This window comes from Brachionichthys hirsutus, chromosome 19 (assembly GCF_040956055.1).
Source record: "Brachionichthys hirsutus isolate HB-005 chromosome 19, CSIRO-AGI_Bhir_v1, whole genome shotgun sequence".
NCBI classification, from domain to species: Eukaryota; Metazoa; Chordata; class Actinopteri; order Lophiiformes; family Brachionichthyidae; genus Brachionichthys; species Brachionichthys hirsutus.
The window spans coordinates 8,260,841-8,332,273 of record NC_090915.1 but is presented as its reverse complement, the minus strand read 5'-3'; the positions used below and the strand labels follow the sequence as shown (position 1 = coordinate 8,332,273).

The window sequence follows — 71,433 nt, the reverse complement described above, 5'->3', positions numbered from 1 at the left end:
GATACCATTTAACACATTGTCAACATGAAACTGCACTTTGCTGGAGACATTCTGACAATATTCAGTGGCTTCAAGGCACACAACTCTACAGGGTTGTGAATTGGAGACGAGCTGCAAATTTTGATGACTGATATTGATGTAGATTTGTTTGGAGTGGACAAACGTTAGATTCCTGGTGTATCTCCATCCAGATGCAGCAAGACAGCAACACCCTGGGAATGAGACCAGACTCATTGCCACACATTAACCATGAAAACAAACCTTTAGCAATTGGATTCACATTGATATCATTAGTTTATAAGTTATTCATAAAAAGCACACTTTCAGTAATGGTTGATAGTTCTGGATCTAGATCCAGAACTTTTAAAGATACAACATATCCATTTGTCCACTACTAAAATTGTTTAGTTGTAAAAATGCACCCCGATTTCTCCTGGATCTGTTTCTCACGTATTAAAGATAGAACAAATCTTGATATATACGCAATCCTAGATAGAGGGCCCAACCCTACATGATTTTGTAGGGTTGGGGCCTAAACATTGGTCAATAATCAACCGAGATATTGAGGAACACATTTTGATAAAGAATCTCCATCTATATCAAAATGTTATCATCTTTTCCTGAAAATTTCATCAAGATCGGTCCGTAACATTTTGATATACCTTGGTATCTTAAAATGAAGATATTTTTCTACGATTTGGCCTATCATCCAAACGAAACCGCAGATTTCTCACAAAAAATGATGCATCTGTGTCTGGAGGCGAGTAACTGGGGTTTTAGGGTACGAAATGACACTTGCCCGTGACCTAAATTGCTCTGAAGTTGCATGTGTGACCTGCGTTTACATTCAGAAACAGCATGGATGCCTTCAAAACTGTGTTGTCGTTAACATTTGTCCAGGCGCTTTTTGCTTATTTGTTGATTATATTCCAAAACTACGTTTACCCAAGAACACAACAGCCAACTGCAGATGAGACTAAAACAATTTATTTTATTTACTGCAGAAGATAAATCATAATGTCACAAAGAGGGATGGGGGGGGGGGTTCGGCTGGGCAGTTTGTAGTGACGCTGTTACAGCTTGATTCCCTTCGGTTCCAGCTTGATTGCTTGCTGCCCCCCCTCGACTCCTGCCTGTCTAGTTTTTTTTTTTTCTGGGGTCCAGAGTGGTCATGTTCATGGAGTCTGGGTACAGAGAAATCAAGAAAAAATAGGGCTGGGTCCAAAGAGGATGGTGGTCAGAAGGGCTGGATCTAGGGGGTTGGCGGTCTGTTCCTCTTGTGGAATGGAAACAGGCTAGCCCAGAATGGCTTTCCCCTCTTTGTTTTCTTTTTGGGGAGCTTCTGAAAAAAAAAAAAAAAGGAACATTTTTTTTCACTTCCAAACATTGTTCTGTAGATTGCACAATCACTGTTTTAAACATTGCATTTCCTCTAAACATCCACTCTTCATGTTCAGACTTCAATAACTCATGTTCAGTTATCTGAGCTCCTCTAAAGCAAGCTACATAACTGAAATAAATATGTTGTAAGGTCCTTCACGATGCGCTGGCGACACATCTGAGGTGTACAACCACTGTCACTTGCAGATGACATAATTATGGTGTCCGTCTACAAGAAAATGGATGGCTGTTGGAATGTAAAATATGAGCTGACAGCTTACCCTCGGATGGTGTTGCTCCTCTTGCCGCGCCTCCGTCGGCTCCGCTACCATCACCTCCGATTTAACAGATTGCTCAATTAGTTGATTTCTGTCAAGGATCACCTCGTCTCTCAGCTCCATGGTCAAGTTCTTCAAACTTTCCTCCTGCCTTGAGATAATCCTCCTCAAGCCTTCTTCTTTCTCAGAGAAGTCCACAATCATTTCGTCTCTTTCAAATAGTTCAATTTCAAACCTCTCCTTTTGCTCTGAGAGCTGGCTCCTCAAGAGCTCTTCTTTCTCAGAGAGTTCCTCAATGAGTTTCTCTCTTTCAAAGAGTTCTCTTTGGAACCTCTTCTCCTGCTCTGAGAGCTGCTCCGTCAAACACTCTTCTTTCTCAGAGAAGTCCACAATCATTTCATCTCTTTCAAAGAGTTCAATTTCAAACCTTTCCTTTTGCTCTGAGAGCTGGCTCCTCAAGAGCTCTTCTTTCTCAGAGAGTTCCTCAATGAGTTTCTCTCTTTCAAAGAGTTTACTTGCAAACCTCTTCTTTTGCTCTGAGAGCTGCTCCGTCAAACACTCTTCTTTCTCAGAGAAGTCCACAATCATTTCGTCTCTTTCAAATAGTTCAATTTCAAACCTCTCCCTTTGCTCTGAGAGATGGCTCCTCAAGAGCTCTTCTTTCTCAGAGAGTTCCTCAATGAGTTTCTCTCTTTCAAAGAGTTCTCTTTGGAACCTCTTCTCCTGCTCTGAGAGCTGCTCCGTCAAACACTCTTCTTTCTCAGAGAAGTCCACAATCATTTCGTCTCTTTCAAAGAGTTCAATTTCAAACCTCTCCTTTTGCTCTGAGAGCTGGCTCCTCAAGAGCTCTTCTTTCTCAGAGAGTTCCTCAATGAGTTTCTCTCTTTCAAAAAGTTCTCTTTGGAACCTCTTCTCCTGCTCTGAGAGCTGCTCCGTCAAACACTCTTCTTTCTCAGAGAAGTCCACAATCATTTCGTCTCTTTCAAAGAGTTCAATTTCAAACCTCTCCTTTTGCTCTGAGAGCTGGCTCCTCAAGAGCTCTTCTTTCTCAGAGAGTTCCTCAATGAGTTTCTCTCTTTCAAAGAGTTCTCTTTGGAACCTCTGCTCCTGCTCTGAGAGCTGCTCCGTCAAACACTCTTCTTTCTCAGAGAAGTCCACAATCATTTCGTCTCTTTCAAAGAGTTCAATTTCAAACCTCTCCTTTTGCTCTGAGAGCTGGCACCTCAAGAGCTCTTCTTTCTCAGAGAGTTCCTCAATGAGTTTCTCTCTTTCAAAGAGTTCTCTTTGGAACCTCTGCTCCTGCTCTGAGAGCTGCTCCGTCAAACACTCTTCTTTCTCAGAGAAGTCCACAATCATTTCGTCTCTTTCAAATAGTTCAATTTCAAACCTCTCTATTTGCTCTGAGAGCTGGCTCCTCAAGAGCTCTTCTTTCTCAGAGAGTTCCTCAATGAGTTTCTCTCTTTCAAAGAGTTCTCTTTGGAACCTCTGCTCCTGCTCTGAGAGCTGCTCCGTCAAACACTCTTCTTTCTCAGAGAAGTCCACAATCATTTCGTCTCTTTCAAAGAGTTCAATTTCAAACCTCTCCTTTTGCTCTGAGAGCTGGCTCCTCAAGAGCTCTTCTTTCTCAGAGAGTTCCTCAATGAGTTTCTCTCTTTCAAAGAGTTCTCTTTGGAACCTCTGCTCCTGCTCTGAGAGCTGCTCCGTCAAACACTCTTCTTTCTCAGAGAAGTCCACAATCATTTCGTCTCTTTCAAAGAGTTCAATTTCAAACCTCTCCTTTTGCTCTGAGAGCTGGCTCCTCAAGAGCTCTTCTTTCTCAGAGAGTTCCTCAATGAGTTTCTCTCTTTCAAAGAGTTCTCTTTGGAACCTCTGCTCCTGCTCTGAGAGCTGCTCCGTCAAACACTCTTCTTTCTCAGAGAAGTCCACAATCATTTCGTCTCTTTCAAAGAGTTCACTTTCAAACCTCTCTATTTGCTCTGAGAGCTGGCTCCTCAAGAGCTCTTCTTTCTCAGAGAGTTCCTCAATGAGTTTCTCTCTTTCAAAGAGTTTACTTGCAAACCTCTTCTTTTGCTCTGAGAGCTGCTCCGTCAAACACTCTTCTTTCTCAGAGAAGTCCACAATCATTTCGTCTCTTTCAAAGAGTTCACTTTCAAACCTCTCTATTTGCTCTGAGAGCTGGCTCCTCAAGAGCTCTTCTTTCTCAGAGAGTTCCTCAATGAGTTTCTCTCTTTCAAAGAGTTTACTTGCAAACCTCTTCTTTTGCTCTGAGAGCTGCTCCGTCAAACACTCTTCTTTCTCAGAGAAGTCCACAATCATTTCGTCTCTTTCAAAGAGTTCACTTTCAAACCTCTCTATTTGCTCTGAGAGCTGGCTCCTCAAGAGCTCTTCTTTCTCAGAGAGTTCCTCAATGAGTTTCTCTCTTTCAAAGAGTTCTCTTTGGAACCTCTGCTCCTGCTCTGAGAGCTGCTCCGTCAAACACTCTTCTTTCTCAGAGAAGTCCACAATCATTTCGTCTCTTTCAAAGAGTTCAATTTCAAACCTCTCCTTTTGCTCTGAGAGCTGGCTCCTCAAGAGCTCTTCTTTCTCAGAGAGTTCCTCAATGAGTTTCTCTCTTTCAAAGAGTTCTCTTTGGAACCTCTGCTCCTGCTCTGAGAGCTGCTCCGTCAAACACTCTTCTTTCTCAGAGAAGTCCACAATCATTTCATCTCCTTCAAAGCGTTCACTTTCAAACATGTGCTTTTGCTCTGAGAGCACCACGAAGTTCTCTAGGTTCTGAAGGCGTTCCTTAATGATTCTATCCCTTCGAAAGAGTTCTCTTTGGAACTTCTCTTCCTGTTGTGAAAGCTGCTTCTTGAAGCTGCTCTTGCTGTCCTTTAGATCCTCCTGTGTTAATACAGATTAGAAGTAAAATAATTAGATTGACTGCTTTTTTACACATTATATTTGCTTATCATGTTTTCTCAACCTCCAACATTCAATTGAAACTTCCCGAATGATCTGAATCCTTCTAAAATAACTTGTAACTTGTAAATAACTTGTAACTTGTTTGAGTAAAATCTGAGTTGAGGCAGCTCACCTGAAGCTTTTTGTTTTCTTCATGGACACATTGAAAACTGTGCTGAAGAGAAGAGATTTCTTCTTTATTCCCTCTGATGGCTGCCATTGCCTTTTCATACATATCCTGAATCTATAACAAAGCAGGTATAAGGGTAAGTGTATGGAACACCATGTCAACTCTAAACTACATGAGCGCTGTTATGTCTGTCGTTCAAAGACATCCTTCAATTCGTTTTTCTGGTCAGAGACCAACTGTCGACAAACAGCAGGCAAAAACGACCAAACAGCTGTCTGACGTTGAACCTTGGACAATGACCGTCTTTGTAAGTATTTGTGTATAAACATTGAATTATATATGTAAGATAAGATGTGAGATATATAAGATGTTAGTATGTTTCTTAAAATAAGTTGTAAACTAATTGGTGTTTTTGTTAGCTGTAGTGTTGTATTAGCCTGCGGTGTAAATTTAGCACAAGATGTACATTTTGATAAATAGTGATTTAAGTTTGTTTGTTCAATTATCAGTTATCGCATGTCACTTCTTCATAACAATAGACATATACAAAAGTTTAACATTTTACCATGTTGTCGTCGCTTTTTCCAAACAGTGGATGCTGACAATAATCCAATAGATCCAAAATAAAAGCTGTTCACAGAGGTACTGGATGAACACCTCACAGCAGTTCATATGAGCAGTCCTCTTTGAACCTTTATGTATTTGATCCTTTATGACTTTGATCCTTATGGCTTTGATCCTTATGGCTTTGATCCTTTGTTGATGGAAACACTAATGCCCACCATTGATAGCAGTATTCTGCCATGAATCTCTACATTATTATTGTGTGTGTGTGTGTGTGTGTGTGTGTGTGTGTGTGACCTACTAATCACACCTATGCATGTATCTATAATGTTCTGCAGCACCTCAGTTCATGCAGTTACCAACAGTTCCATCCTAGTGAAGCTCAAACGGTTCAAAGGGCTCCATGATTTTCCTGCAACATTGTTTCCTCTCATTGTTCCTTTACTTCCTGCTTCAATCATGAAGATGTATCTTTCTCTCTTCCAGACAAGATGTGTCTCCATCTTCAGATCTTAAAGGGAACATCTGCTCCAGAAGGCAGGCTTTGTAGATCATGAGGCAGTCCCAGCTTCGTTGGTGATCGTCAGTGTGTTCAGTTATTTGGTCGATGTTCAATGGTGCCGTGCCAGTTCTAAAGTCACTGACTAGAAATTAAAACCTTGAAATGTGATCCTGACTCACTCCAGACTCCGTCCAGCTCTTTTGCCCCCATTTGTACTGGAACTGAGTCTTAGCTGACTTTCTTTTTTTTTTTTTATCTCAAGCCCTTCCATTCCACAGGAACTCAGCAACATGTCATCTCATACCCTACAAAGTTCCTGGCATCAACCCTCCACTGGCTTCTAATGTCAAGTTTAGATGTCTAGTGCTGGCATGCATTCTAAAAACCCCTGTCTGTGGTTCACCCTTAAACTCTATTCTCTCTGTGATGAATTGATTAGCCGGCCCTGGCTGTTCTCCCTTCTGTCTCCCTAATAGAGGAGTGACCTTTTCACTTTGTTCACTGCAGCACTGTCACTCCTCATCTTCCCTTGCAAGCTGAACAAAAGCATTCTTCACTTTCTGCTGAACCAAATAAAATGTTCTCCAAATCAAATTGCTGCACAGATCTCTCCATCTCACTGTGCCTTAATTGAATTTACCCCATGCTGTAGGTTTAAAGACACTATGATGATGACCTTTCACGAGTAAATAAAAATGTCGGCATTCTAATCAGTTTAAACTCATGAGCTCCACAAAAGGAGTGATTTGGATGCTATAGAAAGACGTGTATGTAAAGCAAAAAGGTTAAGAGTCTGTGGTGTTCAGTTTTCCACAAAGTTGGAAATAATTCATGTTCATTTATGCTCGCCTGTTCTTCAAGAATCGAAAATATATTATGAGCAAAATAAAATAAATCATCAACCGCCCTCCTCTGCTGGTGCAGAATGTTATTCAACTTAGTCTGAGAACTGTATTAATATGCTTGTAAATGTTTTGTTGGGGTTGTAAAAGTGTGTTTTGCCTGTGGCATCATCTCATTTGTATAATTTTGTTGAAAGTACTCTTTTTAATAAAGTGTTATATGAATAAAGTTTTGCTTACTTGTCTATTCTACAAGGAAATGAATGCTTGAGAGCAAAATAACCCATGACTGAGGCTATCCAGTGGACTTGTGGATCTGTTTTTTTTTTTATCTGTTCTTTGTTAAAACTGTGATGTGAATGACATTTGTACCGACTAGAACACATCCTTTAAAAAAGAAATGTAGTTTTGGAAGACAGTGTGTGACAATTCATCCCGGATTAAAGTTTTATGATTCTTTGTCTGGGCCTGTCTGGTGGATTCAACTGGCTGCACAGGCTCAATCAGGCTGGCAAAATAATAGACCCCAGGGATGGTAGAAAAGGATCAGCCAAGAGTAACAGGACAGCGGGTCATTACACATAACAATTGTCTTGTGGGCCATGGAGCTATAGCCAAGGAGTGTTATCAGTGTGTATGTGTGTGCGCAGTGCGGCAACTTTTCGGAAAAATAATAGAGGCATGGCTGTGAACTCTTAGCATGTGTTTCTTTGTGAGGCATTTAATTACAGTGATGATGATAAACTTGTTTGTGTACCGTTAGCAAACACTGTAAAAAGTAGAGCTTTGTTCATGCAACAAAGTGAAAAATACATTTGTGGAAGTTAGAACAGACGCAAGCTCTTCTCTTTGGGACCAACAGTTGTTTGCCTGTGTGTGTATGTGTGTGTGTGTGCGTGACACCAGGTCACTAATCACACTAGGCATAATTCACAACAGCATATTATATTACCTGTCCACAGGAGGTCCATAATTTAAAGGCAATTACCTGTCAGGCTAGATTACTTTGTCCACTTTTATGACTTTAAAACACTATGAACTCATTTAAATTGGATATACACAGTTCTCAAATGGCCATGAGGATATTTTTCTCAAAATAACATTGTTGGACCCCTCACACCGCCTACTAAGGCGCACTTACCTCATTTGAACTCATGAAACATTTATGGGAAACTTCACGATTCCGATCTGACCTCGTGACCCGCTGACAGCTCCATGCGATGAGCTTATGGCCCGCGGCATGTTTAACAAGGAACGTGAGCTGTTTCCTCTCGCCTGACTCTCTAATTAAGGCCTGACAAAGTCTCAGTGGTCCCGTCTGCCACAGACCACAGCTGGCCTCAGAAAGTCTAGCTGAGGTCTGTGGATTTTAGCTTTCCACACGGGGTCACTGACACGGCAGAGCTGGGGATTTGACAAGAGGCACTTCTATGGCTTTAATATTTAACAGTGGACAGTTCAACAACAACATCATGGAGGGAGAGCGATGGAGAAAGGGTCAATACACTTTTTAATTTGAAAAAAAAAACAGAAAATCTTTACTCCCTGCAGGAAACAGAGAGGAACAGTGTGCCACAACTCCTGTCATTGCTTTGCTGCTGCGTAGCGGTTATGGTGATGTCGACTCATATGGCCAGTTGGTCAAAACATACATGAAATGTAAGCTACTATTTAGAGGAAAACAAGCAGAGCCATCACACCTGCCAATCAGCATCAAGCTCAGGTGGTTGTGGCCTCAAAAGTGTGTATTTAGACTTATTCTTCTTTTGGCTTCTCCCGCCAGGGGTCACCACAGCAAATCAACCTTCTCCACTTCACCCTGTCCTTTGCATCGTCCTCCCTCACTAAGTCCATGTATCTCCTCCTGGGTCAACCTCTAGCCCTGTTCCCTGGTAGTTCCATCCTCAGCATCCTTCTACCGATATAGTCCCTGTCTCTCCTCTGGACATGTCCAAACCATCGAATCCTGTCCTCTCTGACCTTGTCTCCAAAACATCTAACCTGCACTGTCCCTCTTATTGTCTCATTTATAATCCTATCCAACCTGGTCACTCTCAAGGAGAACCTCAGCATCTTCATCTCCTCCACTTCTAGCTGCGCCTCCTGTCTTTTCCTCTGATCCACTGTATCTAAGCCGTCCATCATGACTGTCCTCACCACTGTCTTGTAGACCTTTCCCTTCGTCCTCGCTGACACTCTCCTGTCACAGAGCACACCTGATACTTTCCTCCACCCGTTCCAGCCTAAAAAAATTAAGGACTATAATCATAAATATATTGAAAATAGTGTTTATGACTACATAATAAGCATCTAATTCTTATAATAGTTAAGATGTTTGTGTAATAACATGATGCACAATAATGTATAATAACGTAAGTGGACATCAACTAGACACAGCAGAAGTCCAATCACCATCAATAAGAACCTGCCAAATGAGAAAGCACAAAAACTCCAAGAGAAAAAAAGAAGCATTATTGGATCATGAATTTGTGGAGGAGAGAATCGCAGTGCATTATGAGATTTCTCCCTGCAGTCTCAGGCTATAGCAGGGTAGCTACTTCATTATAGTTTTTACTTTTTACTCAATTAAAAGTCTGCATCTTGGGTCAAGAGCAGACTGTTGAACAGGATACAGGCCTGGTAACACAGGAGAAAAATAATTTAAATATTTATGGTCTATGGCAATGAACACATGGAACCGATCGGCTCCTTATTGTTCTCACTGACTTTTCAGTGCACCTAATTAAGAGACATTCCTCTCCAACCACTCCAACAAGCTGAGTAGCTCTCCCTGCAAAGGGAAGCAATCACTCTCCTAGTATCACGACAGATTAGACGTGACTGAAGGACTGAAAATTCATTACCAAAAAAGCAAGCTGCCCATAGCCACATCTATTCATGACTAGGGTGGATAAATAGAAAAGGGACATAAGAAGTATTTGATCAAATATAAGAAAAGGGTGACAATTTGCACACACATTTCAGGAAAGATGGCCAGAAACAGTCCGGTGACCAGTGCGAGGAATAGGAGTATAGACTTTAGTGAATGCAAATCAACACCAAAGGACCGGCTGGATGAGCACTGTGGGACTTGTTTCCGCTCCCTAAAGGACAACCAAAAAAAAGAGGCATGTCCAGACAATGGCAAAATGGTCAGCCTTCAGAGGAGAAGCACAATGCAAACTCTGGAGCTTTGGGCTTGGTAGCCCATGATCAGGCTTTCAGGCCAGCTCATTAGAGGGTTTTTTCCAATTACAGTGGAATTGTCTGCACATTGAGCATCACAGTTATTCAGGGGCCATTGTTTAGGCAGCTCTGCAAATATCCCAAATGCTTGGAGCCTGAGTGGATGGATTCGAAGGCATTTATGTTCAGGGAACAATGGCTGTTCTACACCGAGTGGGATCCAGAGAAGCAAGGCTGCAACACCGCAACACACCCCACAAGAGAATAGGCAGAGGCTAAAAACAGAAACACTAGCATTGCTGTTATTCATGTCCGTACACTGGCAAAAACCCAAGTGCTTATTTCTCCTGTGTTTGATTGTCCTCTCTATAAGGGAATGGAAAGAGGGGGCAGCGCCACCATCACTCCCCACCGTCACGGAAACATGCAGCAATAAAACCGGTAAGAAAAAATTCTCTCACATGAAAAACACAATGCTGCTGTTCAAAATTTCAGATTGGATGGATTGGGCTGTATCTTTTGTCCGAAGATGAAGGAGTGAAGGTACAAACAGAACGTGTACAGCAGGAAATTGCAGTAAATGCACAGATGGATTTTTTTTTTTTAATGTTGTGAGTTAGAAAACATAATGGTGATAAAAGAGAGACAATATCTTATGACCTTGAAGGCATGTCACTGTCGTGTTAGATGAGTGAAACAATTGAAGTATGCACTTGAAAGCTCTTGTTTCTACCACTGAGCTGACTTCTCACCACCTATTGCAACTACAGCGATCCCTCCGAATTCGCGGCTTTGCTCTGCTGACGGTTTTCGCAAATACTCAATATAAATATATGTAGTCGGAAATTCGCTATTCAGCCAGGTTTCGCAGCCGCTCCAAATTAACTTGGGTGCTTTGTGGGCCGGCTTATTCTTCTTCCTCGCTCTCATACCTGCTGCACTATTGCCTCGTCTCGTGCATCGCTCACTGATTGGGTTGTGTGATTGATCACCGTAGTGTTTTCTGCAGTTTCTTAAAGGGCTGGTGTTCACTAATGAATTTTATTTCCTTTTCAATGCATAAGGTTTTTTTTTCTACAGATGTGTTTTGTGTTTAAAATGCTGTAAATGTATATAAAAATATTAAATATTAAAATACAAATGTCCGTACTGTATTATACATATATATATACTGTATTACACACACATATATATATATATATACAGCACAGTGCTGTGATGAAGGATCCTACTCGCTGTTTACGTGGAGTACTTCAAGCACTGCATGTCAGTTGGCTGACTGACCCTTTTCGTGTGAAGCTCCTATCTGTTCTATTCCCTCCTGATCCCTTGTTGTTAATGCCGTCCAGCCTACTTCCCCTGACATTGCTGCTACTGCATGCTTCTTCTTGGCTAGTCCATCGGGTTAGTGGATTGAATCCCAGGCAGGGCAAGTCTCCAGTGTCACCACGCTTAGACTCCCTACCCCATCACACAGTACAAAGCACTCTTTGAATGTGAGCTTTCTTTTGCTATTTCAGGTTGATATTCTCTCTGGATATAATTCTATTGTAGAGCAGATTAGAGCAGATGATTTGAGTGTCCTGCAGTAATTATCTCACTCTCACAGAAATTAGCTTTGTGAGCAGCAGCCAAAAAAAGCTCCATTGACTTTGCTTGTATTGTAAACAAATGTGTTCTAAATTCATCTACATTATGTAGGGCGAATAATTAAATCATTTTACAATGTAATGGTGCTGTAAATATAATTATTTGTAATGCACATTGCATGAGGCAAAATAAATAAGACAAACGGGCAATAAATAGGACAAAATGGGTTTTAATATCAGTCTCTATACAGCATACGGGATATAAACCCCATAATATCTATATAAAAAGGACACTCCCATATCTTGTAATGGCTTAAATCTGGTAACAGCTCCAGTTTGCATTCAATTTAAAAAGAAGACAGATAAATGACTTGAAATGATAGCAGCCGTCACTGCAAACAATAGATGCTGACTGTACTGCACCAAGATTAGACCAGAGGATTCGGGACACCGTTCAAGATGAGAATTATGCTGCACAGTCAAGTATTTCACTGAGCAAGCCTCCGAAGCACCTCACTTGAAGATAAAACTGTTTTCGACTGAGACGCTTGTCACAAACTCCTGTTTCTGATTATTTTATGACGCTTCTGGTAGAAAAAAGAGGATGAGCTGACTTTCAGAGCTGTGGCAATTTTACCCTGTTGTTGTTGTGACTGGATCGACAGTGAATGATAACTGGTGTATTTGTGAGTATTTGTCGAGTTGCTGTTAGTGAAATACATAACTTAAACATGACTCATGTGAATAACAGATTTGCAATGCTAATTTAATAAATGCATCATTTATAATGTTACTTCATTTCTGACAATTGCAAAACCAGTGGCTAATGGTTCAAAGAAAAATATTACTCCTTTTTGGTAATGGCCTTTACAGAATCAGGAATAGTGTGGGCCATTCTCTTTGAGGTCCTAAAATACACCTAAGCAATCCCTATCCATCACAACAATCAACCTTTTATTCCTGAGTCCTTCTCTTTCAATCAGTTCCACAAAGTTGTAGTCATGGCACCAGTGAGGTGTGGAGAATGTATACTAGTTCTTGGTACAACCTGCAAGAGAGGACTTTAAATGTATTTGAACCTTTAATCTTTGGAAAATAATGTCTTAATGGAATCTTCTTACAAATTCTTCCAAAAAAACCCCATAAATTTGTGCTTTCATTTGACACATTTTTACTAAATCTGGAATTTTTTCACATGGAAAATGTAGATGCACGTGTCTGATTGTATTTGTCTTGTATTGGAGTCTCACTCCAATACATTTTAATTTTTGTATTGATTATAGCACTATGAGTCACCGATCCAAATATCTTAACTTTTTACACCAAATACTTTAAATATAACATGTTCCATTGCAAATAACAGGCTGAGTCAAATTAGAATGTTCATTACATCAAATAACATGTGCCTATTTGTATGTTTTAAAAATGTTACAATCCCTTTAGCTCGCGGTGGAAAAGGAGAATTAACATAACGCAGATGTAATTGGCAATTAGTTATTTATTAATAACTTATTTAGTTAACTAATATACAAGAGATGAGCAGAACAAGGAGACGCGAGACAGGGCATGACTGGCACGTTCTAGGAGCTTAAATAGCGTGTCCATCAAGGCTTGGCAGGGCTGTCCATCAAGCCAGCAGTTCAGATACAGTCCTTTGGTATGGCCACAGCGGCCCACCAGCGTGCATCTACCTTGGAGGGGGTATGGAGGTCGGAGTGGCAGCCCCCTCATTGAGCCACTCCGCTGTCGTTTCCCGCCTGTCTGGCCTTTGGAGCAGGAGCAGGACAATCCCGTGCGATGTGACCAACCGCATCACACCGGTAGCAACGGTCAGTTGAGCGGGGGGAACCGCTGGAAGCGCGGAGGTCTTCCTTGGAGCTGCAGTGGTGATGGTGTGGCTTGGCGGGTCTCTTCGGGCGCCCCCCCTTCCTCATAGTCAGCCATTCTGACTCATGGTGCTAACAGCACAACCCAGTCACTCCCATGATGCATTGCGCCTCACGTGATCTCGCACGATCGCTACAATATATATATATTTTTTTGGAAAATTTCTCACGGCACACCTGACGATCTCTCGCGGCACCCCGGTTGGGAAAAGCTGAACTAGAGACACACACACTGGAAGCCACATTAACCCATGAACCAAAATCCACACGCAATAATAACTCTCACACCCAAAATCAGTGTCTCTCCAGCATCATCGCAAAGTGCAGAGGCGAAGAACGACTGATCCAACACAGCTGCCGAGGACCAAACAACAAACCTCAAATTCTTGTAAAAAAAAAACCACATGCTGCACCCCTTGGTCTCGAACCCAGGACCTTCCGGCTGGGAGTCAAGTGTGCTACCCACTGCACCACCGAGAATTCAGCACGATGTCACATAAGGAAAAAGCAGAGCTCCAGTGCAACACGCTGTGGTCTGAAATAGCACCTCATCATCCGACGAGTATGACTTTGTTAATGCCTCGAGTTTCCTACCCCGCACTGGGGGGTGGTTGGTATTGTTACCAACCGCCGTGTCGGAGGCCCTGGGTTCGAGTCCCGCTGTGGGAGTGGGGTAGAGCGGGGGTAGCAGGGTAGGCCTGGGGCCTTGCCTGGGCGGGGTGAACTGGACCGGTCCACTTCACCCCGCCCAGGCGGCCCTGGGCCTACCCTGCTACCCCCTCCCTATCCCATTCCCGTGGTGGGATCTGAAGCCGGGGCACTTTAAACTTTTCAACATTGCTACCAACTATTCCCCCACCCCCGTGCACACACCGACGCACGCACTCATACACTACGGACAATTTGGAGTAATCGATTCCCCTAAATTGCATGCTTTTGGAGGTGGGCGGAGACAGGAGAACCCCGACGCAGACACGATTTGAACCCAGTACCATCTGGCTGTGAGGCCAGCATAAACTCGACCAGCTGATAACCAGTCATTAACAAATTCTCAACACCAATGATGATATCACAGACAATCTGAATGTAAATATACATACTTTAATCTCATGTCCACAAATAATCAACAACAAACCTAACTGCAGGCACAAATTGTATTGATCCAAATATAGACATTTTGCCAGCTGAAATATATTACATTTTAAAAAGGTCCAAATATTTTAGATCTCCAGTACTCACACAATACTGCCGTAGTACTCATTCAGCACCGCCCCAGTACTAATAGAGTATTGATGTTAACAAACCTCTTGAAAATATAAGCTGCCCGTTATGGGCTTTTCTTCCGAGCAGATCAGCAATACGAAGAAAATGTACATTTATATTTCTATCCATCTGGTTCACGTTTCACATCCAACACTGTAAAAAATAAAACAGCAAATACACTGCAAAAAAAACCCATGTGTTCTTTTGGCCTTTGGTTTGCTGACAGGATCTGATGTCACACATCCAAGCCTCGTATCAGAAAGTCTTCGAGAGCACCGAGTCACTCCACCAGCGTCACATCCACGTCTGACTCGTCCCCACGAGGGACGCTGCCATTGCACTGACGGAGAGATGCTTTCCGCTTCCTGGGGACCATGGTAACAGGAAGTCCCGCCCCTGAAGTCCACAAACATTTTGAAAAAAGAAGTGTGAAGAACAAGATGATGAAAAGAGAAGTGCTACCTCTATGTAGTAATAATGAATACAACTGCGTAGTTAGAAATAAAATACAAAATAACACGAAGGAGGGACACAAATAAGGAGACTACCGTCGCTTTATCATGCTCTCAATACATTTCCCAACCCACCTTGCAGTCTCTTCCCTTTCCGGGGCTGAGTAAAGTCAGGAAAAAGGAGAACCCTCCGTCTTTTCTGCCGTCCAATCAGGAGTAGCGCTCCATTCTTCTCCCGTGGCTCCTCAAATATTGTTTCAAGACTCCTGTGGGGTGAAAAACAAAACATGGTAGAAGACTGGAGATTCAGTGAGATTTGCATTATTCATTTTAAAGGTTACCATTACCTGTTGGTTGAGGGGGAATTGTAGTTCTTGTTCGTATAAATCTCCTCCAGACTGAACTCTTTCTTCTTTAACCTGAAAAAATGTTTACTGATGATTTTGGAATATGGTCAATGTGTTTGTAAATGACTGTGTTCATTTCCTCCACACCCACGCGACCTACCTTTTGACCTTTGGCAGTCCCATTGGCGTGAGCAACGTTTCACGCGGTGATGCCCGCCGGATTCGAATCTGTGAGACGCGTTTGGCTCGCTGACATAAAATGGACACAGAGATCCAATCAGTGGAAACTATGAGTAAAAATGACTTGACAATAAAAAATAGGAAACAACAAAAAAAATATCCACCTCTCCATTTGTGCTGAGAAACTCTGGGCCTGCTGTCGATTGGCTCGTGGAAAGCAGAGCAGACAGTCCATTGGCTGAAGATGACGGCGAAGGAAGAGACCGTCGCCGGGGGAGGCGTCGGCAACGGGAGCTGTGATTGGACCGCTGCTTCTGAAGTCGCCGGGTGGGAGAAGCTGGGCTGTCAGAGATATAAATTACTTAAAACGCACGAACCGCACACCGATTAAAAATGACGCACAAAGAAATAAGACATTAAAATAGGGTATATTTGCACATAGCTGCAAGGAGAAAGGAAAGTTATAGTTAATGCTCCAAGTGCAATATTATGATGTACCAATACTCATGAATATTAATAAGGGTTAATTTTAGAGCCAACCAACCAGTGGTCGTTGTTCAGGCCAGGCGGGGCTGTCCAGTCCTTCAATGGCCTCAGGGGACTCAAACAAGTTACGCCCCTCGCCGACTCAAATATCGTCCCCATGGCAACTGCTGAGAACCGCAGCATGGGGGCACGGCTACAGGAGGCAGTGCTGAGGAAAAGGTAAAAAGCTCTGCGATTGGACGAGCACGCGTTTCAGACGCGCCGCCATCGGCCTCATCGTCAGCCGAAGGCCGAGCCGGATGCGGCGTCGCCGTCGCCGCCTGCCATCGCTGTCCTTCAGGGTCAGAGGTCGACTCCGCATTTTTGAGGACTGTGAGAGAGACAGAACAACATCTAATGACAAAAACAACAACAAAAAGAGTTCTGGGCCTCCAGCCGAGGAAGGTTGAAGTCACCTGAAAGTTGTTTGTGCCATTTGTTCCACGCACGCGCACACACACACACACACACACACACGCACACACACGCACGCTTAAAGAGGAGTTAAAGAAGCCATTTCTGGAGAAACCATCTCTGAACAGAGGAGGAGGATTAAGACACCGTATATTATTATTGTAGAATCTTCCTAACACCAAATCCGTGTACGTAACAAGTGTAAAATCTTTTTAACCTGAATATTTGTCTCGTAATTGCACTTCCGGTTAGATGGTAAACTGCATCTCATTACCCCCCCCAGCCACACCTGGGTGCAGCTCAACAAAAGAGCTCACCTGAGGGTGTCTAATTTCTCTCGCGGCTCAGAATCCCATAAACATTCCTACAAGTTAATTCACCGTCATTTGACGAACAGGAGTTCCTTTTTTTTTTTGGCCTTATTACTTTCTCACATCGGTCTTTTTTATGTGACATGAAACAAAGGGACACTCACAGAAAACGAGCGGTATTTAGGATCGGCGTGAGAACAAAACAGAAAAAAGGGATTTGGAGAAAATACAAAAGGTGCTCGAGCTAGCTGCGCCTAGCTACCGTTAGCATATTATATTGCGCGTGAATCGGCTAAGATGTCATAAATCGGGAAATTCATTTCACCTTTTCAAAGCCTTCGGATTCGTTTGGTCTCCTTTAACTCCTCTTATCTCATTTTAAGCGCTTTCGACGCTAGAAAATGCCAAACCTGGCCGTGCGGTCCGGTGCAAGACACACTCCTGATGCCACTAATGCCCGGCGTTAAATAGCGGAAGTCACAATCACAATGATGGAACTTCCGCTGAAAGTTTCAAAATAAAAGTGTTAGTCTAGCGCAGTGTTTCCCAACCTTTTTTGAGCCGCGGCACATTTTTTACATTTACAAAATCCTGCGGCACACCCCCAACCAACTGGTCTCCTCCATCGCCCACTCATCTGACCCAGGCATGCGAGCAAATGCACTGATATTTAACCGAAGGGTAGGAGGGCTGCTGTGCATCCCTGGGTCTAATAGGTCTCGAGGTTTGCAGTGAAACATAATTCCTGCTGAGAGAGTCTAAATCAGAGAAAATAGTTTGTTCTGTTGGGTGGTGGGTTGATGAAAATGTGTATGCGAGTCGATGCCAATGGTAATGTCTGAGGACAGATGTGACACCAACCAGCTCATACAGGTTTAGCTGAAGGGCCTCCAGTTATAAAAATAAAAGACATCAGATATCAGCAACGGTCAGTTGAGCGGGGGGGGCCCGCTGGAAGCGCGGAGGTCTTCCTTGGAGCTGCAGTGGTGATGGTGTGGCTTGGCGGGTCTCTTCGGGCGCCCCCCCTTCCTCATAGTCAGCCATTCTGACTCATGGTGCTAACAGCACAACCCAGTCACTCCCATGATGCATTGCGCCTCACGTGATCTCGCGCGATCGCTACAATATATATATATTTTTTTGGAAAATTTCTCACGGCACACCGGTTGGGAAAAGCTGAACTAGAGACACACACACTGGAAGCCACATTAACCCATGAACCAAAATCCACACGCAATAATAACTCTCACACCCAAAATCAGTGTCTCTCCAGCATCATCGCAAAGTGCAGAGGCGAAGAACGACTGATCCAACACAGCTGCCGAGGACCAAACCTCAAATTCTTGTAAAAAAAAAAAACACATGCTGCACCCCTTGGTCTCGAACCCAGGACCTTCCGGCTGGGAGTCAAGTGTGCTACCCACTGCACCACCGAGAATTCAGTACGATGTCACATAAGGAAAAAGCAGAGCTCCAGTGCAACACGCTGTGGTCTGAAATAGCACCTCATCATCCGACGAGTATGACTTTGTTAATGCCTCGAGTTTCCTACCCCGCACTGGGGGGTGGTTGGTATCGTTACCAACCGCCGTGTCGGAGGCCCCGGGTTCGAGTCCCGCTGTGGGAGTGGGGTAGAGTGGGGGTAGCAGGGTAGGCCTGGGGCCTTGCCTGGGCGGGGTGAACTGGACCGGTCCACCTCACCCCGCCCAGGCGGCCCTGGGCCTACCCTGCTACCCCCTCTCTATCCCATTCCCGTGGTGGGATTTGAAGCCGGGGCACTTTAAACTTTTCAACATTGCTACCAACTATTCCCCCACCCCCGTGCACACACCGACGCACGCACTCATACACTACGGACAATTTGGGGTAATCGATTCCCCTAAATTGCATGTTTTTGGAGGTGGGCGGAGACAGGAGAACCCCGACGCAGACACGATTTGAACCCAGTACCATCTGGCTGTGAGGCCAGCATAAACTCGACCAGCTGATAACCAGTCATTAACAAATTCTCAACACCAATGATGATATCACAGACAATCTGAATGTAAATATACATACTTTAATCTCATGTCCACAAATAATCAACAACAAACCCAACTGCAGGCACAAATTGTATTGATCCAAATATAGACATTTTGCCAGCTGAAATATATTACATTTTAAAAAGGTCCAAATATTTTAGATCTCCAGTACTCACACAATACTGCCGTAGTACTCATTCAGTACTGCCCCAGTACTAATAGAGTATTGATGTTAACAAACCTCTTGAAAATATAAGCTGCCCGTTATGGGCTTTTCTTCCGAGCAGATCAGCAAAACGAAGAAAATGTACATTTATATTTCTATCCATCTGGTTCACGTTCCACATCCAACACTGTAAAAAATAAAACAGCAAATACACTGCAAAAAAACCCATGTGTTCATTTGGCCTTTGGTTTGCTGACAGGATGTGATGTCACACATCCAAGCCTCGTATCAGAAAGTCTTCGAGAGCACCGAGTCACTCCACCAGCATCACATCCACGTCTGACTCGTCCCCACGAGGGACGCTGCCATTGCACTGACGGAGAGATGCTTTCCGCTTCCTGGGGACCATGGTAACAGGAAGTCCCGCCCCTGAAGTCGACAAACATTTTGAAAAAAGAAGTGTGAAGAACAAGATGATGAAAAGAGAAGTGCTACCTCTATGTAGTAATAATGAATACAACTGCGTAGTTAGAAATAAAATACAAAATAACACGAAGGAGGGACACAAATAAGGAGACTACCGTCGCTTTATCATGCTCTCAATACATTTCCCAACCCACCTTGCAGTCTCTTCCCTTTCCGGGGCTGAGTAAAGTCAGGAAAAAGGAGAACCCTCCGTCTTTTCTGCCGTCCAATCAGGAGTAGCGCTCCATTCTTCTCCCGTGGCTCCTCAAATATTGTTTCAAGACTCCTGTGGGGTGAAAAACAAAACATGGTAGAAGACTGGAGATTCAGTGAGATTTGCATTATTCATTTTAAAGGTTACCATTACCTGTTGGTTGAGGGGGAATTGTAGTTCTTGTTCGTATAAATCTCCTCCAGACTGAACTCTTTCTTCTTTAACCTGAAAAAATGTTTACTGATGATTTTGGAATATGGTCAATGTGTTTGTAAATGACTGTGTTCATTTCCTCCACACCCACGCGACCTACCTTTTGACCTTTGGCAGTCCCATTGGCGTGAGCAACGTTTCACGCGGTGATGCCCGCCGGATTCGAATCTGTGAGACGCGTTTGGCTCGCTGACATAAAATGGACACAGAGATCCAATCAGTGGAAACTATGAGTAAAAATGACTTGACAATAAAAAATAGGAAACAACAAAAAAAATATCCACCTCTCCATTTGCGCTGAGAAACTCTGGGCCTGCTGTCGATTGGCTCGTGGAAAGCAGAGCAGACAGTCCATTGGCTGAAGATGACGGCGAAGGAAGAGACCGTCGCCGGGGGAGGCTTCGGCAACGGGAGCTGTGATTGGACCGCTGCTTCTGAAGTCGCCGGGCGGGAGAAGCTGGGCTGTCAGAGATATAAATTACTTAAAATGCACGAACCGCACACCGATTAAAAATGACGCACAAAGAAATAAGACATTAAAATAGGGTATATTTGCACATAGCTGCAAGGAGAAAGGAAAGTTATAGTTAATGCTCCAAGTGCAATATTATGATGTACTAATACTCATGAATATTAATAAGGGTTAATATTAGAGCCAACCAACCAGTGGTCGTTGTTCAGGCCAGGCGGGGCTGTCCAGTCCTTCAATGGCCTCAGGGGACTCAAACAAGTTACGCCCCTCGCCGACTCAAATATCGTCTCCATGGCAACTGCTGAGAACCGCAGCATGGGGGCACGGCTACAGGAGGCAGTGCTGAGGAAAAGGTAAAAAGCTCTGCGATTGGACGAGCACGCGTTTCAGACGCGCCGCCATCGGCCTCATCGTCAGCCGAAGGCCGAGCCGGATGCGGCGTCGCCGTCGCCGCCCCCAAGCCCTGCCGCCTGCCATCGCCGTCCTTCAGGGTCAGAGGTCGACTCCGCATTTTTGAGGACTGTGAGAGAGACAGAACAACATCTAATGACAAAAACAACAACAAAAAGAGTTCTGGGCCTCCAGCCGAGGAAGGTTGAAGTCACCTGAAAGTTGTTTGTGCCATTTGTTCCACGCACGCGCACACACACACACACACGCACACACACACGCACGCTTAAAGAGGAGTTAAAGAAGCCATTTCTGGAGAAACCATCTCTGAACAGAGGAGGAGGATTAAGACACCGTATATTATTATTGTAGAATCTTCCTAACACCAAATCCGTGTACGTAACAAGTGTAAAATCTTTTTAACCTGAATATTTGTCTCGTAATTGCACTTCCGGTTAGATGGTAAACTGCATCTCATTACCCCCCCCAGCCACACCTGGGTGCAGCTCAACAAAAGAGCTCACCTGAGGGTGTCTAATTTCTCTCGCGGCCCAGAATCCCATAAACATTCCTACAAGTTAATTCATCGTCATTTGACGAACAGGAGTTCCTTTTTTTTTTTGGCCTTATTACTTTCTCACATCGGTCTTTTTTATGTGACATGAAACAAAGGGACACTCACAGAAAACGAGCGGTATTTAGGATCGGCGTGAGAACAAAACAGAAAAAAAGGGATTTGGAGGAAATACAAAAGCTGCTCGAGCTAGCTGCGCCTAGCTACCGTTAGCATATTATATTGCGCGTGAATCGGCTAAGATGTCATAAATCGGGAAATTCATTTCACCTTTTCAAAGCCTTCGGATCCGTTTGGTCTCCTTTAACTCCTCTTATCTCATTTTAAGCGCTTTCGACGCTAGAAAATGCCAAACCTGGCCGTGCGGTCCGGTGCAAGACACACTCCTGATGCCACTAATGCCCGGCGTTAAATAGCGGAAGTCACAATCACAATGATGGAACTTCCGCTGAAAGTTTCAAAATAAAAGTGTTAGTCTAGCGCAGTGTTTCCCAACCTTTTTTGAGCCGCGGCACATTTTTTACATTTACAAAATCCTGCGGCACACCCCTCCATCGCCCACTCATCTGACCCAGGCATGCGAGCAAATGCACTGATATTTAACCGAAGGGTAGGAGGGCTGCTGTGCATCCCTGGGTCTAATAGGTCTCGAGGTTTGCAGTGAAACATAATTCCTGCTGAGAGAGTCTAAATCAGAGAAAATAGTTTGTTCTGTTGGGTGTTGGGTTGATGAAAATGTCTATACGAGTCGATGCCAATGGTAATGTCTTAGGACAGATGTGACACCAACCAGCTCATACAGGTTTAGCTGAAGGGCCTCCAGTTATAAAAATAAAAGACATCAGATATCAGTGCAATCTGGGTGGATTTCAGCCAGTGTGAAAGTGCCTGAAGGGGAATATACTGTCACCGCTAGTGTGATAGCTTCTGCAGCTACTAGACAGACAGACAGACAGACAGACAGGGTCTTCTGTCAGTCTGCTCTCTTTCTTCATTCCACGTATCTTAATCAGACCGCTGTGGTTTTGTCTGGCTCTGTAGCCAAAGTGCCCTGAATCGTCAGGTCGGTTGGTGCTTAGAGGTCAGACTGCGTCTGTCAAAGCACCTTCAGCGTGCCTCCAAATACATTAGAGTCATAAAACATAATCACACCAAGGTGCTTCCTTCCTCTTTGCCACCATCTTCCTTTGTCCTTGTAATATTCTTTGGAAGGTTAAGTAGCCAATGTGTGTACATATATGTGTATGTATGGATGTATATAAATATTGAGTGCTTCATCCTACCCGCTTTAGGTTCATCTGGGTTAAAAAGCCTTCGAAATAATGTCCTTTGTGTCTGTTTCTTTGAATTATGATGCATTTGGGCTCCGGAATAAAAACCATTTCACTTCTTTCACTCGTGTTTCTCTCGAATACGTGCCTGACTGTCTTTACCCTGCCCCGTCCTATGTTCCCACACAGACACACAATATCTCCTTGCCGGCAGGAGTTAATGAAATTGCAAATGCCAGCCAGCAACTTAGTCGAGAATCAATCAGTGCTGATGTGATGAGCTGGATTTGATTACATATAAAATTGTGATATAGTGTTTGGCTGGGGCTTTCAGGATATTATGGTCGCCATTAATGGGATAAGATGGGAAGTGGGTATTTAAATGACTTATTTGCTTTGTTTTCTGATGGTTCTAATGTGTCATCAGAATATAGTACTACCCTTTATATGTAACTACCATACAAAGGGTGTAACGACTTTCGGAAGTCGCTTGTCTTATAATGATGAGAAATGCTGTAAGATAAACGTGGCCTCTGCTCAGTTAATTCTGTTTCAAGAACCTCCACAGTCATTTCAGAATTGTCCTTTTGTGCATTTCCCAATGATCCTCGACTTCTTAGCATTTCAGACACCTGATGAATGTCAGTCCAATATTCATGCTAGCTCAGTAGCCAGTTTGACATCCATTATTTATTCACTTGACTGTCTACCATGATTCTTTATATTAACACCAAAAATACGTGTTGTAGTACAGGAGTGCAATTAGTTCCCTAACAAATGGCACAAGATGCAAATTCTCATAACATCATGACAAGCAGACTGCACGACAGCCGCCCCTCCCAATACACAATAGCAACACGGTTTAATAAGGCTACACATCACACGCACCTCTCACAGCAAGCATTAATGAGAAATGCATATTAATGACCTTTAATCCTGACTGGAGCATTAACAACAGCAGCAGCGACAGCCCGAACAAGGAGCAACATCTGCAGACATGACAAATAAAAATGCTGCAATATTTCTGATCCATCCACAAGAGCTGCTTTATTGCTCACTGGATGAGTCACGATATCATTCATGTCAGATTCCGAATAAAACTACGGTTTCTGCGTTTGTGTTGCTGCAAAAGGCTGACTCTCACGGTTTGAGCCGTCCTGTGTGAAATAAAATCAAAGGGGGGGGGGGGGGGGGGGACACACCAACAATCATAACGTGTGTTTCTGTTAAACCTGGGATACCTCCGGTTTCACCTGAACACTGCTATCAGATCCAGAGACTAATAGCTCAATTAGCTGATGGCCATATTAATTAGTGGCGTCATTCGGTTAATTAATAGGCTGTGGGTCATTCTAATGAATCAGAAGTTTTAAATGTGAGCATTTTTGTTATCGACTCAACATTTCAGCTTAGTTTCAATGATTTTGTTTGCTCACAACGTCCGTAACGAATTCCAGACTCCATTATCAGACGACCACCCGAAGAACAGCCACAAAGTCAAGGCGTCTAGAAACACGAACGTGCACAGCCTGCCTGCAAATTGTTAACAAGATAAAATCTCACTCTGAGGCTTGAGCCAGCAGCTCTGCTTCCTTCCTGCCTTCCCATTTCATAAATTCTCTGAAGGTTCCCTTGAAGGCGACTGGTGTGACGGATCGCTTCAAGTGATCTGGATATTGCCTTGAAGCCCTCCCCCCCCTCACCAGTCTTTATCAATGTAGATTATTGCAATCCATTTAGCGACTGCGCTGACCGCGGGCCTCCGTTCAAGGACCTACCCCTGTTACCGAGTCTTGATTATTCCTGCAGGTGCGGCTGCGCGTGAACGGGCAGATCACAAACGAGACACACCTGAAGCTAATCCCAGCTCATCTGCCACCACTTTACGTAGTTCTTGCTCTCCTGTTTGCTCTCTAACAGATGAGGCCTTTAATCTGTGTGCTTCCTGGCATCATGTTGGCATTGCCAGTATTTTTGTTGTAACATTTAGAAGGTTATGTCAGGCTGTGATTTTGTCTTTTACTTTTTTCTTTCGGGACTCCGGCCTGTCGCTCTCTTTGTATGAGTGTTTTGTTTTTTAATTATAGGCAGTGTATTTCAATTATAGTTTTTTTTCTTTCTGCCGCCTGCCCGTCGTTGTTCTGCTTCTTGTTTGGTGCTTGAGTTTTGTTATTAAATTATTATTATTTACAACCTATCTCCCGCCTCCATCCTCGCATTTTGGGGTCCAGTTTGGTATCAAGCCGTATGAATGTAAAGACAACTTACAGCCATCCGCTTTATCCTCCTTGCAGGTCACGGCTGTTGCTGGAGTCTATCCGCCATTGTCGCCATTGCATTGCGGGGCCACACGTAGAAAGACAACAATTCACACACACACTCACACCTATGGACAATTTGGAGTAACAATTCACCTAAATTGCATGTTTTTGGGGTGTGAGAAAACCGAAGAACCTGGAGAAAACTCACGCGGAGGGAAAACAGACAAACTCTTTTAGCTGTGCGACGACAGCGCTACCCACAATGCCACTGTGATGCCCGTGCAGGCAACTTTTATTTAAAATTATGTCTAGAAGTTCTTCAGAAAGACATTTGCTGTTCATCATACCAGGGTTGTCTCTTCTTGTTGTCTTACCTGCATCATTCGCCACAGGTTTCAGTCATGCAATATGCACAAGTGAAAGTCTATTCTGGAATTTCAGCAGAGCTTTGGGGTAACGTTTTGGTGATTTGATTTATTCAGGTTGAGCAAAAATTAAACTGTTACGGTTTCCAGGTTAATTGCAGATTGTAATGCATTAGAGTTGCATTAAAGAACAAATTCTAATACATTTTACTACAAAGCAATATGATAATAAAGTCATTTTTGTTGATTTTTTGTTTTGTGGAGTTGCATTCATGCCTCTGTTCCCTAAAACAGGGCAACCTGAGGCTTTTGTTCTGTTCACTGTTTCCCTTATGGACCAATCTCCGTGCTGAAAAGAGAGGAAACCACAGAGATGAGCTCACTCACCAATGCAGCAACTTTACTGATCTTATAATAGCTCCATACTGTCCATTACTGTGTGTCTTATGTCCAACTCCAAACTCCCCCTTCTCTCTGATGCTCTGTTGGATTAAAATCAAAGTTTAAATTTTTCAACATGACTAGTTTTCTTTCAGTTTTTTGGGGGAATCTGATGTCATGTCAGTGAATTCTACAACTATAGAGTGAAGAACCTTCATCTCCTCAGGTGAGCCCCTTCCCGAAGACAAAATAAAGAAATTAAAAAAAAGAAAATTCCTTTTGCTAGTTGTTCAAGAAGTTATTTTAGGTGCCTCCCCATTTTCCACCATCCCCACCTCTATCAGAAATGATAAAGGGTCAACAATAAAAGCCCTAATTTAAAGGAATAATTGGCTATTTAGTAACTAAATAATCCATCATATAGTTACTACCTGTGCCTTTCCTCCATTGGGCTTTTGGAGCTTCACTGTGGAAAACAGAAGTTTGCCCACGATCAATACAACCCCAGTGAGAAAAGTGGGAGAGAATGTGAGCTGTAAAACCAAAGCAAGCTTACCACCTTAAAAATGCTGAAACGCTCAGTGGATTGGAGCCAGTCGTCAATATTCTGTGGGTTCAGCACAATAACCAACCATAAATGTGGCAATTTCATCTAATTTTATGACTAAAAATATTGATTACAACCCTTTCAAAGCATTACCAGTGTAACCTTGCAATTCCTTCCACAATTATCATTAAGATAACTACCCGCTAAAAGCTTACATTGGCACATACTATTGCTAAAGATACCTGCAGGGATACCGTGAACTTGGAATCGGTTCACAAAGGACAACAACTGAAATCTTTCAAACTCCTAAAATTGGAGTCTCGGCCAACTGGAGGAGCTCAAATACAAGAATGTACAATAGAATAATCTTCATCACTCAGACGGCAGGCGTTTGGAAGGAGTGAATCAACCCACTTTGGTAAGAAATGCTCGCAGATTATTCTTCCACATAAACCTTTCTCAGAGACTCTGTTTGACTTACGTTTATCTATTCCTCAATGATAATTTCCCATTGAAGGATGTTGCATAAGGCATCGCTCGGCTGCCTTATCAGAGCCACTGCAGCTGTACAGACAGATAAAGAGCAGAACAACAACAACAAAAAGCATCTTTTCACACACTGGATCAGCCAGATGAACCGATTCCTGAATGTTTGACCCATGTGTTGCACCGTATCAAGACACTCAACAAAAGGAATGAATGTAATATGAAGGTTATCAGATACTTCTTGCTGGTCACCAAAAGACTGCTTTATTTGAAAAGCAGGTTCCGCGTTCAAGTGTCATATTGTTGAGAAATATTAGAGGACCATTACTCTTTGCATTGCAATGTCAAGCTGGCATGCTAAAGCGCTAAATCATCTCCACTTATACCAGAATGTCCTGGGAGAGTTCACAGCGTGTCGCATAATTCATGCTTGCGGAGACGGTGATGAGGAAAAACCTTCAACAGGTAGAAACCTCTAGCAGATCTGAGACGCAAGGTGGGAATCCTCATTCCGTGTGGAGTGGAAAGTGAACATACATCACAGTAACATTTAATTGTAACTTTTAAAAAGTAGAGTCTCGCCAACACTCGCTCTCATCGCTTCGGCTCATAATTCACATTCATACTACATTCCTGGTAGTAAAATAGCGGCTTCACCCCAACCTCCAATTGTTAGATGGCTACAGAGTCGACTTTACTTTCAGATGATTCCAGCACATGCATGGCTGTTAAAGGTGATAAATCATCGCACGTGAATGCAGGGGAAGCAATGACGGCATACAAGTGAATGAAATCAATCATCCCGAGAGCTTTGATCCCTAGGGAGGTTTAAAACTATTGAGGGGTCCTTGGAGCAAGCTTTGGTACTACTGATCCTAGCCTATCCCTATTGAGCGTGACTAAAACCAGAGGATGCTCCCCGTGGAAGCGACATGTCAATCACAGGGAAGCTGGGCCAGACGGCATGTCCTGCTGTATCAGCAACCTTAAGGGCTCCCAAAGAAATTAGCTTCCCTGGGGGGGGTCAGCACTTTATGTCCTGCATGGCGTGTGAGCCTGATGTGGTTCTCCACTATCTCTGCACCCTTTGGATACACTGGGAAATGTTAGTCCCAGCAAACACTAACACCTAACGGCACCTTCACTAAAACCATTAGTGTTTTACATGATTTGGTTTCCTGTCTCAGTGATAATTATTTTTAATGAAAAAACACACACACACACCACCTTTCCACTACATGGTTGTTTTAAATAAAAACCCAAACTGAAAAACAATAAATTCATTAACATTTTAAAAATTTAAAAAGCCCCAGTCTCCTGGGTAAAATTCTGCTTCCAGCACATTTGCTGCGTAGGTTGGACTTTGCAGAGGCAGGGTCCCACTTCCTTCATACATAGATGTGAAAAGAAATATATAATTTAAAGGAAAACAATGTGCACTTAGGGGACTGGCTTAGATGCTTGCCAAAGCTAACAGGGCTGCGTGTCCATGTGGGTGAAATAGAACATTTTCCCATCTATTCTTTCTGTATATGGACCTCCTGTTCTCATTCCACTTCATCTGACACCAGTTCTTCACCAACCTGCTTGTTGTTGTTGTTGTTGTTGTTGTTGTATGGCTGCACCAGCGGGGCGGGTAAGACCCTGCATGACACCACTCAGGTGCTGTTACCTCTGTGGTATTTACTGTAAGCTATTGAGTCTCTCTGTGTGTGTGAAAAGCAATTTCTCCTTAGCGTATTAATTCCACATCTGCATCAGATTCTATTAATGAAGGACGCACGGAGATTGCTCATTTCAAAGTTAGAATTATTATTTTTTTATTAGAAAGCAACTTATTTGCCTTTTTATGTTCCATTCAATCCATCAAGAGGCAGAAGAGCTTTACTCCATATCTCTTCTCACTGTTATGAATATCACAGTGGTTGTGATAGAGCTCATACAACACGAGCAGGATTAAAAACAAACGTCGATATATCTGGTCAGGGTTTTGGTGCTGGTTGCTCACAAAATGATTACTGTGAATTGGCTCAAACAACAGACGCCTACTGTGGAACAGTGGGTCCAAAGAAACTGAAATCTGTGAACTGTATGGAGGAGATCACGGCGGTATTACGGCTAAATAAGGACAAGTACCTAAAAAGACGGGCGCCTGTGATTTCGTATTTGGAGAAGTAATAGCAATTCTTGCTTTTGTCTTTTGTTTTCTTTAGTTCCCTTTTTCAGGATACTTGCTATTTCTTTCTAATTGTGACCATTAATATTTCAAGTTTGCAAATGATGTATATGTGCAATAATGTCAAGAAATGTTTTGTTTAAATAAAGAGTTCAAAAAAACTCCACTAAGACGCCACTAAATTGTACTGACGTGCTAAACCTAAGATTTTTGAATCACAGCAATAATTAACTGCGTAATAGGATTTATCTCTGAGATAGTAAGAAGTAACAGATTATATATGATCGCTTGAAATAATCCTGGTTTGTTTCACCAACTTCGTGAGCAGTGCTCCATGAGGATCGCCCCCTCCACATTAGTTTGTGTGAACACGTGGAGGGTTTACTAGCTGTTAACCGTTAACTAAGGTCATTTTCAAAAGGTAGTCTGCTGGCTAATGCCAGCTAGACCTCGAGCTCACTGCTATCAAAGGTGACACTTAAAGAAAGGAAATTTCTTCTTTATGAGAATGAGAACGCATAAATGCCAATGAAAGAATTTGGAGGATTAAAGACTGTGTCAGAACTCTAATTCTCTAAACCTTTAGAAACAAATAAGAATTCTGTCTTATAAGTCCGTCCATCCATTTTCCTCCAGTTCCGATTCGTTGTAATTGTATTGTAATTGGCGGATGACGTTTTCTTTTTAGCTGCAAAACTGAATGATGAAGAAAACCAACGACTGGGCGAGCATGCTGGGACAGTGGGCCTATTTCCCAGTGGAGAGCAGAGGGTCTTCTGCATCCGCTGAAGGACGATGACGACCTATGCAGATGTTTTTGTCCCATTAATCTCGGTAATGGAGCTTTAGGAGAAAACGCCTTTGTTGGCATTCTTTTCTGTTGAATGACATGTCTTATTATCGAGACTGTGATTTAAAAACCATTTTGACATAATGATAGTATAATGGCATAATAATGAAAACACACAATCAAAGAACAATGATCAAAACATGATTTTCTGCAGCCCATTTTTTTAAATTCAATCAATACGAATGTTAAGAATGTTTATTTCCTTAGCAACTGAAGTTTGGGTTAGATCCAGACAAAGGGATTCCGCCTTTATGCGACGCAGGTAAAGATTCATGAGCAGCAAACCCAACGTATTTCTTCAATTATGTTTTCAAACTGTAGGAAGATCAAGATAAAGACCGGTACAGAAGTCTCTCTCGGGATTCCACGATCAATAAGTGCCTCTAAACAATGAATTATCTTTCACGACATGCATTTTGACTCACATAACTCAAGGCCTCAAAAGACAGGCGTAAAAACCACAAGGAAATCGTAAATGAAACTTTATTGACACCTTTGATTACACTTCTTCATTCATCAAGTTTATTACAGTACAATCCAAGAAGAGAAATGCAAGGCCACAAACAAGAGCCGAACAAAGAAACACTTAGAATGGCTTCTGACGTAAAATGGACGAGGTGCTGGAGACCAAAATAAAAGATGGGGGGAGGGGATGACAGCAGAAGACAATCACAGATGTGTGTGGGGGAGAACCTAACTGAGCCGAACAACACACAACCCTTCATAGAAGGAGAGAATGCAGATCTTCAGCAGCTTCAGATGAAGCTACAAAGAATGACTGTTGCATCATGGGAGAAAAGTAGTGGGTTTTAAAACAGAATGCAAGACATATGCATGATTTCTGCATTCGATTCTCCCAGAAACACACGAGATGATGTCCTGGTAGAAGTGAGAAACCAGACGTTCCAGTTCTACGGCTGCCTTTAATCCGATGCCGCCCAAATCGATGACTTAATAGAGACACAGGCCAAATAAATCTCCAGGAAATCGGAGAATACTGCTCGTGTTCTTGTGGCGCGTACAATCCATTCCTTCTTTAGGAATTAGGGAGTTGAAAGGTCCTGGAAGTGGCAAGCATGGCTCGCACTTTGGCCATCAGATCCTGGGAAAAGAAGGAAAGGGAGTGATGTCATTAGACGACTGGAAAATAAATTAAAGTTAGGAGGCCACCATGACAGTGGGTGCGTGCTCATACACCTGTGGAAATAATAACACCAGTGAGTATCAGAGAAATACACACTGAGGGTTTGAAGGATATTTAAGACCGTCAGTGTTGGTTCGAAGATCTGTTTATTTGTTTATTTATAGTGGATCCCCAGTAGCTTCCACCAACGTGGTTGCTAATCTTCCTGGGGTCTGTAACAACCAATCGTCAAGCAAATAAATTTCTTCTTTCTGTTTTGCTTCGAGATAAATCCATCAATTCACCCCACCCCCAAACCAAAAAAAATAACTGGAATGGTAAAGGGAGCGCGTGCCGGGATTCCCAGTGGAGTGCTGGACCCCAGGAAACTAAGCATAACCCCCCCCCCCCAAAAAAAAAGCATGAAACGGTATCATCTCAAATTTAAAAGTTGAGTACAAAAGGCTTCAATTTTGCTTGAACAACACGAAAGCATTTCAGCGTCCGAGCATTTGATAAATAGCCATTAAAAAACTGCCTTAATGTTTATTTATCCACAAAATATTGGAAAAACATTGTGTGAAAAATAATACAACAAAATATTATGTCCAGAGAGTCGATGACCTGCGCAGTGGCCAACTGTAAATGTTTTTAAGTAGGTCAGCAACATTAAAAAAAATGTATACGTTGCAAGGAGGAGTTGCACAAATTGAACGTAATGCTGAACAGATGAATATAAAGCAGATTGTGGGAAGTAGAGAGCAGTCAGATTGTGAAATTCCGTTAATTCCCACTTCAGGTAAAAGTTTTGCTGACCCAGGTACAAATGTTTGTATTGCCGAAGTGTTCATTTGCCTCCTAAGAGCGATTCGTACACGCATGGACAGATCTACCCTTGAGCTCTTCTGACAGATGAGACAATTTAACAGCTGTAATAACAGAAGGAAGGAGATGTCACTTCAAATCACTCAAAATGCTGCTTGTCTTTAAACCGTGGTGCGTATGAATGCGCACGCAGATAGTATATTACATTAATATTATCATCAAATGTTATGGCGCAGATGTGGCAACAGAATATCCAGATACAGTGGACAAAAAAGAGAAACATAAATAACACTCCCCGTGCTGATCTGTCATTCTGAGACTTTTCCCAGTAACCTTGCAGGAAAAAAGGGAACCAAATGGATCTAAAACAACACGCAAAGGGAATAAAACCTCGATCAGAGATGAGTAATCCACGATAAATGTAAAGCAGTGCACACAAGGGGACAGAAGGCGGGGGAACAATGAGAAACAGGAGGAAGATGAGAGATGAGATGAAGCAAATAGCAACCAGGCACCCTTAGGGAGAGAAGAAGAAAAAGAAACAGGAGACCATTAGGCAGATGAGGAGATGCTGAATTATTCAAGATGTGTTTGTAAAACAACACAGATGGGGTAGGAGTAGTTAGCAGTTCCGAATCTGTGCGTGTTGTGATAGCAGCGCGCCTTCATTTACCGTTGAAGTGACAGAAGGAGTGTGTGTCTGCGTGACAAAATAAGAAAGGGAAAGGAATAACATGTTGTTGATGCAGGGAAGAAATATGAAACCTGCTTTCAGGGTGCATCAAGTGAGTAAACACCACACACACACACACACACACCCAGTACCCTGTGGCCAGAACGGAGAATAGATTCCAAAATCAGGTGAAGTTGTGCAAATGTTCAGAGAATAGCTTGTGTTGTTTCTCCGTTCCCAGTCTATTGGCTCCCATTAGCACGGCTCCCAATGCTTCTTTCATTCCGGTCTAACGCTGCAGCCTGTGTCTCACAGGTTTTCATGTCTGACACAAAGTTCTGCTTCTTCAAGTTTTCAACTTTAAGTGATTAATATTTTATATATAAAATATGGAGGCTTCAGTAAAGACACACAGGCCCCCAGTTCTCTTTAAATGTAATCAGTAAATGTTTCTTCTTTCTTCCACAGCAGTCAAAGTCCACTGAATTAAAAGTCACCGGTCAGAGCTGTGGTCTGCCAGGAATTGAGCCGTTATCCTAATTTCTACCCGTGTTTTGGGCTGGTTACTTTAAGAACATCTACTCCACACTACACAAATTGGAAAGCTGGTCATGGCTACTAACTCTGACTAATATTTACAATAATTTTAAGATTGTAAGGCAGATGTCATCAGATATGTGCGCATCAATCAATGTTTTTTTGATCTTGACTGGCCTCCCTGACAGAAGACACAGGGCAAAGGTTTGAATTTGGTCAGGACGAGCTACAGTTGTGAACCTTTGTTAGTGTGCTTAAACGTGGCATAAGGCTAATGAAGGCGTTGCCGTCACGCTACTCCATAGAGGCAGGCAAGAGGAGAGCCTTTCAGTGATGCAATGCAAAAAAACAGACATGAAAGCCGAAGAAAATACGACGTATCGATTGAACCCTGAGCCTCACTCCACTTTAACAAAGACAGTCTCTTTTTGTTCTCAATGACGTGTTGCTCAAAAATACAGAAGATGGAGCAGATGAGGTAGAAACAATAAAGAAATTCAAGTTGAATTTCCCAAGGAGAAGCAGCTGAAAGACAGGGATTTATTTTTATCTGTCAAAATCAAGAGCACTTTCTGCTCTACCTCTGCATGAAGGAAAGTCAGAACACCCAGCACTTGCGTCTGGTACACTTGAACAGCAGCAGAATCCATATTTGGAATAAAAGCAAAGAACAATACCTGAGTTATTTTGGCCTGAACAGAGGACACTATGGATGAAGACACTGCCTTGTCTTTCTCAAGAGAGTCACCCCTGGAGAGAAAAAGACAATCGACTTAGGAAGAGAAGCTATGCAATATGCAAGAAGCCATGTTAAATGTTTATATTTGGAGTCATAGCAGGGAGAGGAGCGGATGTAAGATGGCGAGGTAAGAGAGGAATGGGGTGTTACGAGCAAAAACAAAACTAAGCACTACATCAACGGTGTCAAACTCAGTCAAGGGTGTAATCATGCAGAAGAAAACGCAAAGTCACAAGTCTTCCACTCAACTCCATTGCTCTGTCCAAAGCTTTTAATGTCTCCGCCGTCTAACACTTCATTATTCATAAAGGCTTTTTTTTAAATAGATAAGTCATGTACATCAAGTTGATTGAACACAGCAGGTGACAAAATACTGAAGAGCAGACCGCTGGTGATGCTAAGAGTTTTCAAGAGTCCACTAAAGGAGGGGTTATTTGGAATGTGTCAGACAGTGTCCACCATTTCTGTCAATTACACACGAGCTACTCAATATATGTTGTGAAACTCAGTAGAATGGTTGCGAGCAAGAAAGAACCCATTCAATGTTTTTTTCCCCCAGTGGTTAGAAAGAATGGAATAATGGATAAACAGAGGCAGGACTCATCATCATCAATTTGTTTTTCATCTACAGTACCACCCTGAAATCATAGTTCCTTTAATATTGTATATTTTTCTTCCTAATCCCACAAACAGTTAAAAGTTCCACCTTAGAAAGGAAATGAATTTTCCTCACATGAACTGACAGAGATATTCCGTGTTGTTGCATTTGGCCTGAGGCGTGTCTTATTCGTGATCCCTCTGTGTACGTAAGAGATTTACAAAAGCGTGACAGAGTGGTGGAACTGAGATCTGGAACGCTTGATTGCAGTTAGAGTTTTTAAGAAGGCGCAGACTGCGTATCGCTGCACGGACCAGATACTCGAATCAAGGCAGCAACCCTCCAGGTAAAGTTGGGTGAGATAACTTTGCAATTCTTTCACAAATTTACCTCAAATACCTGATAAATAATGTATTAATTTTAAATTGTTTTATTTATGCTGCCCACATTTACAAGCTCCTGTCACTTATTTCTATAGGACAGCCCACCTTGATGTATGACTGAAGCAATATACATTTTTAAATGAGTGTATTTTTAAACCATTTAAGGCATAAAATCCATATTACCAATATCTAGATTTTTTAAATAACCTTTGGGAAGCTTGAATTGAATGTTCTCTATGCAACCATAACCTCCTACCTCCACTGTTCTGGCTCAGGGACCTATAAAATGATTTTAGCGATATGCCTTTCAAATCTAATGTCCGACATTCCTGGATAAATTAACTGCCTTAAATGCTAATATGTGCAAAAAGCCGAGGGCTGCATAAATGATCAGTGATGTTCGCTGTGATATGACCAAATGCAACGTGAAGGGCAGTCTTTCTGCGTACCTTTGCATCACCCACCTGTCTGCTTTTTTAAGTTCTTTACTGCACTAATGACTAATACACACTCAGAAAAAGGAAAACTCAGTAAATGAGTTAACATTTGACATGTTTGTTTATGTTTTTAGCCTCATTGATCTAATGCCTATACTGCCTGTATTGGGTTTGAGAACGAACAGGTAGGGAAAGGTCAATTACATTTAGCCTCTGACATGCAAAGGTTAATGGAGACCGTCTTTGTTGGAAATATTTTAAACATCAATCTCTTGTAAAAGAATGTTGGATCCAAACAATAATATCAATTCCTCAAGGCTCTGCGTCTCTTTCTTTACACTGAACTGCAACCCCAAGAACATCTCTTCGACATGTAGAAATATACAAAGCTTGGCAGGCCTGCTGGGCCGAGTTCAGGTTGTCAAACTATGATAGGACAATCTGGTGAAAAGGTTTACAAAAGTCTCCATGAAGTGCTGGTTGTGCTTTCCAAAAAACAAGAGGACATAATTTAAACATCATCGATGATTTGGCTTTTGACAAGGCGTTTCAGCAAAGTTTCGACACTGTAATAAACAGTTCCTGAAGCCTTATACTTTTTGATTTATGTGTTTATTCATTATGTTTATGTCATGAAAGACAAAACGCTTCAGGCGCCCAGAGGCACCGACCTGTCTAGTGTTTTTTGTGAAAAAAAAATTCAAATAAAGTAATAATTATAGTAATAATAGTCCTTAGGTGTGTAGAACCCCTCTTACAAGAAAGGCAGCACAAGTGCTTTGCCACAAGAAATGACAAGAACCAAGCGCTTACATGAAGACAGAAAGAAAACATGATGTGTGCAAAACAGACACACTGAAAGCAAAAGTAAAAGTAAAATCTCATCAGTGATCTTTAAGTTAAACCTGATAAATAATTACATGCTTGGATGAGAGGATGCCAGGCTTGGAGGGGGTTACCTTGAGTGGACCAGGCTGGACGCAGGGCTAGCCGACGGGGACAAAACCCTGCAGGGTGAGGAATATGGGGAGAAAGAGGAGCCAGCAGTTTGCCGCTGTCCCGAGGACGAGCTCCTCCTTTTTTCACGAGGAGACCTGAGAGATAAAAGCAAGAGAACTGCGTGAGCTGAAAGACTTCACATTCAGCCGGTAACATCACGGAAAACACAATACAGTATATCGAGCGGCGGATGCTTTCTGAAGGCGGTGCTCGTGTGTTTAACAAAGCCCTACTTGAGATTCAAGCAAGTAAAAGCAACCCAGCAGTTTCCATCAAAGACACATCTAAACTGTTGCTAAATGTAATAGATATACACCAGTGATCTTTCTCACACACGGTACAAATCAGTGTTTTATGTATTCAAATAAGCATAGCTGTGCGTGAAGACCTGCGACTCGATGACACCTGTCGTTAGGTTTACCTGGATGTCAAATGTCCCCCGGGCTGGCTGGAGCTGCCGCTCGGATAATGTCGTTCCCGCCCCCTCTCCTCACGCCTCCTTTCTGCTGAGGAGCCCCTCCTGTCCCTCCTCCCTGGAGAGTGTGATCGGGATCTATCCAGACAGGAGGACAAAGGAAGCGCAAGACGGACAAGCCAATAAATTACAGAAGTCTGAGCTTATTAGATGAGGGGAAGAGAGAGAGAGGAACAAAATGAGAACAAAGTGCCAAAACCATTCGAGGTTGGTAGAATGCATGAGAATCAATCAATGATTTCCCAGGGAGCTAAAAAGAATTATTAATAAGAAATACGAGGATTTGAGCAAGCTTTGTACCGATTCAATGAGAATATCTGAAGACCTCAATGCAGAAACAATTATTTTAAGGTAGTTCATACGAGTTCAAAACAAATGGTGATAAATCATTAAATCTGTCACAATAATTTTCAATCACATCTTCAGCCAGGGAGGTTGAATTAAAGTAATAATGGAGATGTTGAAAGAAACACAAATTACGTCAAGCGTGCAAGTCTGTGGTGTCTCACCGAGTCCGATGCGCTCTCCTGTAGGCAGTAGGAAGGGCGTGTCTGTTGTTGGACTTCGGCTTCGACCTTGACCTCGATCTCGACCGCCTCTTGTGTTTCTTTTTCTTTTTGTCCTTGTCCCTGCCTTTGTTTCTGTCTCTATCTCTGTCTCTTTCCCTGTCCCGCTCTCTGTCTCTGTCTCTGTCTTTATCTCGGTTTCTGTTCCTGGCTCCTCCTCTGGAGTTGGTGTACGAGGACGAGGAGGACGAGCAGGATGGGGCCTCCCTGCTGTGACGGGCCACTTGATTCGCCACAGTGGGTCTTTGTTCCTGAGGATGTGCAGGTCTTGCAGAGGACAGTTGAGGCACAGAGTTAGACAGAATAGAGAGGGCCTCTTGCATCTAGAGCCAAAGGACAGAACAGAGAGAACAAAGACATCAATGGAGACATTGGTTTCACAGGAGTGGGGATTCTCGCTATGGCTGGTTTGAAGACAGAAAGAAAACATACGATGCATAAAATAAATAACTCTGTTCACATCTGGCTATAAGTAGTGTGGGGTTGGTTGTGTATCATGATTAGAGCTCTGTATGCACTGATCCGTGAACATCCCGGCCAGCGTTACAGAATTACAAAGAGAAAAATGATTTTCTTTAATAAAAACATCTTAAATATTCACAGAATACTCTGAAAACAAGCAAGGGACCATAAACAAGCCTGAAAAGAGGGAATACAATTCCTCAGTTAGTTGATTAAATGCTCTGGGTTAAATAACACAGTGAAGCCCTCTGGCAATGCACAGAGGGGCGACTGCCAGCTGCAGTTCCTCTAATGACTCGGGCCTGTCTGCTTGCATTAAACTGGCCTAGAGCTGGAGTGACACTAAAAAATGGCTTCAGACCATCAATGGATTAATCATGACCTAGGTTAGGTCTCAGATCGCTCCTGGGGTCACTCGCACTGCATATATATTCCTTTATATACTATTATAAATACAATTTGGAGACATCAAATGGCATTCTTTATGCACTGACATTAACATAAGTGATTATGGCCGTCCAAATGATAAATAATGAACAATGCGTGGTGTGAATTTCTCTCCGCTAAAGGTTGTGAGAAGTAGGTGGACAGCTGATGAGAAGGCAGCACAGGTAGAACTAAAATATATGGTATCTGAAAACTGGCGGGGGGAGTGGAGAGAGGAGGGATATTTATTACGCCGTTGTTTGCAGACTATCTGGTGTCTGGAGATAATGAAATGATAAAGGCCAGCTTTGGCTTAAAATTAGGGCCGACAAATAGGATGCGTCTCCCAATGCCAGGCCAAGAAAGTGTCTGCCCTCTTTCACCTGCTCTGGAAAGATACTGAAGTTGGGGCTGGAGGAGAGCAGAAAGTTGAGACAGCACACTGAGAAATGGAGACGAAAAGAGGAGCAGGCATCCTCTCAATATTCCAAACAGCGTATTGATTAGTGGGAAGCCCTGGCGGAGTCTCGATTTTTGTTTTTGTCCTGAAACAATTTCCAGAACAATCAAATTTGTGAAGGAAAAATGATTAGGTGTCCATGTGAGTCTCGTGGGCAACTCAGTCGCTTTCACATAAATGTCAGGCCACTGGATTGCCTGCGTTTTCCTGAGGAGGAGCTTATCATGGCAGACAAATTGTTCAACCCGGTGAAGTTAGCGATCCAAAAGTCTGGACCTAGGCAAGTAACGCTAAATGGTCAAGCCTCATTTATTACTCACATTCTACTCAAACACTGACATCTTATCCAGGAAAAGACGATGGGCTCAGTCATTTGTTACTTCCAACGTCAATAAAGGGAAATATTAAAGCCAATCTGTGGTGAAAAGGCATTCCCAGTCATAGCTCAGTGTGAGAAACTGAATGATGTGAGTGACGGCGCTGGTGCAATAACGACAGGAACTTGCCCACCACCACCTGGCCCAACAGGCGGCGGGGTCAGGTTAGCACCAATCAGCCGGGCTAACGCGAGCTAACAAGAGCTGACATCCAGCATCCGTCAAATGAACAAGAGAGTCGACAAATCAAATGGCCATCACTGCGTCTTATTTACACTATGAAGTATTCGAAGGAGATTTTGTAGCACTCCTATTGAACTTAGAAGATAAATCAGTGTGTATCTGGAACTACAAAGGCAGCTGTTCAGTGGAAATCTAACCGGAACAGCAGTTATCTGTTACCAGTTGGTTAAAATGCAAAAAACATTACAGGAAGGGAGGAGGAGGAATTTTGGCAGTGGAATGAAAAGTTGTGGAATCATTAGTATTATGCTAAAACGCTAGGATTTCTTACAGCAGACAAAGATGAAGAACGCTGATGAAAACGCATTTTAGATACAGTAAAAGATTCAGCAGTTTACCTGTTAACGGTTTGTTTTAAAGCAAAGTTATGAGCCAGGAAAATCCGCCGAGGCATCATAATCAACACCAACAACAGTTCAGTAACAATCGCAACAAACGAAGATATTCCACATCTTTATGTTAATGTAGTTAATAAATGACTGAGTATAGGTGGTGAATGGAAAGAAGACTAAACTGATCTCACGGCTGTGTTGATAGTTAAACGTGTGATATCCTAGAAACTAGACCTCAGACCTGTTACAAACTAAACAACCGATGTCCACGAAGATAGTCCCTTAACAACCAGGAATTAATCTCTTAATGTTTTATAGCATGAAATAAAATGAAAACAGCTCTCAATGCAGCCTAACATGGATAATCATGCCATCTGGTATTAGTCATTAAAGCCCTACTAAGGCATAAAGATTTTCCATTTACTGGATATCGACTATGATAATAAATCGGGCGGCGCTGACTTTAGGACGTATGATAACTTGTTGCAAAGGCTCCATTATTCAATTGTAAAGACATGTTTCTTCATTCCTAGACATTAGTTCTGTTGTGCTTTAACTTATACAACTACCAAAAGACCAGTTACGTTGTATATATTGAGCATTTGTAGTCAATATAGGTGAGATTACATCGATCTCAAAATTTAGACTCCATAGAAGGAATGGCGACATTTTCAATTGCCCATTATACCAATTATTAGCTAAAGCTGAAGAGGTTTGGTACTTTCTCAATGTGAGGACGAGTACAAATGTAAAATTGCTAAAGCAATTGAACTGATTCAAATATTTTGTTAAAATTCATTTATCAGATGTGAAAAACACATTCCAGAACCGTGGCCTTACAGAAGCTGCTTATTGTGTCGGGGCAGAGACGTTTTATATAAAGCAAGAGCAATTAACGCTGTAGGATTGCAGTGTGTACTTCTGTCATGACAATGGAGTCACACATTCTGGTGATTCATCACGGCAACATTAATTGTTCTGGCAAATGACGGCTGAATATTGTCTCTCACTATCAGCTGTCTGTTGCACACATCTGATATTAGCGATTAACCGGGACAGTCAATGCACTCACATTATCATGCACATTACTTTAACAACAGAATTAATGCAATCCAACACACCCGGCTTTTTCACATGACTAGAAGTGAGTTGCAACCGTATTAACCATTAATGTACCTCATGCTGCACAGATGAGTCTATCTCAGCTTTCTTGGCCTCGGGCTCTCCAGCAAAAGGGCTGCGGAGGGTCTGCAGAAAGAGCGCCGCCTTCCTCTTCCTCTCCGCCTGTAGCTGTTTCTCCTTGGATTCCTTAGATGCCTGAGCCAGCTTCTCTCGAGCTGCAGCTGCTAGACGATCCTCGAGCTTTTGCTTGGCTAAGGGGAAGAGGACAAGAGGGTAAAAACAAAGGTGGTTGGAGGAGGATGAAAACAGTTATAGTCATTTTTGTATTTTATTTTTTACCATAACCAGATACACTTTACCTCGACTAAATTGCTGCGATGGAGGATATTATTGAAAAGATGGGAACAGCCGCTATAATGCTCTGAATTTCATACAGAATATATTTTTCTGACCAGCAGAGAACAAACCTTAGCAGGGTAAACACTGTTAAGAAAGGCAAGTGAGGAAGACGCCCTGCGATGAACTGGCGGGTTGTCCAGGGTGTACCCTGCCTCCCGCCCGTTGATTGATGGGATAGGCTCCAGCACGACCCGGTAACGGACAAAGCGGTTAGGAAAATAAATGAATGAATGAAAGTGAGGAAGATTCGAATGAGACGAGCCAGAGATGAAGAGGAGCGAGCAACCTGAGTGACTTTCCACAAATATTGTCACTGCCATTCAGTTTGGTGTCTGAATACTTCACAATAATGACAAATAAGATGTGATTGAGACTCTGGCCTGTTTGTAGGACATTTCAAGCAATGCAAGACTAGTCTAGAGCAGGAAAAATGGGAGAATGCATGTGGGTGGAGGAATGGAAACATCTCAGTAAAACCAGGGGGTGGAAAATAAGCATAGATATAAGAGATGAGAGCAGAAATGGGTAGGCAATAGCTGGCGCAAAAATTAGATGGGCAAAAACAATCGGTTGATTGAGAGACAGAAAACAGGAGAAGACAGAAGAGCAAATGCTGGAGGGAAAACAAGTTTAAGTTACGCAACTGCTGGTGCAACTATTATCTCTCCAGCATTAAAACTAGGGCGTCTGCTGAGGCAAATCATATTTAAGTACAGTGTGAACAGCAGCCAAGATGAGCAGAATCCATCTGCACACCAGGCAGCGGCACAAAACCCAGCGCTGACCAGTGAGACATCCAGTGAGACAGAGCAAAGACGCTTCTGGCTTCTTTTAAGGAAGTAAGTTAATATGGAAGGGATTTTAATATTTAGAGAATATAGAGAATTAATATATAATAGAGAATTTCATAGAAAAGTGCTGTAAATATTTTGTGACCATCAATCTTTTATCGAGCAAATTTCTAAGATTTTATCCATTATTGTGCAATATATAAAATATTATCAATAAATCTGTTATTGTTGTTGTTGTTGTTAGTATGTGTGCAAAATAAAATGAAACACAGGAGTTTTGTTGGTGCGTATAAATAAAGTTAAAATATAAACACACACACTGTTTTTTTCTTTCTTTTGTGTTGAAGAAGGAAAGAAGAATGGCTCCAGGAAAGAGACAAACTTATTGGATAGACAGATAATAAAAAAATGATTTACCGGTAGGTTCAATCTGCAATTAAAAATCTTTGTTGGGCTTTTTTTTTTAAACTACCGGTATATTCATTAATTATGGTGTACAATAAGAAAACAAACTTGCAAACTACAGCTGCTCCCTGCATGCAATATGGCAGATACAAAGCATTCATTTGAAGCTTCTCGCCATCCAATGAAACTAAATAGAGAGTTCACCCTCCTTTTATCCCAGAACATGACATCATGAGAGGAATGAGAGTGAATCCAAACAGGAAATCTGAAGGTCAGACATCTAAACAATGAGCTGTTGCTCAATATAAAGCTCCATAAAGCAAAAATGAGCAGCAGATTTAAGTGCAACTTCTCTGAAGGTTCATCAACATGAGCAACACTTTTTATATTCTTACTTCTCTCTATTATTTTAACTTTTAACTCTTATTGCAGCATGAACTTTGGAAAAGAAAAATATCGTAATAGTGTCCATAAAGCCTGTCATAAAGATGACAGAGAGAACAGTTAATGCTACGGTCTAAAAGGTTAGATTTAACTGAATTCCCGTATTGCTGGCATTTGAAATAAGTTACATCTTCACTCCAGCAAGTGGGCACAAAAATCTATTAATTTTATTATTCTAGTGTAAGAAAGTCTTATTTGTATTGGCAATATAACATTTTTGTATAAAGATCAATAATTGAAGCAATGCAAAATGTAGATACTTTGCTATATTGATTTTTCATGCCATCCCTAATTTACAGTGTCAAAATAGAATTACAAGTCTGATTTCAATTACGATTGATATTTTATTTAATTTCCCACAACTAGTAAATATGCAAATCTATTGGGAAATGTTCGCAGTGACATGAAATGACTTGTGTACTTATCGCATTTAGTGTGTCCTGCTGAGTTCCAGCCCGTCAGTATAGATCGGCGTTATGCTGCCTGCCACTGATTCCCCTGCTATCTGATCAAATTAGACTGACTGACGGCCACTTTACGACACAGCAGAGCAAATTCAGTCATTATTCATAAGCCTTTTTCAGCCCCTTTCTCTTGGCGTCTGTGAGTTCAGAGAAAGAAAGTTCCATACTGAGACCGCTCCAATGAACTTTAAAGGGACCAGCCAACCTGCCAACGCCCCCCCCCGATGCTGAAAATAGCACAATTGTCTTAACTGTCCATCTGTCCATTTCCTTGGCTTTATTTTGCAGCTGTCTTTGTGGTAAAATGGAAATGAATACACTTTATGTCTGCCCTTCGAGATCCCATCAAATGTTGAAGTCAGCATCTTTTAAGGCTCTACCTTTAATAAAAGCTGAAAAGAGAAACGGGCCTCCAGTGCCTGACTACATCAGAATACAACGTGCCAAGTTGGAAATGTTTTCTCTAGCAAAAGCAGTAAGATTCAATGAAGTTATTTTCTGATAAATTAAATATGCACATCTAAATAAAAAAAACAATTGAATCTGTTTAAAAAAAATGTTTTAAAAGAACTTCACTGAAGAAAAGACTGAAGAGAGCCATTGTGCAACATTCCACACCACGGCTGAACAAAAGCAAGAAACAAAGGAGGGAGAATACATCTCCACCAGGCGTCTGAAAAGATATTCGACTGTTGTTTGCCGTTACAACACTGTTAGTCTCGTCCTGCAGGCTACGGCCTGTTGAGAGAATTTATAATTGAGACTCAATGGACATATTTTTTGTTTCCGCTCTATTTTTTCCTCCAACTCCAACGCTTACAGAAAGCAACAGCATGCCAATGGGTATGACAAAGGCATCTTGTAAGCAAGTATACTTAAATGCTGTTGCTGCGACAAATAATTTCAGTCCTCCAATAAATAAATAACCATGGAGCTGAGAAATAGAGATCTGACATAATCAGATGCTAACATTGTGTCAGTTACACAGATATAATGAGGAAGATATTATATGAGAAGAAACAAAACATCAAATAGAAGACTCAAAAGAAATGAAGGCAGGATGTACATTTTGAAGATCGTATTATAATAGATATATTACAGACACATTTTTAAGAATATTACCTTGTTTTGCCTCCAACTCCTCTAAACTGATGGGGGGTTTCTTTTCTTCTGGTGCGGTAAGAGCAGGAGGCTCACTGTCAACCGCATCATACCTGCTCATCACGGCTTCAAAGCCCTGCTCCTGCAGCAACTTCTAAAAAAAACCGAAAAAAGCATGCAGAATTATGGTTAATTTTAAGGCACTGGAAGGGACATTGCCAAGGATAAGTTTTATTCTCATGCCAAAGGCATCCAGACTTCAACTGAATGGAATAATCAACTGAATCAGACCTTGTCCTCATCGGAATCATCGTCGTCATCCAATCGAACTCTATTCTTCTCCAACGGCAGCAAGTCGTTTTCCTTTGCCTTGATGGCAAAACAGATGGGGGCAAAAGAGCCTGAAATGGCAGTGGGAGACAGGAAGGGATTGTTAATTCAGAGGCAACACAAATCATTCAGACGTCTAAATGTTCGGAACAGGTAGACAAGTGCAACCTCGTCCTCTTTTGATTGACAACATTCAGGGTTAATGTTAAAAGCACAGACGAAAGCAATTAGTTCTAAACGGGAAGTTGCAAGACTAAATGAGTTTACTAAACAACAAACATGCACGCACACAAACTGACCGGACTCAGAGAGACTTGGCTAAAAAGAAATAGCTTGGATTTTCAGCAACAATCGCGTCACACTGTTTTCTACTTTACAATTTAAACATGTCTGCTTGCGTAGATTTTACAGAACATATATTGTGCTTCATTCTCTAAAGAAATAACCTTAATATGAGTCCTTGATGCTTATTGTGGAAAGCTGGCCAGTTTATTTGTGCACTATTCCAAGGAGTTAGAAGTTTTCCCTGACCTTTTGTCCCAATGACCTACGAGAATGCATTCCTCAAATGTATGCGTGTTTATGGTTCCTGCCTGTGGGGGTGTGGAGACTACACTCTTTCATCTCTGCAGAGACAATCCTGGCCTGATCAGCAGATGAAATTGTGAGCATAAATACAAGCAGCTGTTCCTACACATACTTGCATACACACCACATTAGATATGTGCCTGTAAACTAACAGGCGTCCATAATTACCCAGAGGCGCTGCATCTCATTTAATGAAGGAATGAACTCATCCAGAGGAAATGAAAGTAATACAATATTTTGTGCGGTTTTTCTTCTTGCGTTACTGTCCTACCTATCGTCAACTTGGAGTCTTTCAGCGATGGGTCTGACTGATCATCGTCATCAGCAGCAGCAGCAACAGTCTCCCTCTGGTTGAAGGAAAACAAACAAACAATCTGTATCACTATATATATTCATCTGGGGGGGGGGAAATAAATATATAGTTCCAGTCCAAACAGTTAAAAAAGTAAGTGTTGTTGAGGCCCTGCCACTTGCCATCTAAACGTGAACGCATTTTTCTGCATTGAGCATAAACCTGTAGGAAAGTTTCAAGAGGCAACAGGTGCTCTACATTAATTCAAATCCCAATTACCCCACTTAGCCCTAGCACTTGCCCCTACCCCTCCATTCTGCCTTCGCCCATATCGGTAGTGTGTCCTGTCTTCGAGGATGGAGGGGTAGTGGTCATCTCACCCTCCAAAAGTGTTTTCAGCGACAGACTCAAAGCAGAGGGGTAGAAGGTAGGTAAATGTCCCACAATCAAAATATTTCAAAATGTTTTGATGATTGTGCAAAGCAAAACCTGCCCCACATCCCACTGCTTTGACTGATTTTTTTTTCTCTTTTCATTAAGTGTCGAACTATAAATAATGGCACTGAGCAAATGCGGCGATATATGCATCCCATTACCCACAGAACCAATCACAAACACACGACAGGTTTCTTGATAGAAACGGCGAGCAGCTGCTTGTCGGAGCAGTCGGCGCTGTGACATGATGGGCCACACTCCTCTGCACTCTGACAAGCTAAGTGATTTGATTCATCAGAAAATAAATTACTCCTGCCAAAACATTTGCTTGCTTCTAGCTTTTTCCTTTTTCATTCGGATATAAACAAAAGCAGACTTCCAAAACCTTGAATATACGTACGGATACATCTGCAAGAATATAAGTGCATATGTAAGATGCATTATCCTCTTGTGTACTTGGCTATTTGGGAGGGACAACAGCTTGATACTGTAAACGTAAAGACATATAACAGATGACCCAGCACCAGACTTCAATTACGTGAGAAATACTTGAGGTCAGACAGGAAAAATAGTGTGTAAAGAGTTAAAACACTGAAGTCTGATTAATCAGGTTTACTATCGGACATAAAATGATACCACATTATTAGAACTAACCAATCAAGTATTTGTTCAAAAGGTATAGAGACCCTGAACAGTAGCACAAGGGCATTCCCTACCAAACTGTTAATAACATAATGTTATTTGTGTTTATCTCACAGATCTATATTTTAAAAAACAATGAATTTCCCTTGGGAAGTCTATCTATCCATTTTATAACAATGATGTCATAGAATGGCTGTCTATATCAAACACATTAACTTGTGAGCATGCATACTATTATATGGTTCTAGGGGGTCAATCCGATTCTGAATACACAAAAAATAACGTAGGTATGTCAAACACACATACTGTACCTCAATTAGCTGACGTCAAAATATATTTATATACAACAAGGAAGTGGATTAGACATTAAATGCAATGTCCTGCTGTCAATTAATGTATCCTTTTTAGCATTCACATGCCAAAATAAATGCACAGACTATCACAATCTTTATTATAATTTGTTTTAAAAAGCTTCATGACCGTTTATGAAGACGACTGTACCTCTGGCAGATATCGTCCTTCCTTCTGGATGAAGTAATTCTTCTTAAACTCATAATAGGGGTTGTACTGATGCCAAGACTGGAGAAAGTCAAACCTACAATTGACAGAGGGAAGAACACATAGTATAAAAGATGAGAAATGAGCTCTCATAAATGATGAACTAATGAAAAGCTCATCCAGCACCTGAAGGGGAAGTCACTGATAACAGGTAAGCTGAACGAGGCCACCGATTTATTTTTGGTAAAGATACTTACCGTGGATCATTCTTGGCAAGAACACTGGTCTCGAACTTCAGGCCATTCCTTGCAACATACTCCGCCAGCTTGTCTATGACTTGCTGGATATCAGGAGGTGGGGGAATTATGGCTGGTGTTTGAATGGAAAGTTGAGCTTCTGGTTTGGAACTGTTTTCAAAGAAAATGGAAGATATTACCGGTAAGCAGAAATAAATACTTGACCTATTAAGACAGATATTAAGAAAGACCGGTCTCTGTGACCTTTGATAAAACAAATACCAGTGATAAAATAAATAAATAAAAACATTATTCTAGGGAACAAAATCTATTCTAAAGAACAAAATTGCAAAATTCAAGGTTGTCCATTATCTCCTACCTGGTTTCTGGCAGAACGGCAAGAGCAGCAGAGCTGGGGATCTGAGAGGGGGCCGTAGCTGCTAGAGTCATGGGTTGATTTTCAGGTGTGAGGGTAGCTCCTTCATTAGGCAACGATCCAGAAGACGTGGAGGGGGCAATGACATCTGATGGCATACTGTTACAGTAGGCGCTGGCATCTATCCCAGCGGGAGGTGGAGCCAAGCAGAACGTTCCATCAGGAAGCATGTAGTACCCGTAGTACATTGCTGTTGCATTGGCTGGAAAGGAAAGGAAAGGAGACTTACTGCATGAAGTTCCAAAAGTGGAAACAACAAAGAAACATATTTCTGATTTTATGTAAAATTATGGTGGGGTCATAACATTTCATTTCAGAATCTTGTCACACAACCTCTCTCTTTCTCTTGGCCCAGAACAACTAAATGTCAAGGAAAAGTAATTTCCCCTTGGAATGGAAAATCAAAAATGAAAACCGTCCTTAACTGCAAATATAAATGAGAGCTGTGAAATGTGGGTAAAATTGACCGAATTACAAACGGCTGTTAAAAATACACATCAACTCCGAATCAATTTTACTTTTCATGGTTGGTGTATAAAGATATCAAGAACAATTTAGAAAATGTTGGTGATGATCCAGATCACCATGTGGACGGTGTAGATGTAATTAGGACGGGAATGAGCTGCTCTGCGGAGTGCTTTTTTTTAGTTTTCATTTTGTTAGGAATGTGAAAGCAGCATTTCCAAATCTGTGTGGTTGCTGCAGTCAGACCTGAGAAGTTGCTGGAGCTCATTAAGTGGCTGTGATGGACTGTTTGCTACTATAATTTGCTTTGTGCTGTTTTACATACTGTTCTGTCATTGTATCATGTTTGAATTCTACTAGGCCCATCTCTCCCGACAGATTTAAATTCACCACAGATGACTGCACAGGGAGAGTCGCAGCAGAGGATAATGCCTGGTGGCAATGTAGTGTGTACGGTAAAAGGGAAAGAGACACTGGCTTTCTGTTTACAGGTGATGTGTAGCTAGCGAGGCAGGGAGGGGTAGCGCTCTGATGTGTGTTGAGTGTCACCATGTGACTGCGTTGTTTGAAAAGGGATCAATATCAAGAGAATGATTGCAGTCCAATGGTTCCTCAGCCATTTAAAGTAAAAGTCTGAACCTCTCAGCTAAGACTGGAGGGCTTACAAAAATGAGCGAGATCAATCATTCTCAATAGGAACATATTTGAATATAAATGAGGCCTCATTGGCTGGCTCTTACATAAGGAAAGGGACAATCTGTACTTTGCGTGTCACCATTATATAATATAAACTTCACATGCTTATAAAGGCTCAAGCAGGGGACTGTCTCAACAGTGGTTGTGAATTTTTTTTAGAACGTTCTGAAATCCAAGACAGCGTGTTGAGTCATTGTTAGTCCAAAAAATCCCGATTTGTATTCCTCTGGAAAGAAATGCCAGTATTAATACCATCACTTATGTGCTTAATGAAAGTGCAGACATTCAATTTAATTTCCCGCACAAAAATAAGTTCAATTGTGCAGAACACATTTAATACGTCGATTATGCAGTAATAAATTTCAATCCACAGAAGCCAAATCAATACATGACCGGTGAGGGAAAGTTTATCCCCATTTTATGTCTGAATTACAAAAAGGTTTTATTGAAAAGAGAGAAGAAATTAGATTGTGTGTGGGGTGGGTGGGCAATACAAAGACGAGGATAAAAATAAACGTCCGTGTCAAAGAGGACATGCTGTGATTTTACACATTAATCACTGAGCTGCCTGATTATAGAGACGCATCCAGTTTTAACTAAGCAGCGGTTTTCATTTATCAAATTGATGCATGTCACAGCTGAGATAAAGACTTCAGACGTGCAAAAATGGAAATTGAGTTCAATGGTTAGCTAAGCAGGTGGTGGCTTGTTGCTCTGATTGTTAGGCCTTTAACAGATTAATTACATTCACAAAGGGAGGCAATGCAGTGCAAAAGGGTAATCGAGAAACATGTTTTCCTCACCTTATAGCATCATTAGGGGCAACATAATGTTTAAAAGACAAGAAAATATTCCCAGCATCTCAGCAAAGACATGTAAATTAACAGCTTCTGTTTTGAGCAACCCTGCATAGTCAGTTTATTAGACAGAAGACAGTCTCAGTGGACAGCAGAGGGAAATTAAAATACCGGTATATGAAATGATGTATTTTCTCTTTATGTGTTACTTTAAGAGTGCTATGCTCTGTGGGCAAACCAACTAAAAACGGGCAGTTGACAGCTGGTTTTCTGCTGTATCGTGTTTAACAGCAAGAACACCAGTGGAAACGATGAAGTGCACTCAGGACATCGTATATCTCCATCGCGTCGAGAAGAAGTTAAAGATTGTTCTTTCTCTCTTTCAAACTTAATGCCGACTGAAACGTGTAATAAAACTACTTGAAAGGAGATGGATGGAAATGTATTTATGAGACCAGAATTCTTCACTTTCGCATGTGACACGGGAAATGGGAACAAATCCATCCACCCGGGTTTCATCTTTAATGTGTAGATTTCCCCACTGGAAGCAGAAGCCAGATGTTGGCGGGTGTCAGAGGAACTATTGTCACAGTTAAGTATGACCTGAATGCAGGTGAACTTAGGGAGTGAGCTCGATCAGTTAAGGTGAGTTTTAGTAGGTTAGATGTGCAAAGGGACACCTACAAACATAGTATTACTTTGTTAAAAAGCACTGGAAATGCCTTCACATCAATTATAGATTATGGGCAGCATTAAAGAGCTGGGTGCTCTATGAAGCATTAAGGCAAGCCAGAAAACTATTAGCTGAAAATGGGCCAAAAGAAGGAAGTCTAATGGCTGCTTTCTCTGCTAAGAGAAAAAATAAAGAAAAAATAAGTTTTAATAATCTGCACATGATGGCAAGCCAGGTTTATGATTATTTTTGGACTCTGTCTCCATTTCTGTGGAGTAGTTGACAGACGTTACCAACCCCAAACACATTAAACACAATAAAGTAGATCACATTCAACAAGTGATGAGCACTCAGCCTTTATAAATTACAGGTCTGCAAGTTTATTGTTCTCCAAGGAGAATGAAAGTCCATACTCACGGTCAGTATTGTATTGTCCTGGTGCGCTGGATGCAGATGTGTATAGTCCTTCCTCTGGTTTGGCTTCCACTGCTGCAGTGCCATTTCTTTCCTGCTTGGCTTTTCGTACAAGAGCTGCCAGAGGATGGTCTGGGTCCATCACTTTTAGAGGCTGAAAAGGAAGAAGATCAGATTGGTAAAGGCAGTCCCAACATATCGTTCTGTTGGAATAGAGGGTAAGAAAACGCAGTGAAACCAGACTATTTTACAGTAATAAAATATCAACTAAACATTAAAAGCACCGTGAAAGTCAAAAAATATTAAATGTGATGCAATATTTAAGCACTACTTCCCAAGCAACACTATGTAGTGGCCATCAATCTTTCCCTTGTGTGGTAGGAGATAATTTCATGGTTAATCCTATAAAACATGAAATCAAAGAACAGACTTGAGGAGTATTATATAAATGAGATTCACATGGCAGGCCATGGCCATGCAGTACATACACACCAACCAACTGACATATCCAGATAAGCAACCTATGGTCACTGTCTAATGTCGACTCTTTGGCTGCTTTAGCATTACCTTCACCAGCTCCTCTAGGCGAGAGCATTTCTTAGGGGCAAACAGACTTGGATGGAGGTAACTGCCATCCCCATCATCGTCGGAGTCCTCGGATTGGGAGTCTACAGCAAGATAGTCAAACATTAAGAATTGAATAAATGTTTGAACTAATTTTTAGCGACGCAGAATATTAATTACTGGATTATCATGTTCTGTTTGCGAGGCATTCTGCATTAATTACAGAACAATGCAAATGTATCATTCGTGAGAGGACATAAAATCTTCAGATTGAAGGCTTTCGATAACTCACCCTGCGATTGCTCTTGCTGGCTGGCGGAGCTGAGGTTGTACCGACCTTCCTTCATGGCCAGCAGGATTTGTCTGTAGTACGGGTTCAAATAGTGGTCAAATCGAAGAAAGTCAAACTGGGAGTTACGAGCCTGTTTCGCTTTCAGGACTATCTCAAACTGGCCCCCTTGCTGACACACAAAGCTGGCTGTCCTCTCGATTATGTTGTGAGTCTTGATGGTTGCCGGCTGCAAAAAAGTAAAGAAATATACATACGTTTAAACTGAAAGTATGTACTGCCCGTGCTGATTCCATGATGAATTTCCTGGATTCTGAAAAGCTTTTAATGCGCAAAAACAAGAATACTCCTTCTTATGCACAGTCAAGATGTTAAAGCCAAACTAGAGGAAGAGAAGCATTAGTATGACAGTTTAGAGTGAGTGAACCTGACCAATGCACAAAGCATTAAGATGCAAAGCACCAAGGACACAAGTCATTCTGTCTCACAAGCGTTCTCATGCCAGGCACTCTTATGTTCATCGTGATGACATTAATTCTTGAAATACACGTGGGGTGGAATAAGAAACGGTCCATTATTCATTCATTATTGTTCCCCTTGTGTGCTTTCAATGATTTATCATTGTCATTAGAAGTGCAGCAATCTCCAAAAGAGCATACATATCTCATCAAGATGAAAGCCGCAATAAATACTACGGGCCAGCAAGATACCAGGGTCCGATGCTAACAGACCATTACAGTGTTCAAAGCTGCCAAGGACTTCCTGACAAACGAGGACCATTCTCACGGTCAAGAACTTATCCATGAGATAAAAAGAGGATGTGTAACTGATGTTACAAACAGATAAGGCCATCAGATATACTTATAACTGGTCAGGACCGTTGCCAAGCGACAGAATAAAGTGGAGATTATCAGCCGTGCATGCCCATTAACGATAAACTTGTTTCTGATTTGGTCTGAGCGCTTTGATGAGTATCATTATTACCCTGTTTTCACTTATTGTATTTTCTGTTATGATCAATAGCAGTTCTTTTAAAAGGGAAATGCTAACAGAATCACGCAAGTTTACCAAAAACCCAAAAATACCATTATATTATACAGTATTACAGTTTACTACCATCATGTAAATAGAGGAAGTCTGGAATCTCATGCAACAGGCAGCTGATGTGCCTTTTCGTGGTATCTTGTAGCTTAAGCAGCAGCATCTGTGAGGTAATGACAGCTGGAATGAAATCCTGCATTACCCACAACCAACAGCGGCTGATCATCGTGAACAATTTACTAAGGAAGCACTTCCATTATTTTTACAGACCTGGATTCTCTCTGGACAATTTCTCCTGCTGTGATTTTGTTTGCTTCAAAGGGAGCTGCAGCTATTAGCATGCAACTATAGCAGCAGCAAACTCTTCAAATGTAATCATATGCCTATTCGTCAGGTCTTTAGTGAAACTGCTCCAATTAAAAATGCTATTTTTCATACCCAGTCTTTGCAATTTATTTTACGTCCGTCATCGCCACTTACATGAGACAGACTTGAATCAAACGTTTGCTGTCGTTTATAACAAACAAACCCTACTGCACTCTATACTCCTTTAATTGGCCATCATTTCACAGCCGCTTCAAAATTCACGCTAGTATAAGAAACTGTCCTTGTTCTGTCGCCTCAATACTTTTAGACTTGCAACTTCTGTATATGAGAATCCCTCAAGACTGATTCTGCTAACAGTCCCAAAAACATACTCTGCTACAGCCAGAGACGAGAATCAATTACAAAAAAAACCTTAAACTGGATTTTTTTTTATTAATTCCTTGATGGCATTACTCTGTTTTCATCATCTAAAGAATTAGATCAATTTACATACAGAAAGTGAGAAAAACAGACCCGAAATAATGAAAAATAATAATTTAAAACGTATTAAGAAGATATGTGTTTAGAGTGAATGATATTCCTTTATAAAAAAGGGACTAAAGACAAATTGTTAATCCGTTATATGAGTAATCAGTAAGTATACTGTATCATCTTGCTTTTTCTCTTCACCCTGTACACGACTGATTTCAGGTAATCCTCAGACAGCCGTCTTCTCTAGAAGCTTTCTGATGACACTGCAATTGCCGGCTGTGTGTCACAAGGGAATGACAGTGACGACAGGGAGGCTGTCGTGGATCTTTTTGACTGGTGTGGGCATAACCATCGAAAAATAAATGGCAGCAAGACAGAGGAGCTGGAGGCCAGAGGAAGCTATCTAACCTTGCACCGGTAGCATACAGGGACCTGACATCGAGTTAGCGAGAACGTACAAGTACCCGGGTGTTCACTTCAACAACAGACTGGACTGAGAACAATGACTCAATTCACCAGAAGGGTGTTTTTTTGGGGGGTGGGGTCTGTAATAGTGACTTTTCCCCATTGTGGGATGAATGAAGTCTATCTTATCCTAGCATGATATATACTGAAAACGCACAGCCTATGCCAACATTAAAGCACGTCTTTCTTCCCATCCATAATGAAATGGCTCTGCTGGGGGGGACACCAGAGAGAACAAAGCAACAGCAATGCATTTTTTATTTATCAGTCTATTACTTTTTGCTGGATTTTATCACACAAGGTTATGTGAATGTGAAGCACTGCCTGTATTTAACGTATATGCTTCCCTTCAAAAACCTGCTGCAGCAGAAATATGCCAACGTATTAAATATGAACACACATTTTATGACATAAACCTTTCACGAAGGCGAAAAGAGAAGTGCATTCTCTGCTGTGGCACACAGAAAATGATGAATGGCTCATATGGCAAATATGATTTCACTAAATCTGAAATTTGATGAATGAACCAGTCATCACAATGATTGTTTGACTCCAAAAATTATTAAACATTACATGGTTCCAGTTTCTTTATTAACATTGATTATTGGTTAATGGTAATAAACAGAATATCTTCGCCTGATCATAATGACGGTAGAGAATATAGGCTGGCTCACCGAGAACTCTCTTCTGCCTGTCCAAGTACACATCAGTTAAAAAGAGAGATTTCTGGGATCTCTTTTGCAAAGCATTTTCATTGTTACGGTAATCTCTGAAAGCGCATTGTGTTTTTCATATTGCTCACAAGGTCTGCTCATCCGGCCTTGATACTTCCATGTAGCACAATGTTTTGTTCAAGCTGGCATGTTTTGTCTGTACCTGATGGACAGTGAACGAGAAGACGTTTTGTTTCCCACACCACCCCTCTTTTTCCCCACTCTGTCCTTTTCTCAGGTAGCGTTTGTTGCAGACTCAATCTATTACATACCCAAATAGGGCTCTGAAAATCATCTCAGCACGTACCATGTGGCAATCATTAGTGATCGATTTTTGAGCAGGCCTGGATCATTGTGAATGCCTCATTTGGCAGCGATCAGAAAATGCTAACAACATTATGGCGTTTCCTCACCATAATGTTTACACCCTTTAAACATAGTGTTTAAAGGGTTTTATTATAGTCTACAGATGTTCCTGTTATGGGGTAAATCCACCATAGCTTTTCTCCTATGGTGTCTTTAGCAGCAGACGCCAGCTGGATATTTAACACTCACCAGTTCCACATCAGGAGGGATAGCGAGCCCTGAAGGAGCAACAAACGGTTCCTCACTCTCCTCAGGCTCTGCCTCTTCTTTGCATGTGAAGAGATTACAGGATAGAAATAAGTACATTGACATGTATTATGCATCTGCAACAAAGAGAACATGTACCCTATGGGATATACATATACTTTACACTCAAGTCCAAAATTTAGTTTGTAAATTTCAAATGTTGGTGAATCGAAATATCAATATTGTGAGTAGATCATCTGCACTCGACCCGGCACAGACTGATGAGGATAGACTTTAGATGTAAACGGACCAAAATTAGTGACAAACAGTAGCATGAGTCTTCACCTCTTTCCCTTTTGGCTTCCTCCTCGTCTGTGGGTTTAGAAGGGTCGTAATAATCCGCACTGTATTTGAAGGCCACAGCATTGTAAGTGCCTTCATCAGCCAGAGCCTCACTCAGACGTTTGTACTCCTCCTCTGTGGAAAGTCAAACATGCGCAGGTGCACGAATGCACACGCACATACAAAAAATAAATGGAGGAAACTACATTATTGATGATCATTTTAATCAGTTTCCAAAAACTGACCTCTTGAAATTTGATTCAACCATTTATGATACAGGACTGAAAATTTATTTTGCGAAAATAAGCTTGTTTGAGATTGAAAAATTCAAGTTGAGACAGCCATAATTAAAGACTGCGAAGGGTTTGAAAAGCTCAATAACATTGGTTTGTTAAATACCACAGGTAAACAGGCTAACCGGTAACAGATGCAAATATTGTGGTTGGGAATAAAGGAAATATCCACAAAAGGTTCATGCATCATTGCATCCGGTTTGTGGTATTGATGCCTTTTATGAGAACTTCTGATGCAAACATCGGAAAAGTAGTCTGGCCTGGTGTACTAAAAGTCAAAAGGACCACTTGAAATCTGTCGGTTTGTATTCAAAATTCAAGGCCAACCTTAGAAGTAATGGCAAAATTCCCACTAAAACTGTCACTGTTTCTAACACATTTCTGCTGTGCCTACAGTGAACAGATGGATAATAGCCTGTGAAAAAGGGGTCAGGTCTGCAAATTCAAGGGCAAAGCAGACTGATAAATGATCTTCCTGCAGTGTGTGTGTGTGTGTGTGTGTGTGTGTGTGTGTGTGTGTGTGTCTGTGTCTGTGTGAGAAACAGATGATTTGCTGACTCATTCTGTCCCATCAGTTTGGACATTGGACACCATATTTCACATAAAACTGTGTCAATAATTAAATTGCTGTCATTAAGACAGTCTTTCCGGAGTGTGCTTTGTCATCAAAACAGCAGCCTGTTTTATTGTGGTGTAAAAGGACTAACATGCAAATATCCTACAGTCAAAAGTGATTTCCATAGAAATGGCTGCTCTAAAAACTTGACAAAAAAATATTTATTTATTTTTGTCTTGTAAACTACTTGTTTACTTGTAAAATATGCATTCAATTCACTCACCAAAAATCATAGTCATAAAGGGGTCTGATATGAACTATCAAGCAAAATGCCTTCAGGATCTGATCCAGAATGAGGCCAGGAAAAAATATTAAATGTTAACATTTAAAACTCATTTATGGATTCAAAAAACAGTTAAAAATACGCATCAACTCTGATTCACTTTTACTTTTCATGGTTTGGTGTATAAAGATACCGAGAACAGTTTAGAACCTTTTGATGATAATCCAGATCACCATGTGGATGTTGTAAATCCAATTAGGAGAGAAATAGTAATAATTAATCGCTTTTATAGCACTGTTTTATTCATTCAATCCGTACTTGGTGGTGTAAAATACTTTTGTAGCCACAGCTGCCCACATTCACTCGCTCACTACATTCACACAGGCAATGTGGGTGAAGTGTCTTGCCCAACGACACGACAACAGTGATCACATGTGCCAGAGCCGGGAATCGAACGGCCAACCTCTCAATCATAGGACGACCCGCTCAACCACCTGTGCCACCGTTTCAAGTTTCATTCAGTAAATTAAAGTTGATATTTAATACACTCACTAAAGGTAGATTTACATTATGGTATATTTCCAAATAATATGATTTTTGAGGTGTCAAAACAAGTTCTCACCGTGTCTTGCCTCCTCTTCCAGCAGGTCGGTGTGCAAAGCCAGGTACCGCTCTTCATCGCACAATGCTTCGATCCTGTCCTCTTCCTCTGATAGCTGGTAGGATGTATTCCATGACCCGCTGTCATACTCTGAAAGGTCATGTAAGTGACCACGCCCATCATATCTGTTGAATGATAAATAGAATTAGACAGATGGAAATAGATTGTAAAAATAAGACTTACCAAGGGAGGGGAACCTAAAACCCAAAATCTACAGTAAGAAAAATGCACTACCTCTGCAAGTCTTTGACAAGGGAGCACACTTCTAAAATACTACAAGTTGTGGAAAGTTTCAAAAAATACTGACAACGCAATCAATCCTTACTTAAGTTCCTGTCAATATTGATCTTAAGATATCTAGCAATGTTTCTGCTCTTATTTCCCTCTCCTGGACAAGTGCTACAAACCAAAAGACCAACATCAAAATAAATAATAAAAAACGAAAGAAAAAATGAATAACAAACAAAGCAACTCGCCTCTTACCTTACAGGGTTCAATTCCCCCCCCCCCCCCCCCTGTAACAATCATCATTCCTTCTACATCTGCGAAGAAAGGTACATTCACACAAACCCGAGCACATAAATACCTATCCGCAAGAACCCAAATGGACGACATTTTCCAGGGTTTGTCCCTCTACGCCACTTCTCTGTTGAAGCTTCTTCACGAAGACAAAGAAATGGTGAGCTGTGGTTGACATTCGGGGTTTGGCACGACCCCAAAGCCTACCTTGCTGGGAGAATAACTGTGTTATGTGATAAAGACACACATACAAAGGCTGTACAAATAAAAAACAAGTTGTGCCACTGCAGATCATGTGATTCAATAGAATAGATGTTGTACTTTAAGGTTAAGTGTTTATTACATGTTCTGCATGGGGTGGCACAGTAAGGCATTACTGCATTATATTCCAGTAACATTCTACAGCCAGTCTAATTGTAAATTTTATTGTAATTGTAATTCTGAATCATCTAAACTGCAGTGACTTTAGCCTTGGTTAGAATTTTCTCTGGCCTTGGTGATAGCAACACAGCGTTATAAATTGTCCAGTTTTCTGTTACGTGCACATATTTCTGTCGTGGGGGAAAAAAACAGCAAGCATTGAACATATTCTGTGTAATACTCAACCATGACTGCAATTTTATAACGTAAACAAGGAGCCAAAGAATCCAGAGGAAATTCTCCCAACAAATCAACATACGCAAGATGCAAACCCATTTAAATTTCAATATGTGACACCTTAAAATGTAGAATTTACATAAATGTGTGTTCATTCAGGGAGCACATAGCACAAACTGTATAACACCTGCTTATAGAGGTTTTATTCTGTTTGTGTCAGTGTTGTTTTGGACTGTGGGACTCTCTGCTGATGTGGATGAATATTTAGCATCGTGGCTAAAGTCAGCAAAGACTAGCAAGGGGTTGCATCTTCGCATGTTGTTCTGAAAACGTCAGATACCACCTATTGGCATCTCGGGAACAACCCATAAACAAGACAGCAAGCAAGAAATTATACATCGTCAGTAGTTGCAGGGATTTCCAAGATCAATTCCAAATGGTCCCTTTGAATTTATAAACAGGCTAGATGGTTAGCATAATGTTTTGGTCTAACTTTGTTTAACCGACCTATCAATCAAGATGCTCTTGTCCCCCATCCATGGGATAAGATGTTTTCCCTGTTCGTGGTAAAGAGCCTTTTCGTCGTCTGGAAACAGTTTGCTGGCATAGCCGAACACCAAAAGGTCGGCGTACTTGTCACTATCATTCACATCCTTCTTCACCGGTTTGCTGGTGTGGTCTTTCTTTGCCGCTCCGCGACGATACATCTCCCAAATTCTCGTGAAAACAAATTGTGGTGTAAGACAAAATGGTAATGGGCAAACACTGGTAGTTCTCTAGAGTCAAATAGCTCACAAACGATCCAAATATTAATGATAATCCGTAATGCTAAGGCCAAAAACAAAATCCTACGTGCCTTCGGACGCCATGTTGGAAAGCAAGTAAATTGGTAATGAGAAGATGCTGCGCACTTTCGACAGTTTGCTGGTATTACTAAAACACCGCAGTGTTGATGGGTCGGGTTGATATAATTTAAAAGAAGTGTAAAAATGTTACATTTTAAAATATAAGCAATTTTTTTAGCTATAATTCTTTTAAAGACATTTTTCATAAAATGTGTTTTGCTACTGTAACTATCAGTGTCGAATGTGGTACTGGTTAACCGAAGTGTTATAATACCACGCTGCACAGCAGAATGGTTAGACAATTAAATAAATACAATTGTAATGAAAATATTTTATGTAATTTATTTACTTTATTTGGCTTAATTGTTTGGTGATGAAAGTTTCCTCCTCGTGTTCTGCAACTCCGGATCAAATCTTGATCCGGAGTTGTTTTTGTTTTACAGATCAATAGAATATCAATACTATTCAAGATAAGTATGATTTTTTTTTTTTTTTACCTTTAACTTATTCCTAAAAAAACAACATATTTTCCATCACCGCTCTTCTCTGTGGGTCTTGTGATGATGCGCTGGCGTCCCATCCGGGGTGTACACCGCCTCTCACCCGTAATCAACTGGGACAGGCTCCAGCAGACCTTGACCTGGAAGGCACGAAACGATTGCGTTTGTCTCTTCTTCAGCATTTCACCTACACAGCCAAAAAGAGATGTGAGGGAGGATATGCTTGAATAAGTGCTCGCAGGTCAAAAGAACACAAGCATTTTTGCAAATACATATAATAGCTTTGTCCCGACTGCGGTGAGTCTGCTGAATAATTATTAGTCTGCGGTTCCTCATGTACTTTAATCCTTTGTCTTTTTATCAGGTTTAATTTTAATCATAATCTTAATATTGTGTTGTTGTTCTTTTTTATGACATATTGGTTACTGGGGCTCATGAAATGTTCTTTGAGCACTTTTAACGGTTGGATAAGTTTTATATGTATGTTTGCTGGTTTGAATGGATATAGGATGTTTTATCTCATCTCACAGCAAATCAAGTCTACCTACGGGTACAAATAAAGTAACCTTGAAATATATTTCAGAACATCCAGTAATTTTTGTCCTTCGGGATCATTCAAATGTAAATTTATTGGTCAGTTTTTAGAAATAAAAGTGCTTCTGTTCACAAAGCATTTTTGACTAAAATAGAATTTCCATATAGTAGTAGGAAGGATCAGATATATATTTTTTTATACGGAAATATCAGTAATTCATTGACTATTAATTTGTCTCTCTTGTGATTTTGCTATATCGCCCAAGCATCTGTTTTGTGTGCACTCAAGGTGAAGGCAGGTCAGTTATCTGTTTAATTAGCCTTGCAGTAAGAAGATACAAAATTAGCCTACGTGTGCCACATATTAAAGTGGTTATGGCTGCACATCCACAAATACTCTGCATCACCGTAGCAGCAACAATGATGCCGGAGTTCCGAATGAATTCAGGCTTCTTCTATTTTGAGTTAATTAAGCAAAGACTGTTGATTGATACCAATCAGATTTTGTGTATTTGTGTTCCATCAAAATTATTGGATAGGCAATAGTGAGACATTTTAAGATGGGTGTACAAATATGTGTGAGAAACAGATTGGAATATTGCACTCTAGGGTTTGCACTCATTCATACTCACATTGATCTTGTCTGGTTATTAGTCATATTGCATAGTTTGGACTGTGGATGTGCAGGAGACAAGAGACAGTTTTGACTCTGAAAGCGTTGCAGTGGTTACCAGTCAAAGTCTAGGGCAGGTATTCTCCATGTCAGACAATTCTGTTAGCAGAGACCATTCACACTCTGCTTCATGCAGTATTTAACATCAGGAGGGAACAGACATCTCATGTGGTATACGTGTCAAGATTCATCCAATCGATACCGGTGACCCTTTCTAGAGTGACAGGTTGGACCAAACACAAGTAGGCAAAGACAAATGCCTCTCGTGATTTTATTTAGAAGTGAGACAAGTAAGGTTGTGTTGTGCTGTGGAGGCAAGTGGATTTATTGGATTAGGCGGAGGCTTAATGGAAGCCCTGGGCTCTTATCATTATTTCACACAGCGCAAGCCCTTCCAGGTGGGGTTAAACAAAGTATGAAATTATTTATGGCCCTATCTATTCAGACCTTGCTAATCCGTCAGGGTTTTCTGTGAGAATAGTGGGGATGAGCTTGGCACCTCCAGGGCTGTTTATCGGCTTTGTTCACAATATCTGATTAATAACGTGATTTATTCTTACCTCATTCAGGTCTTTAGCTTGTATTAGCCACCAAGGTGCTTCATCAGAGCAGTGAGATTTATGGTCCCCTGATTCTGGGTGTATATTAAATATACACAGATATTTAATATTATTAAAAAAAAATATGATACTTGTGTGTGTGTGTGTTTGTAAATCCAATCATCCAGAATATAGTTTTTCAAGATGGTTGGACATGAGCAGAGTCAAGCATTTCCTAATTCTCCAATTCTGATCATGTTTGAAGAGTGAAAGCATCATTGACTGACAAAGAAAATGACACATCATGAGTTTAGTCAATTAGGATCTGATGCTGATGGTGTAGGTATCGCATTTTTTAATATTCCTATGTTTTGTTTTAGGTTATAGTTCATGATTTATTTCGTACCTTATCACATCATGTATGACATTTTGCTTTAAGCCTCCTGTCTTTGTGTTTTTGAGCATTTACAATTCCTGTACTGTGTGCTGTGTCAACAGTCCGTGTGCTTTCTCTCATTCACTCAAGATGCTTTTGATGAAGATCCAATTAAGACATTTCACTTAATGAATTTGGAAATTGCTTAAATCTTACAAAATAAAAATAAATCTGTTCATCTTGGGTTTTAAGGATACAAAGCAAGCCATTTCATCTTGTTTCAATCTACAGCTCATCCCAAATGCATAACTGCAACTTCACTTAGTCTTAGGTTAAGTAATCAATAATAAAAGTGGTGGTGATGGGCATTAAACATTCAGTTTGAAGAGGAAAATCTTTTTCCGGACTTTCGCTGTTGTGACAGCAGAGAAGAATAAATCAAAAATGTTCTAACGTGTTGGTTTATTAAAAGACAGCTTCATCTGAAAAAATAGGAGAAAACATCACTGTTTGTGGGCCAGCAGCCCTGAAGTCATGAATCATCTAGTCAGCCCCCTTCCTGGTCTGGTTTGCCCTCCATCACCCTGTCCTGATTTTGCCGTAACTGAATATTGGGTCCTTCCCACTGAATGACTGTGAAGCCACCTTAATAAGAGCAATCACCATTTATAATTTGGTGCCTTTTAAAAGGAGATCCCACTGCCTGCACTGCTGAGGCGTAACACCCAAGAGAGGTGGAGATTCCAATGCAGAGTTCCCAAGAGATTCCACTGGCGTAACAGACAGGACACTGTTCATGTTTCCCATCACGTTTGACTGACACCTAGAACTAAACCTCCAGTCATAAGTTTAATGTGACAGTCACTGGTTCCAGAGCTGCTGCATTCTTCAGTGCCAGCATTGTATTAATTTCCTGTTCCTGGTATAATCGCACACATTTAATTTCCTGTTGAGCTGCGGCTGCAGCCGTCTTCAACAATCATGAGACAATCATTTTACGCTTCCCGTGGAGTTAGTACAGCTTGCTTTACCCACTGAGATGCTGCTGTCTCCAGTCCCCAAGTTCCATCTTTCCCATGGGATGGCTGAGCCACAACTTTCAACAGCGTCTGTGTTGCACCACCATTGATGCTGTACTGTCGACAGTCTCCAGTCCTTCTGCCTTCTATCTTACCTCAGTACTCCTGCCATCAGTATAAGAAATGCCATCATATAGGCATGTAAATAAGCATTTCGTATTTTTGTATTTATTTTGTATTCTATTCTTAACCTATAACTTTGTTTTTCCTCAAGGCAATGCTTCGTGGATAGAGCTACAGTGTGGACATGTGGTCAGATTGCATGTAAGCATGTACATTTTTGCACCAGTTGATACTTAAAGGGGAGCATGATGGATATTACCAGGGAATCCACAAACATCCCAAGAAAAGAATTGAATATTTTTCACCAAAAAATAAAAACTGATGTCACAGAAAGGACTGCAAATTATTTTTCTCACAATGTCAGAATTCAATATATTGTGAATTGCACACTAAAATCAGAAGTGGTAGAATGTATTTGAGGAAATCTGTTATTTGTGTTAAATCTTTATATTGGAATCATAAAGATTAACTCTTAACTTTTTCTTCCCATTAGAAGATTTGCCTATACCTGATTCAAGTATTTTGAAATAATATTTCAGTAATCAATAGAAGCTTTCTTTGAATCAATTGACCTTTTCCTGTGGCCTTTACGCGTGAATGGCTTCATCGACTTTGTGAGAGCTGGATTATATTTGTTTGGCGTGTTCACAGGTGTTTAGTGTTGGACTGATTTTACTTTACTTCTCACTAACTATGACGCAAGCTGACTCTGCCTACCAACATTCTGGACCGGCCTCATCTTGCCGTGACAGAAGCATCTGTTAAAGGACACAAACACAATGTTTTGAACAAATCTTACTTATATAGAATTCACAAGTCCAGAGTCAGACCTTGTCAGGTGATGATTGCATGATAAAGAGCCAGATGGATGTGTTTCCTGCAAATCAACACCCATAGTGACCAGTTTGCAGTCACCGCATGGGTAAGAAAAGGCAAAATAAATAAATAAATAACTCCAGTAAATGTTTTTAGATGCCCATTAATGAATTTTGGCTTGTTTGTGGACTGACGCGCCCCCTGAGAATCTGCCTCTGTTGAATGGCATGGAACATGATTTATTGTGTGTACTCACAGTATATCACACTGTGTGTGCTAAAGCAGCCAGCATAAGGTTTCTGTGCACAGCTACTGTTGTAGGGGGCAGCTAATGGTCTGTGGAATTACTTCACCACTATACTTCAACTCTCTTTGATAGGCCTGTTTGTACCTGAATATAAAAGTTTATAAATGATCATTTTTAAATGGCTGCTTTGTATCTGTGCAAATTGACTTGGAAGCCAAATGTTTACCCTCCATGTTGTTTAGTTTCCATCCAAGAATTAGAATAACATCTTAAACAATGCGTATTTAATAATAATAGCAGTGATAATGTCTTAGAATTATGTGGCGTGTTTTAATGTTTGCCATTAAGATTTTCCTTTATTAGTAGCGCAAGGGAAAATTCTGAGTTACAGCAGCATTAGTGGCTGTTAGTAGACTGTCCAAATAAAACACATATTTTCATTGAAACATATCTTTATTTTATTCTTTCAGTGTTTCAGAAAGCAGAAACAGCATCTCCCCAAGGCTACAGGGGAAAGACAGGAGCATATTGTTATTTACAATTAGCTTTAACTTGGCATTTTGGGTGCAACAATGACTGAATGAAATGTCTATTTTCTTTACCTCCGCCGAGGCGAGGTGGACAGACAGAGAGACTGTCTTGCTGACAGGTAACTCAAAAGGTTTTGGACACATCTGGATGACATTTTCAGGCAATGTTGGGAATGTTACCAGGAAGAGATTACATTTTGGTGACGATCCAGGAGAGATCCTGGATTCTGGATCACTTATAAATCTTTAACATTGCAGTCAATGGAGCTTCAACATTTGTTCCTCAATATCTCGGTTGATTATTGACCGTTGTTTATGGAATTTCACACATTCATGTATATGATTGGGAGCTCTATCTCACCATCGAATTTCATCCAGATCAGATCCAGAATGACAGTGAATTAAAAAATCTGTTAAAAATACACATTAACTCTGATTCACTTTTACTTTTCATGGTTGATGTATAAAGATACCAAGAACAATCTAGAACCTTTTGGTGTTGATCCAGATTACCACTCTGAGTGCTTTTCTAGTTTATAAAGATATTGGTTTTTATATTTGCTTTAGTTTCATTGTTAATTCACATATAAAGAATGAGCAAAACGGCGGAAACAACCTCATCACTATTGCATGCAAGGATGCAATCAGTCATCAAATCCTCAACCGAGCATACAAAACAAGCTGAATTAATCACCTGGAATAAAGAAAGGTCTGTGCTTTCCGTTATTACTTTTCACAGATAAACAAGACTAGCGGAGATTATTAAGGAGGCAGCATTTGGCATCTAACACATCTGAGATCTGTTAGAGGGAGTGGGGCGTGGCAGAAAGAGAACGGTTTTGATGACAATGATTTGTGACCTGCCAACAACGTTTTCCTGCTGCGCTATTCAGGTTGATTTGGTGATGAAAAAGGTGGATTTAGGTTAAGAATACAGTTAAAGTTGTCTCAGGATCCACAGAGCCCCACTGCTGTTGGTTTATACAAGATATCAGTCTTTATTTTATTCACATTTCTCTACTTTTTACTGCCACCTCTCTAATATGAATCCATATTTAATGTATGGCAACATAAATATGCTGTGTTTGTTGCACCTGCTGTCCTGTTCAGTTTTGATGTATTATTTCTTCCTGCCCTGTAGGTAGGCATGCCAGTAATCCCCCAACTGAAACTGATTTATGAGCCAATTTGCCCCTTCTGTTGTCAATAATGCCTTTTTGGAAGGCACACCTTCTGTTAGTGGAGCTGGAGAGCAGAATTTTAATTAGTTTTGATCGTGTAATTAAGTCTCATGAATTACTCAATCTTGCCAGACCATTTGTAGATATAATCTGTATTGTTGCATTGTTTCCTTTTTTAGTAGGAAAGAAGATCTCAGCATCTTCATCTCCGTCACTTCTAGTTCCACCTCCTGCCCTTTCATCCGAGTTGGATAGGATTAGGAATGAGCATGTTGCTCTCTATCAAATCGGTTTTGAAAAATAAATGACTGGAAGCCGGTTTGAAAGATATGAAACAAAGGTGAGCGAGACATTTTATTTCTGAAGGAGTTTTCTTACAAAATTGCTGTTGCTTAATAACAATAAAATAATGTGTTTTGCTCTACCTGCGCTTGTTCAGCGTAAAGCAGAAGTACAAAAGTCTTGAAGTACACTTAATTGAGCTCCTCAAACTCCTGCAGCTCGTCACAGATTGTTTTTGCATTATTATTTCATTCCTATTTTCAGCATCAGAAAACTGTCAAGAATTCAGAGCACATGTCCCAAAGGCACCAAGATGAATACAGTATGTGTGGACAGGAGAGAATCAATCTCAGAGGAATTGACAGCTTGTTCAGTGTTTGATTGTGGAAAGAAAGTCTATACAATAAAGACAGCAATTCGGCAAAGATCAGACCCCATTAGGTTTATACCTTAGTTTACCTCTGGGGTATTCAGTGTCATCCATCTAAGACATATAAACGAGAGAAGAAAAGTGAGTTGCTACTGATCCCACACAAAACTCCCATCACCTTGCTCACTGGACCACATTTCACAAACAGCTCCAGTGTCCCTCGGCAGCAGTGAACATCGCAAAGGTCAGATTTGTCTCCTGCAGAGAGACCTCATTGAATCTTGTGGGTGTGTAATTTGAAAAACGACCTCAGGTGGGTGAAACATTTTCCTTATAATTCCTCAGCTAAGCTTGCACCATGACTGTCCTGGCAGTTCTGAACATTATATTCATTTTCTTGTAGACAAGATTATTTCATTCGATTTCATCAAATACAAATGTACATATTTTATACCTTTTTCTGAATATCTTGCAATCAACGTCTATCATTGATAATATGCTCGTCAGCCTCATGTCAACCTTCTTATGACCGGTCGGAATAATCGAGCTGGTGGACCCCAGATTGCAGAGACGGAGGCAAAAGTAAAAACTTTAAACAGCTTTACTGAAATATGCTCGGGAATATACAGAAAGACAGGAGTCGGTAAATATATAACATAAACACACTGTCATCCAAAACAACCAAAGCTTGGACAAGCTGAGGTCCTAAAAAAACATTAACCAAAAAAATACAGCCAATAAACGATATGATGGCCGACTTTGCTGCCTCTGACGCGTGATGTGCCTGATGTATCGCCTGCAGCAGCCGAGGTTCAGTTTGGTCCTTGAATGGAGACTCAGGCCAAGCTGCTCAGCTGCATACTGAAAACTGACTAGTCCTTAATAATGAGAATGTTGATATAGCTAAAGGCAATATAGGAAAAAGTATGCTATCACACATGTTTGACGTCTCCTAGCCAGAGCATAGAACAGCTGGAGACTCTACGTAGCATTCATTCAGAAGGAAACCCACATTACTCTCCTGGCACCCCGCTGTTCGATGGTCACCATGCCGACAATGGTGCTTCATCAATGCCAGACATCAATACCAGCCCTGTGAAAACAAACTGCCTCCCCAAAATACCTGTGTAGCCCTCCAGAGCATCTCTCAATTGATTAATAAATATGTTGAAGTGCTGTTAACAGACTTTTGCAATCATGGGATGCCGATATCTCGGTGTGTCATGAATACAAAATGGGGAACTGATGAAGATACTTCAAGGATGAATGACAGCTGAAGATATCTGTGCTTTGTGTGTGTGCACTCGTCACTGTTAGAATTAAGTACAGGATTGTTGGGGTCGTACAGGCTTACATGTGTGTTGGTCCGTTTTTGGGTATTTGATGGGCAGGCCATTAAGTAACAAAATAGCTTTCTTTTTATGTGATCTCCAGAGAATCCACGTTTTAGTTTGAGAGACACAATAAAATATATTTAATACAGTTAATTTGCTGAAATAAGCCTGAAATAAGCCTGACAAATGCTCCACTGCTCCCAGCAGCAAGATGAACACCTTGGAAAGAAGCCATCCTTATCTCACCCCTCGCAATAGTATGAACGCAATGAATTAAGTAGACGGTTCGCAGGTTGTTTCACACCAACCGTATGGCCGGCGTGGCATTAATAAATCTGCTGGCGAGGATTGTAGCTCATTGAGGTACATTGGTGTTGTACTCTGCTATGCAGATGTGAACACTGCCCTGGCTCATAGTTTACAGCCTCTGAACCACAGACTGAGGCGCTGCAGCGGCGACAGACTTTTGTTCAGCTCCTGACCCAGTGACGCTAACAAAGTAAGCTTAAGGCGCAGTGAGCTGTCACCGCTGCTATGCAGTCTTTGACTAATACATTTTCAAGGGGGCTTTTATTTTGATTGTGCCATTTATAAGAACTGTACTTGTGTATTTTTTTGTGTAAAAATGCCAAGAGAATGCTTGTGGAATAAAACAGAGTGGATGTTTCAGTGAGGAAAGTCTTAGAGCCACTTTGGACTAGTTTGGTGATCTTCTTATACAACCAGCCATCTGTCCTTCCTGATTCATTGAGGTCTGAATGCAGGTTTTACAGGCTACCTTCTTTTACCATTCAATTAATACTTTTTCAATGGTTCTTTTTCTTTCTTTCTTTTTTACTGGAGGTGAACATGTGTCTCTTCATCCACCAGCCCATATTCCAATCTGTGGTCTGGACTAGTCTTGAACCTGTTACCCTCCAGTCCACAAGACAAGTCCCCAGAGAGAGTTATTGCTGTCCATCATGATATATCACAATATTAATAGATGAAATGCTACAAGAAAATGTTATCTGTGACAGGAATATAATATAATGCGCCTATGTATCTGTCTACTTCAGTGTCTGGCCACTGCCCTTCACCTCGTTGCACATGAAAGTATGCTGAAAGTACAGTCGTAGTAGTTGTACAAAGCAGGAGCGCCATCAACTGTAATCAAAAAAAGAGTAAAACAGATGTAAACCTGGGAGTCCCAAAACTATATTGCATGAAACTGATCAAACTGGACTATCGCCAACACATACTGTGTTGAGTGCTGACTAAATCATACACGAAGCAATGAAAAGTTTGGAACTTATTGTAGTTCTTAAGAAATCTTGCTCTTTTGATTTACAAACACATAATAGGACCATTGAATGAGACCAAGGACCCCCCCCCCCTACAATCTCAGCCCCATCTGAACAAATTACTACTCCTTCTGCTGACAGCCACGAGACAAATTAATTTCAATGTCAAGCACGGTTAATGCCATCGCCTGGAACAAATAAGATGCAGAAATGGAAGAACTGCTTTGCAGTGAAGTCATCTTCACTCGATGCTCTAAAAAATACATATATGCCTTTGAAAACCAATTTCCTATAAGGTTACAGGCTCATATTTTAGCTGCGGCATTGGATCAGTGCAGAGGCCTGTGCAGGCATTTGTTTCACACATGTATGTAATTGAGAAGGCCTCAAACTGGCATTTGAATCAACATTACCAAATGCAACACGAAGATAATAGTTTGAAGGACTAAATCAAAGCTACCGCTGTAATACCCCATTACTAAATGTACACAATCAGATCGGTTATACAAGCAACTGAAGGCCATTCCAGCCTATTTCAGCTGACTCCGGGCGAGAGACGAGGTACTCTCCGAATGCATCGCCAGCGTATCAGAGGATCTATCTATCTGGTGTAAGAAAGAAAACAACTTGGATTAGGAAACTAAACATTCATCAATGCTTTAATTTGTCATGAAATTAAGCCACGCTGTGAGAAGAAAACACTGAAGATTTCACTTTTGTTTTTAGCATGGGAGCCAAAATGAGGCAGGAATTACTTTGCAGATGCAGTCTGGAGAGGAGCACGTCGGAATAAGCGACACCCCCAACAAACCCTGCACATAACAGAGCAGGAGAAGCCTTTGAAAGCACTTTCTTTTCAATTTAAGTTGAATGAGCCGTTCAGTCTTGCTTAAACTGCAGAGCCTGTTTTGTTGTCATAAGTTGTTCCATATTGCATAGGGTGTTTGTATACACATTGACATATACAGCACTTCTGAAAGAGGCATATGGCTGACTGGTTCTTTTCCGTTTGGATTTTCAAACACTTACCGCATTGACCATGACAAAAGAGGCTCATGTTAAACACTTTTGAAATTAGTGGTCCAATTGTTGTGGCGTCCTTATTTATTATAGAAAATCTCTCCGGTGTATTCAAAAGATGCAGTTATTGTTGGTATGTTAAGAAATACTTCAATTCAAGTCATCTCCTGCCAGTGTAATGCAAGTCAGTGGTGGATTGGATCCAGCAGTATTGATGTCTTTCCCTCCCACAGGGAATGTCAGTGTATTAGAGTGAAAATATAACACCATCAGCATGCAAACATAGATTAAACTGGCTTTCTGGAGGATTTCAACACCGTCTCCAACGGCCACTCTGAATAATGAAAGTCAATATATGTATTTACATTAGATTTACATTTTTAATGAGACACATACTGTCTCGAAACCAGAAAACAACACTACCCACTTCGTCATCATGCCGCCACGGCACTGTCATTTATTCATTTTCTGAACCGCTTTATCCGTTACCGGGTCGCGGGTCTTGCTGTAGCCTATCCCAGGCGGGCGAGAGGCGGGCGAGAGGCGGGGCACACCTTGGACAAGCCGGCAGTTCATCACAGGGCCACACACACACTCACATGCATGTTTTTGGTGCTGGGAGGAAGCCGGAGAACCCGGAGAGAACCCACACAGACATGGGGAGAACAAGCAAACTCCTCACACAAAAGCTGCAAATCGAATTGTGACCGTCTTGCTGTGAGGCAACAGCGCTTACCACTGCGCCACCGTGCTTTCATTAATTTAAGTATATGAGGATCCATTGTCCTCATACCTGCTTCTGTAATGTCTCTGACCACTACAGCCTAAATATCAGATTTGAAGTTATATTGCTTTTATAGTCCTGTTAATGTCCACAGAACATCTGCTGCATGTTGACAATGACTTGTTTAATTGCACCTCTCCCCTCACAATCACTGTGAGAGGACAAACTGTGGTTTATTTCTTGGAAATAAATCTTCACAAAAAAGCTTGTCTGCAGCTCACAGGAGTAATTTTGCTTTCACAACTTTATCTTTGCACCATTGATTTCATTGCTGTTAGATAACACCTACAACATCCACAAATAATGAAAACCTGCAAGCTTCTCAAACATCAATGAAATAAATTAAATCACTACAAAAGTTTAAAAATATACATAACATGTTGGGCACGATCATGGCCAGAGGCCAGTATTGTTGACATGTTTTTTTGTGAGATTATTCTGACAAAACAACCTCAAGAAGCTCGAGGTGGTTTTTCACTTCATAATAAATGTAAATTCACTTCAAATTAAACTCAATTGGTCTAATTAAAATGTTGTGGACTGAGCTGTTGTTTCAGAGTAGGCACTGTGTGCAAAGCACAGATAAAGTTGGTGGAATAGTGTTTTAAAAAATAAATGACCTAACCAGAATAAAACAGCATACAAATATTTATTTCACCTGTTTATAAATGCACAATTACTTTGAGTTCAAAGTTACTTAGAAAGTTACTTTTAACCCGTTCTGTTTATTGTGCTTTTCATGAAAGATTATTGGTGGCTGTTGACTGTTGCAGATGG

General features: G+C 41.2%; 4 protein-coding genes across 4 annotated transcripts; all 4 read right to left on the bottom strand.

The window, feature by feature from the left end:
* Positions 1–1,175: 1,175 nt before the first annotated feature.
* LOC137908806 (trichohyalin-like) lies at positions 1,176–13,358 on the bottom strand. The gene is made up of 7 exons (XM_068753228.1): positions 13,264–13,358; positions 13,106–13,180; positions 9,012–9,064; positions 8,692–8,882; positions 4,735–4,845; positions 1,662–4,541; positions 1,176–1,184 (listed from the first exon to the last, which is right to left on the bottom strand). Exons 1-7 carry the CDS (start codon positions 13,356–13,358, stop codon positions 1,176–1,178), a joined length of 3,414 nt encoding a protein of 1,137 aa, XP_068609329.1.
* Positions 13,359–14,405: 1,047 nt separating this feature from the next.
* Positions 14,406–15,812, bottom strand: LOC137908908 (proline-rich protein 14-like). The gene is made up of 5 exons (XM_068753336.1): positions 15,707–15,812; positions 15,523–15,611; positions 15,363–15,434; positions 15,151–15,281; positions 14,406–14,959 (listed from the first exon to the last, which is right to left on the bottom strand). Exons 2-5 carry the CDS (start codon positions 15,543–15,545, stop codon positions 14,844–14,846), a joined length of 342 nt encoding a protein of 113 aa, XP_068609437.1. The 5' UTR covers positions 15,546–15,611; positions 15,707–15,812; the 3' UTR covers positions 14,406–14,843.
* A 3,055-nt stretch (positions 15,813–18,867) lies between these two features.
* On the bottom strand, positions 18,868–20,636 carry LOC137908805 (proline-rich protein 14-like). The gene is made up of 6 exons (XM_068753227.1): positions 20,536–20,636; positions 20,156–20,333; positions 19,972–20,060; positions 19,812–19,883; positions 19,600–19,730; positions 18,868–19,408 (listed from the first exon to the last, which is right to left on the bottom strand). The coding sequence occupies exons 1-6, from the start codon at positions 20,634–20,636 to the stop codon at positions 19,293–19,295; spliced, it is 687 nt and encodes a 228-aa protein (XP_068609328.1). The 3' UTR covers positions 18,868–19,292.
* A 9,483-nt stretch (positions 20,637–30,119) lies between these two features.
* sfswap (splicing factor SWAP) lies at positions 30,120–58,907 on the bottom strand. The gene is made up of 19 exons (XM_068752979.1): positions 58,708–58,907; positions 57,046–57,209; positions 55,295–55,426; positions 54,953–55,029; positions 51,384–51,609; positions 51,095–51,195; positions 50,531–50,681; positions 47,426–47,684; positions 47,068–47,217; positions 46,814–46,907; positions 45,215–45,284; positions 44,317–44,426; positions 44,047–44,179; positions 40,476–40,672; positions 36,943–37,322; positions 36,380–36,511; positions 35,919–36,053; positions 33,480–33,552; positions 30,120–30,746 (listed from the first exon to the last, which is right to left on the bottom strand). Exons 1-19 carry the CDS (start codon positions 58,905–58,907, stop codon positions 30,681–30,683), a joined length of 2,850 nt encoding a protein of 949 aa, XP_068609080.1. The 3' UTR covers positions 30,120–30,680.
* Positions 58,908–71,433: the final 12,526 nt, after the last annotated feature.

Excerpts from the sequence above, each read along its gene's own strand:
- sfswap (XM_068752979.1), bottom strand. The coding sequence starts at position 58,907 with ATGTATCGTCGCGGAGCGGCAAAGAAAGACCACACCAGCAAACCGGTG. Across the intron at positions 40,673-44,046 it reads GGAGTTGGAGGCAAAACAAG|CCAAGCAAAAGCTCGAGGAT; the intron begins GTAATATTCTTA and ends TCTTCCCCTTAG. Across the intron at positions 36,512-36,942 it reads AGGAGAGCGCATCGGACTCG|ATCCCGATCACACTCTCCAG; the intron begins GTGAGACACCAC and ends CTGTCTGGATAG.
- LOC137908805 (XM_068753227.1), bottom strand. The coding sequence starts at position 20,636 with ATGGAGACGATATTTGAGTCGGCGAGGGGCGTAACTTGTTTGAGTCCC. Across the intron at positions 20,061-20,155 it reads TTCTCAGCGCAAATGGAGAG|CGAGCCAAACGCGTCTCACA; the intron begins GTGGATATTTTT and ends ATTTTATGTCAG. Across the intron at positions 19,731-19,811 it reads AATTCCCCCTCAACCAACAG|GAGTCTTGAAACAATATTTG; the intron begins GTAATGGTAACC and ends TTCACCCCACAG.
- LOC137908908 (XM_068753336.1), bottom strand. The coding sequence starts at position 15,545 with ATGGGACTGCCAAAGGTCAAAAG. Across the intron at positions 15,435-15,522 it reads GGACTGCCAAAGGTCAAAAG|GTTAAAGAAGAAAGAGTTCA; the intron begins GTAGGTCGCGTG and ends ACATTTTTTCAG. Across the intron at positions 14,960-15,150 it reads GAAAGGGAAGAGACTGCAAG|GGGCGGGACTTCCTGTTACC; the intron begins GTGGGTTGGGAA and ends TGTGGACTTCAG.
- LOC137908806 (XM_068753228.1), bottom strand. The coding sequence starts at position 13,358 with ATGGCTGACTATGAGGAAGGGGGGGCGCCCGAAGAGACCCGCCAAGCC. Across the intron at positions 4,846-8,691 it reads TGCTGAGGTTCTCCTTGAGA|ATTCAGGATATGTATGAAAA; the intron begins GTGACCAGGTTG and ends GCTTTGTTATAG. Across the intron at positions 4,542-4,734 it reads AAGAAAACAAAAAGCTTCAG|GAGGATCTAAAGGACAGCAA; the intron begins GTGAGCTGCCTC and ends GTATTAACACAG.